Here is a 54,326-nt window from a genome sequence, read left to right as displayed (position 1 = left end):
AGATATTTTGCCAGGTTTGAACTTGTTTTACCTTCGATTTTGTCTACATCGGTCCGAACCTTTCACAAAATCAGGAGAGTCAAACATTTTTTACCCCATTAAAAGCTAGGATTTAGAAATAAGGAAATGATTATTAAAATGCACCCAAACCCTTTTGTTTCAAATTCTTGACAATAGGAAAAACTTGATTCAAGACTTAAAAAAACCTTAAACAGAAACAAAATGTTTGGTTTAATTTTAAGGAAGTTCAAACAATGTGAGACTGGCATTCATTGTAATATTTGGGACACAAAAATGTTGATTTCTGTTCTTAAGATAAATGCTAGGTTTAGATTTTATGAGAATTTATTAAGATGGCCCAACTTGTACTTAAATGACATTCTCCTATATATAGTTTTTGTCACTGTTATCAATATAAACTACAATTTTTCCATAAAAACTCAAATACAAAACTTTATTCAGTTGTACAAAATTAAACTAAGTAATTCTATCTTACAGATGAGTTTTTTAGCTTATTTTTCCCTTTTTGAATGCTTGTGTGGAAATCCTCGTTTCTAGATTTTAATATTTTTTTATGGTTTTGTCAAGAAAAAATGACAGATAATTTTAGAATTTTCAAGTGTAGTTTTTCTATTTTTGCAGTGCACGGGTGTGGAAAAATATGAAGACCATCCCCAGACCCAACTGAGGGCTGGTAATGTTCAAATATTAGTGAGCATCACCAGAAGTGAACTGAGATTTTTCAGTGACCTGCAAACTATCTACAATTTCACTTTTTCTATAATATTTTCAGCCTTAAACTGATAAATGTTGTATTCTTGTATGGCGCTTTTCTACCTTCTTCAAAGGCCAGAAGTGTTTTACAGTCACAAACCCATTCACACAATGATGGCGGCAAGGCGGGAATTAAACCTGCAATGTTCCGATCAGAGGTCGACCGCTCTTCCACTGCACCATGGCCGCCCAAAACAGCTATTTATTAATTGTATGTGGGGTATCGGGCGGTGGAATGGGTCAAAAAGTGGGGGTAGAAGGCTGAACTCTTTCACTCCAGCAGCTCCTCAGAAGTTCCCAGCTTTGACGGCGGTTCAACAAACGAACCGAACGTCTTCATGAAGCCGTTAAACAAAAAGAACAACCACCAAAAAAACAAACAGCTGGTTTTCCAAAAACTGGTTTTATTGAACAAAAGTATCTGAATTCTCATCAGGTTGTCGGTGATACAGTACCATGGTCGGATCTGAATGATTCATATATGCACCTCTTCTTACTTTGATATTTACATACAGTGGAGACAAGAATTAAATAACAATGCTCAATAACATTCAAATGGATCATATAAAAGCTGAGAACCCCCTTGATCAACACTTCCACTGGTAAACAAACGCACATGGAGAGTTAAAAGAAACCAGATTGCAGGGGGATGATGGTGAAAAAGAGCAGATTTCCCCCCTAAACCACGTCAGCTGCTGCTCCTGTCCCTGTTTAAGGTTTCAGCATCACCTCAAATCCAGGCAGCAGCACTTCCAGCTGCTCCTTTCTGGGTTTCCATGCGTTTGACAGGTAAGCCAGTTCTGAGAGGAGCAGAACCAATGTGTGGTATAACGGTTAATCTAGTTAATCTACCAAATAATCTGGGTTTATCCATTTATACCTTAAGGCTGTTGATTCCTATTAGTCTTTAAACGCGTCTCATTGACTCCATAATCTATATTTTCTATACAATTCTCTGGAAATCTGCCAAACACTACGAAGAGCAGCCTTCGATGGCGGGAACGGATGAGGTTTAGTAGCTCCTAAAATCTGGGTTATTGTTCTTCCTGGTGGAGCTCCAGGCACATCTGCAGAGGGAGTCTCAGCATAAAGCAGGAGCACAGCAGGAATGAAGGTGCAGTGACCCCCGGGGGCAGAGTGGCACGTTTGGTTACACCCATCGACTCTACAGGAACTTGGCGGTCTCCTCTATTGCAATGAGGCCCCGCCCCCCTCTGCCTTAAGGAAAGAGTTCAGACCGGCTGAGGCAGACAAATTCAGGAATTGCAGAAATCAAAGGAATGGTGGGAGAAAAACGATTAAAAAGGCAAAAGAGTGATTGTGGTCACTTTGTGAAAAACAACTGGTGAGGAAATATAAACAAAGAGGTCTGAAAGCAGTCCTTAAAAGAAAATGAGAGCTCAAGGTTTGGATCTCCTGTGTGTTTTAAGAGCGACGGTGCGACTGACAACGTCCCTGCTTGTAAATAGACATGATGAGTGACATCAGAGTGAGACCCCCCCCCCCCCCCCCCCCCCACACCCCAACAAGGCCTCACACGTTCTGTTAGCAGCAGATGTGCTCACTGGAAACACATCCAGGGCAGAGAGGCCGGTGGAAGACCGGAGGATCTGAAACCTGGTCAAGTGAGACAGGTAATGGAAGAAGGGGGGCGGGGCTATGAGAGCGTCGAGGCGTGTGAATCACAGCAGCGCTTTGACCAGATACAACTTCTCCCCCTGATCGCTGGTGAAGATGGGGGCTTTCTTGTAGTGCTCCACAAGTTCGTCCATGGAGTTGAACCTGCGCTGGCCGATGCAGTACACTCCGTCTGAGAGCTGCACCTTAAAGTGCTTATTCTTCCCCACCGCCTTCAGAGACACAGAGAAATCACTGGGCTGCAAAACAAAGAAGATGGATTAGAGCCGACTCTCCAGCAGATGGCAGCAGAGTCTCCCATTTGCAGCCTTTCTGCTTCAGGCTTTTGTTTCTTTTTGTGTTTTTTTGTCTTTTTTGTGAGATAGTTCCAGATAAAACCTCCTTTTACTCCCTTTATCCTGCTCCTAACTGCTCCGCATTATGGATCACATGTAATGAAAGAGGAGGTCTGAGGAGCTGCTTTGAGAGGCTTTTGGGCTCCACACTTAAGTGGACAATAAATGTGTTGCTTATGTAAGTATAAAATATTCTTTTGTTAAACCTTTTTTTTGTGGCAAAAACAGACCATTTTTTTCGGTCTGAATCTTTATCCCCACATTTTTTTAAAGGAAAAAAAAAAAACTTTTTTTGACCCAAACATCAGAAAAGAGTTAATTACTCCAAAATGATAAATCGTCTCATTTAGAGGGGCAAGGAAGAAAAACAAAACATCTACTAATCTACATTATGTTTGACTTGTTTATTTTAAAGAGTGTTTATTGTATGAAAGAGACAAAACGCTTAATAAGATGTTACAAAAAACACAATTTAAAAAAAACACAGGTAATTTATGCATTTCTGGTATAAAGTTATATTTAATACAATGTATGTATAAATGTCTTTAATTTAAAACACGTGTAGCAAACCTTTGAGTTCCTCTGTTGGAGCATAAAAGAGATGAAAGATGAAAAAGATGAAACCTTTTATTAAAGTTTGATTCATTCTGAGACATGAAGCTAATTCTGTCATAACTCTCAGCTCAGAAGCTTCTGAGCTCAACAATATTTTAGAACAGAATTAGTTTTTGGTGCCGAAATTCAGACGGAAACAGTCTGGAAGTGCAGAGTCAGGGCGCTAGGTTTCCTTATCTATGCTTTGGAAAAGTCTGAAAGAAGTTTATGAGAATGATAAAATAATAAAAATAAATAAATCCAGTTGTCTTCAGGAGGATTTTTGTTTGGTGCTACTTCCTTGTATGGTGAAATAGTTGCTACCATTTGGCTCCAAGTCTTTAAAGAAGCGAGAAGGAAATGCAGGTGAACTTCAGGACTTAAACTTTAAAGATCCACTCTGATGAAAACGGTGTTTTTAACATGTTCTTGTGACAATTTCCTCATGATGAAGGACATGTATATGTATATTTAAAGAAAATTATGCTTAAAGTTGGATTTCTTAGTATTTTTTTATTCAAATCGATGTGAATCAGGAGCAGACGAAAAGATGTCGTTTAAAAAAGCGTATTTGTGACGTAGAAAATGAAAGAAGTTGAATATTCAGTGAGGTGGGGGGCTTTAAAGGGTTAAAATGCCTCCAAATATAAATCAGAGATTGCAAATGTTTCTCATTTATTAAATAGTCTTTTCACCTTTCTGTTTTGTTTGTTCATGACTAAGCAGAATATATGGGGCTTCTAATGCTTAATAGAAAAAAGAACCATGACTCAGCAAAAACATAAACCGAGTCATCAAGAATCCCATTGATAAACTAACTGCTGCTCTGAGCAGGAAGTGTACTGTGATGAATAATTCAAGTAGACTCCAGGTGAAGCCTTAATTGGTGGATTTTTCTATTCAGTGATGAAAGTCAGGCAAGGAAAAAATCCCTGAACTTTTCTTTGAGCGATATGGCGGGCACAGAGCGAAATTTTGGAAAAATACGTGGTCTTAGATGCATTCTGGTGCATTCTGGCAACTAGTTATTCACTTCTTTATCAAGAAACTAAGACTAATTGGAGCATCATGATTTGTCATTCAAACCCCTAGTTTGACTCTCCATTAAGGACTTGCTGGTCCTAAAAAAGAATTTGGAAAATTGCTCAAAGTAACACAATCCTACAATCTACGCTTTTCCTTAAAGCTGCAAAACATACAATTGCTAAAATATAGTAACATCAAAGCCCCAAATGGCAAAAAGAACACCAGTAACTATGATATTCTATGAAAATACCTCAGTTATTTATACATTATTTCTGCTTTAGAAATGACTGATGTACAACATCCACTTGCACTGTTTTCTCAAACTATAATTACATCAAAATATGGGATCTGCTTTAAACTATAATTCTATAACATAATACATCAATTCTTTAACACCAATACTAAGTAATCTGGGAAATATCAAAACAAACATACAAACTAAACTAAACATTGTAAACATTATTTTTTAAGGGAGTGCGGGTCCAAACCATCAAATACTTATAATTAATGTCAACTATACTGAACTAAATCATGGTAATTAGGAAATACAAATAAATTAGATAAAGAAATGTATTCAAAATAAAAACTGAAACTCAAAACTAAAATTGAAATTATTTCAAAATGTGGTTTTGAGATTATTTTACACAAAAAAGTATTTGACCTACACTACCTTAAAAATCTTTTTTTTCCAGCCAAGACCACTTCAATTTGTTTTTTATCGTCTTCTCACAACTGAGGTCGTGACCACGCTCAATAATGACGATGCCTGCCATTATTTTAACACAAATTTGATCGCAAACTCTTCAGATGTGTTTGTGAAAATTTAGCGTGGGTCCGCCAGTTTTGGTCTCTAGGGAAGCGAGTCACGCTGACCACGTGGTGCAGACAGAGCCAATCAGACCCGTCGACGCATCCGAAAGCAACTAAAACGTCCCGTCATTGGTCAATTAGGCCGGGAAGACGAGGGATGGCCACGACCATAGAGGAAGCTATCTGCGGAGAAATATAGAAAATAAAGCTAAAATTAGCTGATTTCAGACCATTTTTTAATCCGGAAAGCGATTTGTCCGTAGAGATCAGGTCTTTATTTCCCGGAAAGTACGTTCGGTTTGCTCAAAAACCCGGATTTCCGGGAATTCCCGGAAGACTTTCATCACTGTCTATTAGAAATCTTCACTTCCTAAAGTTTACCTCAATTATGATTCCAGCAAAACTCAGAGGCTGTTGGAAGCGTCTAAAACAAAACTGCGACTCCTTTATCTCAGGAGGATTTTCTGAACTTACCGAGGATTCGCTGTCTCGTATGAGGAAGTCGCCCTCCTCTCCCCTCTCGTTGAGGAAGTGCTCGGCCTGGTGTCTGGTGATGTTTCCGTAGTACCAGTCCCTGTCAGCGAACCTCCCTGAGCGCGGCGGCGCCAGGCGGTTCTGCTTGGGGCTGGAGAGAGGAAACGGCGTGCCGGGCTGCTCGTCCAGCACAATCACATAGTTTTTAGGTACCAGTCCCACAATGCCGCGTTCGTTCCTGCAACTCCACCACTCGGGATCGTTCTCCGGCTTGTCCACCACGTCCATGATCTCCCCCTTCTCAAAGTTCAGCTCCTCCTCTGTCACTGAGGTAAAGGGATACAGAGTCTGGACCCTGTGAAGAACTCCGCCGCGGCCCCCCGCCCGCCCGTTAGCTAACAAAGTCCCTGCAGAACCCCCGTGGAAGCCCCGCGGGGAATCTCCACTGCCTCCGTCCTCCGGCCCTCCCACCTCCTCCTGGACGTAGTTTGATGGGAACCAGCCGACTCGGCCGGCCTGAGTTCCCCGCCACCACCCGTCACTGCACTTCTCCATCACGATGACCCTGGAGCCTTTAACCAGCGTCAGCTCGTCGTCGCGCTCGGCCGTGTAGCCGAACTTCACCACAGCGGGAATATTCAGATCGTAGATCCTCTCTGCTGCGCCGCCTCCGACCCCCCCACCGCCTCCGCTGCCATTGGAGGGGAACTCTGTGTCCGAGCTGGGCGTCGGGGAGGCATCCCGAGCGCTCGTCTTCCTCTTCGTCTTTCCCAAACCTGCAGATAAGCAAATCAAACGAGAGAGCTGACACTGAAAACTTTTGAGAGTTTAGAAACATCAAACATTCAATTTAACATCTATGTTTAGTTGTTTTTTTATTTAAACTTCAGGAGAAAGACTTCACAGAAGTCTAGGAGTGTTTTCTTTTAACTTTAGGGATGCAGTTTGTTTGTTGCTCTCGTGATTTTTGTCTAAATTTCATTTTAAACCAACTTCATTTCATGTTGAAAATCTGTTTTCTCAGCTGAAAATTTACAGATTCTTCCATTCAAAATAACCCAAACCATTTTAAAAGGAAAACTGGTTCGTGATTTGATGAATCGGAGTTCATTTTCTCCGTAGAAATTAATATCAATGAATGGATTTTTTAAAACTCAGTATGCATAGCATGAATCACAATACACGTGAAATCCCCTCAAAGACAGAAGCTGCAGAGCTACTTCTATCCGCCTGATTCTGTGCACAATTTCTTTCTTTCCTTTGTTCCTACACATTGCTCTCCAGATTTCTGAAGAATCGGTTGTTCAGGGAGGTTTTTTGCAGCAGGACCTTTAGGATGGTCTCTCACCAACCCACACATGCTTTACTTTGAATAAAAAAGGTGCAAAAGCAGTTCAAGATAAAAAGCAAGCAAATCTGGGACAGACTAAGTGGAAATGTTGAAGTCGGAGGAATCCTGGGCATGAGGAGAAGGCTGACCCAGACTACGGAAAAGCCGGGATGTCCCTCACTGTCCCACAAAGATCAACGTATTCCCCTTGTCATCACACCACACACTACATATAAACCTTTTAAAAACATTTGTACCTTATGCTACTTTGTACACTTTTACTGAATAGTCTGTCTGCACTGTATTTAATCGTATCGAGGTTCACTTGCAACTGAAGCCAGGCCCTTGTTTTTGGTCCACACCTGCCAAACAAACTTTATTTAAAGAAACAAACAAAAGAGTTTATTTGCTTAGAAAGGCGATTCTGTTGGCTGTTTGACAAACAGTATGAAGGTGGTTTCTTTCTTTAACATTGAATCTTTAGGCCCACTCTGATGAAAATGGTGTTTTGAATATGTTCTTGTGGCATTTTTCTGATGATGGAGGACAGACCAGTATATAAAATTAAGCTCAACATTGCATTTCTGAGTATTTCTTTATGTAATCGTTGTGAATCAGCAACAGGGAGCAGGAGGGTTGATTACGGTCCACAGTAGGCCTGCACAATATACCACAAATTTATCGTTATCGCGACATCAAGCTTTGCAATATGCATACCGCAAAAGATGGCAAAAATCGCAATAAATGGTTACCTTGACCCTTGTGCTATCCTAGGCACTTTAACATTGGGAGTTGGGTCATATAGACCCACTAGACAGTGCTCTGAACCTTTTTTCTTCAATGATTTGTGATCCTCACTGGTGTCCATGGATTACATGAAATCTTTCCACCTTTATCCACCTTTGTCATGGTAGGGAGAACACATCAATGTAAGAAGGGGGGGGGGGGGGGTCATCTAAGATAGCACAAGGGTTAAATGTGCTAAAACAAACTCATGGCAGCTTGAAATATTGAATAAATGAAATAAATCCCTTTATGCATTTAACCAATCGGAAGGACCCGTTTACGCTGTTGATCAATCAGATGAGCCCTTTTATGTTTGATGTTTGCCTCCTATGTCGACGAGGGTCATTTGGAGTATAATTTTTATACTGTTGCATTGAAATGGAAATGATGCTTTTGGTTTGTTTGATATTTGTTTATATACCGCAAATTATATCGTTATCGCAATATTAATCACCAATATCGCATATCGCGAGTTTTCCTCATATCGTGCAGCCCTAGTCCACAGCAACTGTTCCACCCATACCTCAACAGAGAATTTCTGTGGGGGAAAAAACCTGCCGCTCAGCAGAAACAATGATGTAGAAAAACCACAGTGTTTTTTATTTTGGCCAAAAACGACATAATCCTAATTAAAAGGGAACACTTTTCCAATAGTTCAAAAGATGATCAGAAAAAGAACATTTCACAATTTCATCGTGTAGAGTGGTGCAAATGGCTTCTAAAATAACATTTAACAGCTAAACCTGTGGACATGAGAGATGAATATCTATAGGTAATTGAATTAAAGCTTATGCGCCAAGAAGAAGCAGTGTGAAAATCAAACAAATGTGCCAAGTCTCATAACTACAGTTAACCTCATTTCTGACTAAGCTGCAAATATTTACAATTTTTTCCCTAAGCATTTTCTCTAACAGTCAGTTTTTCTAAATTTTCAATTTTTTATAAAAAAAAAGTATTAAAAACTAAAGAAAAAAAACTTTTTCCAGGATCAAGGAAGAATCCTTGTGTTATATACCTTGACACGTGCTCCTAAACGTCCAATGATGACAAACTGAATAAACTCAGTGCAGATGAAGCCTGCAGACTCAAATAGAAACATAGAAACTCAATCCTAAAGAGTTTCTATTGCTACTGCATAACCTTTCCAATGATTAGCCAAACACATGAAGCATTTCCTGCATTTCCTCATGTGAACTGCACAAGGTGTGGCATTGTTTAACTTGTTTGTCCTCATAAAACACGCCATCGTGCTTTTGGAACACTCAGCAAGCTTGGTGCCACCTACTGAAGTGATAGTTTGGAAGTGTTTTAATCAATCAGCTATTGCAGATCAGGCTTTCAACTGAAAGAAGAACCTGCTGAAAGAAGGACTTAGTTTTGACAGACGGCCATGATTAGATTTAGTTTTGAGTGGCAGGAAGCTCTGTGGGGAGACAAGGGATTGTGGTCAGCATGAAATCAGCTGAAGATGACCATTTCTCTGCCATGCTCCTAGAAGGCGCCATCAGTAGCTCTGCACAAACTGGTCCGGAAACACGATAACCTTAGAGAAACCTCAGTGGGGAAATGGTAAATATTTACGACTGGTGGTAACATTGACACTTAAAACACTTTCACGGAGCTTCATGAATGGAGCAGAGGCTGAAAGACAAGTGGAGCAGTCTGATCATGACGATCATCTTCAGGATGCTCCTGACTTTCCATTCATGTCCTCCCAAAGAGTCGCCAGTAAACAGCCTGGATCTTCAGTGAGCCCTGATGTTTATCCAATTCTCTTGCATGCATGCTAGTGCTTATTATACACTATGTGCAATTTCACTCCATTTACTCGTCAGCTGGGGTTGCTGGAAGTGCTCGTTCCTGCGTGCTGCTAATGACAGAGCATCTTGACAGCTCATCTCCCCCCTAGTTTGCTCCACGGTGTGCTGAATTGCCACAGAAATGTCACTGCTGATCGCAGCGTTTGGAAAATTTCTGGGTTCACAAAGAGTAGCATGAAACTTGCTGGCAGAGGGAGGCGGAGAAGTGCAGCTGAGAACAACGAGAGGTCTCCTGGCAGCTGTTTCTCCTGGACTCAGGAGACCCAGAACATCAGAGGCCACAGCTGACAAAAACGCTAAGGAGGAGGATGAGACGGGAATAACAAGCAGAGCGTGTTTGCGGATAGCAGCGTATATGCATGATCGAGGTGGTGTTGCACAGGCTGAAAAGACCTGCTTTAGGTGGTTAAAGAGGATAAAAAAAACAAAAAAAAAACTATTAAAACCAACACTCTAAAAGAGCAAAGGAGGGGAACGAACACACACTCCCTGCAAATGAGCGAGAACACCTGAATCCACACACCTTTCTTCTCATCTCATTTCCACTTCAAGGTGCCGGTCTGTTGGTTAGCGTTGCAGTGGGCTTCACTCCTCCCGCGGATTCCACTGCAACCTTCACCTTCCTCTTCATCTCGTTAAAGGAGGCTTGATCTCTAAGCCCAGAGGACTTCAATTCAGAGTGAAGGTAGCTGATGAAAGCCTGCAGGTTGCAGCATATTCCTTTACTCAGTGGAGAAACTTTCGATGGAAAGAGCTGGTGCAGTTCCTGTGCTAGGGGGACACGATGGGTCTAATTGCGTTTAGTGAGTCTTTTAGTGTGGAAGAATAAAGAAAATGCAGAGACAGGACCTTCAAAACAATGCTTTTTCAGTTGGGTGTAGTGTTTGGAGTGAATCCCAGGTGAGTTTCATGTTTTCTTAATATCAGTATTACTATAAAAGTTCCGAGTTGCTAATGCATGTTCTGTGTAAAGCCACTAAAAGCTGCCGAAAGCTCAGCGACTTGGGCCTCAGTCCCAACTGCCCCTGAAGGTGAAAATGGGCTGCCTGTGGGGGAAAAAGGGTCAAATCTGTACAGGGCACGCAGGTGATCCACAGGCAGTAGTGGTTTTAGGCTTGGGCTTACGGGCAATTGCCCGGGGTGCAACTTTAAAGGGGGCTCAGTGCTTGAAAACAGACATAAAAAAATCTGCGCCACTATTGGGTTTCTACTATCTGTTATATCACAGAGTTTGGAATGGCCTGAAACCTGCAAATCTGCGCCCCCTGCAGCTGCACGCGCTCCTGTCTTTGAGAAGGTGCCACAAATGCATGTGAAGAAAAAGGGGAGGGCTGGAGGCTAAAATGGCGCACAGAGTGCAACCTCGATTGCGCAACACCTGGATCATATCGTGCCTTTAGATTACTCAGCTCATGCTAATAATATCATTCTTTCTTAAGTATTGTGGACATTTTTATTAGAGGTCTTTATTTTGCTTTGGGGTTACTCGCCCGGGGAGTAAGTTAGTATTGACCCGCCACTGCCCACAGGAAATATAGAGGTTGCAGACTACTCAGTGAACCCGTAGAGAAAAATTGTTCAATCACATTGTTCAATAGGCATGCTGTAAGCAACAGACCGTAGTGAACACTTTAAGTAAGGGTGAAGTAGGTGAGACGCAGGACGGATTTTTCATTTTTTCAACCTCCTCAAAACCTGCACACTACGAAAGAAGCTTTAGTGCTTTTTAAGCACTTATAGTGCAACCTTACTGTTAGATTTGGGAAATTAGTAGAGGTGTTATGATACACATAGTTGAACCGAGGCATTTCGGTACGGCAGTTTCAGTTCGGTTCACTTCTGTACCGTTTCGGTATGTTTTTTCTTTTTTATCCCGCACAGCTGCTTTGTCACTCGTAGTGGGGAAACGAGAGCCGAGCAGCCAGTTAACTAGCTGCGTTGACTGTTCTTGCCTCATACTCCACTCGCCCTCAAACAGTCTCAGAGAGAGAGTAGACAGAGAAATAGATTGCTCCATCTCCTTCCTGGCATTGAAACCCATGAACACACATGAACAGCGTAACAACATGAACCTCACTTCTCTTCATAGCTCTCTCAGTGATAGTGAAGAATTCAACACAAAATTTCACACTTCCCATGAGTTTTAGTGGCTATAGGCGGGCCTAACTGTCAGGTTGCCACTGTATTAACTTTGCGCCGAGGCGGAAGTAATGTTAGCCGTGATTTTTCTCCGAGACGCAATTAGGTGACGGACAGTAAGCTTGTCAACATATGGCTAATGCAGACGCGAGGCCAAAGATGAGGACCACCCCCATCTCCTTACGCTCTCCTGTGTGGGAACACTGTGGCTTTGTTGTCAGCATCCATGAAGGGAAAAGACAATAGGACAAGTCGAATGCTGCGTGTTGACATTGTTACACAAAGATAGCATATGCCACAGTAACACATCCAATCTGTTAACAAACTTAAAACGGCATCACCCGACTGTAACAATCGGGTCTACAAGAAAAAAATATGTTCAAGTTAAAATGTTTTTTTTCAGGCCAGTGTTAAGTATCCGAAGTTTTTTGGTTCATGGCAGATAATTTTCTTAGTTTATTAATCAGATCACCTACATAGGTCAATTTTATTTATTGTTACGTAAAACCAATAATTGTAAGTAACTTTTTTCTGCCTTAGTTTTCTGTACCGAAACAATATCGAAAATAGATAGATAGATAAAAAAATTATTAATCTCTTAAGGGAGAAATTCAGGTGTCCGGCAGCAAAACACACACAATAAATAACAATAAAATAATAGTACATAAAATAGCAGTTCATATTAGGGAGATTTGTTAAATAGCAGTACCGAACCGAGCCCTATGGAATTATGAATCAAACTGAATTGAGATTTTAGCGCATCGTTACACCCCTAGAAATTAGACATTCGCAGCATAGTTTGTGAGGGCGTCCTACGGGCACCTGCGTATCACGTGCACACAGTGTATATGCAGCATTTGTGCGCGGTCAGTATGGGGCCAGCACACACACCTCACTAACGACAAGTGTGTGCGTAAGGGCACCGGTAAGACGGCATCGCCTGTATGTCATAAGTGGCGTGCAACTTGTTTTATCCTTCCGAATACTTCAGAATACACTTACCACACGCACTACAATCATATCATGTTCCATTTTCATGATGTCCCTTTGCCCCCTTAACTACTGTAAGTCTTCAAATGCTTACAGAATTAACGTTGTTCCAGCGGATTCTGAAAAAGAGAGGTCGTATGAGCCTCAAGGAAACTGCAAGACCCTGCACTCCCCTTAAGATTCAGCCGCTTCTGTCTACAACCCTCCATGGGCCTAGACAATCCAAAAACCACAGCATCAACCCTGTACAGGTGAATGTGACTAAGGCTTTAGAAAAGTACTTATTTTAACAAAATGTGTTAAAGTTAGAATAAAGATCAAAACACTCAATCTTTTTGACCAATATTTATAATAAATGTGTTGTTTTGGATTTAAGTAGGCGCGCCGTATTCTATAACTGTAAAGACTTTCAAAATAAAGTGTTATGAAAGTCGAAAAACAGAGAAAAAAACATCGACCTATTTAAAAGTAATAATTTTTTTTTTTTTTTATTCCTAAAAAATGCCATTTGCTTTGTTTTGGACAGGTGAGGTCATTCTTACCCATGCTGTTAGGGCTCTAAGGGGACAGGTGGGCACTGACCCAGTTGCAATAGTAAGTAGGTTATCTGCTGAATTGTTTAACCAAACACACATTTTGGTTTACTGAAAGATAAAACTAGGGTACAAAGCAGCATGAAGTTATTTATAGTTGGATATTGAAATAGATGGTGATGAAACGGCAGTAGTAAAAATCACCTTGAACAAAAGGAAAAGCTGGAGATAATGGTAATTACAGACCGTCCAAACTCTCCATAACCATTACGTGGACTGGCTCAGGGGGTGCAAACAAATGTCAGGCTGCAGGCAGAGCGACGTAATCTCGCTTTCAGCCAACCAGGCTCTTAATGCAAGTGTGTGACTAAGTTCCATTAGCCTCTGACCTCACCTACTGCTCATCATCATGATCGTGTTCTCGCCTACTGGATTTTTCCATGCTTTAAACACTAAAGCTGCTGCAGGCAGGAAGCTCAGACCAATATGGAACAGTGCCATAATGCTGTAGTCAATAAGTAACTAAGTTAGGGGGCAAAAGGGGGATCCATCATTCCACTACCGCTGTTATAAGCAGGGAACAGAAGGCAGTATAACCTCTGCACCCATAAACTATCATTAGTCTGAACTCTTCCACAGTTTCTGATAAAAATGACCAAATCAATTCCAAATTAATAGGTTTGATTATAAAACAACAACAAACAAACATTCATTCTTTGTTTTTTCTTACACTGAAAAAAAAAATATATATTTTTTTAATCAGACAATGTTGACTGTTCCCTTTCTATATTTTAACTTACCAAAATAAAAGCACTATGAATTTACTTTGGTAAACGCAACTTATATATGAGATACAATTGCAGTGCTTAACATTGTGATCATTAAACCGAATTTGACCATTTTATTACAGTGGAAGACATTAAAATTCAGGTTGAGTTTTTTCAATGTCATATTTAAAAACACAGAAAGAAATCATGTTTGGGTAAAATATCGGGATACGTATCGTATCGCAGGCTGCGTATCGGGATACGTATCGTATCGCCAGACTCTTGCCAATACACACCCCTAGAGGCTACCATGCAGGAATCCAGGGTTCGATTCCCGGAGGGTAATGAACAATGGTACTGGGGCAATTACCTTATCAATGGCGAGCAATTAACATCACCCAGTGAAGGCCCTTAGGCAAGACCCTTAAGGCTACTACCTCCCGAGCGCGGTTCGGCTGCAGCTCACCGCTCCCCCAGGGGATAGGTCAAATACGGAGAAGAATTTCCCCATTTTGGGATAAATAAAGTATTAATTATTACCTCCAACGAGTAAGGCAAGTCCTGAGAGGCCACCTCAATGGCAAAAATAAGACCCGGGCAATAAACATCTACGTACTGCCAGTTATCAGACACCCTGCTGGAATAATAAGATGGCCAAAGGGATACATAACCACGGATGTTAAGACATGAAAGCTCCTCACCATGCATGGAGGGTTCCATCCCAAATCCAGCACCATGAGACTGTATGCTAGTCGCAAGGAAGGAGGCAGAGGACTAGCGAGTGCAGAAGCCACTATCCAGGATGAAACATCCAAGATGCATGAATACATCAAGCTCAAGGTCCCAACTGACAGTCTGCTCAGTGAATCTCTCAGGCAATGGAGAGCAGAGGATACAGTGCTGGAGGACAGATCCTCATGGGAGGACAAACCCCTGCATGGGATGTACCCAGGGCTCCAGACTAACTTTTTTCACTAGGAGCACAGTGGCCCCTAACTGAAAATTTTAGGGGCGCAACCAGAAAATTTAGGGGCGCATACCGTAAATCAACATGCTAACCAAATCTACTAATTTCCACTGTATTACTAATAAATACTTTAATAATAGATGCAGAAATTACAATGTGCTGTTTCAAATTCAGTGTCACATTTTATTCTGCACTTTTGAAGATGCAACAACAAGGTAAACTGACAAAAGCATCGCTGTCATGACAGTACAAATAAGTAAAGGAAACGGATGGAAATTTATCTTTGTGACACTAAATAAGTGCAGCCAAGATGCACAATAAGCGTGTTTGAGATCACCCAGGTGAACTCAACGCTGCGCAGATCACCTGGTGTGTGACATATATTTTTGTTTTTGCTCCAACATCAACTGTCAATCATCACAAAAATATCGCGAGAAAGGGGTGGGAGCAAGGGGCAAACCTACCCGGACACAGCTGGAAACTGAACTGACTGAAAGCTGCCCTACAGACTACAAAACAATGCATTATGGGACATGTGTCCTGATGGTTTTTGTAGGGGAGTGATTAATTAAAATAATTTAAAATACCAATTCATTAAAAAAGGCTACATACATCACAAAATATTGAAATAATCATAAAATATATAATAACACAGATCATACTAAGGGGGAGACCAGCCCCCCCCCCCCCCCCCCCCCCCCCCCCCCGGCCTGGTCTCCCCAACGATCCAGGCGAGCCGCTGGTTCATCTCAAACATGTCTATCGTTGCATTTTCCCCACGTATTTTCAGTGTGTCTAAAACTGATCTTGTTGTTGTTCGCTCGAGTTTAAAGTTCAAGCCCCGTTAGCTGTCACGCATGTAGGTGTGGGACATTTATTCTCCTCAGCTGACCCGACTCCCGCGGGAGCAGTGTGCTGCCGTAACGGCCATGCATAACCGTCTGATGCGCCGCCGTAACCGTAACCAAAACCTAAACCTTCCTCCGGTTCTGTGCGGCCCAGAGAAAAGTTCAGCACGGACTGCATGTATGTAGAAAATTACGAGCAAATAAATACGTTCTAAAGGAAAGTAAGGAACTCCTTCATGTGGTCCGGGGAGGGAGGGGGCTGTCGGGTTTCCTGCTTTCAGGCCCTGTCATTGTCACGCCCCCAAGAGTCATATACCCCACTGTGATTGGTTGGTCAGCTTCGCGCACGACAATGAAAAAGTGCCATTCATACAAACTGGCGGGCTGAAGTAACATTAAACCCTCATATTAAGGCGGGGACCGCAAAATATCATCTTGGGGGCCGCAAATAGCCCGCGGGCCGCGAGTTTGAGACCCCTGCTGTACACTCTGGCCCTGGTACACCAACTGCAGGTCGGAAGAATGAATCAATAGTTCGCTTACCCATAGTTCAGACGCACATATCAGGTTGTGATATTTGTCTCCGTTTCCTTCCCACAGATGTTTACGCGCACTCGATTATCTCTAGGCCCCTCCCCGTCCACGCATTTTAGCCACTCACAGTGGCTTTCCCTTTTCTTCTCACACGCAGTGGCCGCCTCACAGACAGGTATCACGCGAGAGTGTGCTCGCGTCTCATGAGTATGTGCGCGAGTGTGTGTCTGCCTGCGTCCGTGTGCACTTGCGTCTCAATTATTTCATTGATCATTGACGTGCCCCTTCCACGTTTAATGTATAAAAAATACGTAGGGTGGGGGAGGCAAATTTACTGGTCGCACATGTGCGACTGGATGTAAAATTCAGTCGCACACTCTCAAATTTTGGTCGCAAAATGCGACCAATTGCTCGCAGTCTGGAGCCCTGGATGTACCACCGGACCATAACTGAAGTGGCTGATATCAAGAAGTCCTACCAATGGCTAGAAAGGGCTGGCCTACAGGACAGCACTGAAGCACTCATCCTGGCAGCTCAGGAACAAGCCCTGGGCACCAGAGCGATAGAGGCTCAGATCTACCACACCAGACAAGACCCAAGGTGTAGGCTGTGAAAAGAGGCGCCTGAAACAATCCAGCACATAACTGCAGGGTGCAAGGTGCTGGCAGGTAAAGCATACATGGAGCGCCACAATCAAGTGGCTGGAATAATATACAGGAACACGTGTGCAGAATATGGACTGGAAACCCCAAGGTCAAAATGAGAAACGTTTCAATTTTCTACTCTTGTTCTCTCCTCATCTATTCCTACATCTCTGAAAAAAAACAATTTCCTTTTAAACATATAAAGAAAAAAAGCTAAAGAAGGGAACAGCAGGATGCAGGCCACATCAGTGGCATTTGTGTAACAAAACTGCTTGCTTTGTGATTAGAGATTTAACACTCTCTAACCACCAGGGCTCGACATAGCCATTTGTCCGCTGGCCCGGTCCTGTTTTTCGAGCAGTACGGACCACAAGACTTTATTTTTTACTTGTCCGCTCGGGCCACTAAAATATCTAACAATTAATACATTTTTCACCTTTTACAATAAAGTATATTTTGCGAAAACGTGTAGATTTACCTCGTCTTTATAATTCACTTTTTCTGCTAGTCCTGTGTTCAGACTTCAAGGGTTTCTATGGGAAACCTTTTATCACTCTTCTCCTCCTCTCCCGCCTGCGCGCGCGGCTGTCACTGCCGAGCACCACGCGGCACGCGCTCACTCATTTTTTTTTTCAAACTTTATTGAATGTAACAATTCAATACTAAACAATGTTAAACAGCAACAACGAAGGAACAAGCCAGTGGGTTATTATTACATTTTAGGCAGATATATTTAAACTGACACACATATCAGCGCGCCCCCTGGTGGTTTTTCACCGCGATGATCATAAATCCAACACCGTCACTGAAGAGAGACGGAAGACATGGCAGGAATAGATAGGAATATGTTAGATGGAGTAACGGGTGGAATTAGTAGTATGGACAGCAAGATATTTAATGAATGCATTGAAGATGAAACTGTATGCACTAAGCTTTAAGCTGAATGTCAAAGAATCGAAGGCAACTCAAAATACCTGAATCTCAGACTCAAATGGAGTATAAGGTCAAACTACTTAATTTTGTTTTTCTTTACAACACTGTAAGCAGTAAGTATTTCTAGTTAGCTGAATGATCTCAGTAATTTAATTGTATTTAATTTTTCAATTATTTAATTTAATTAGGTAACTAAAGTAACTAAAAAGTAAATGTAACTTTGCAACAGTAACAAAAAGCAGAACCTTAAGGCAGTCAGGGCAAAAAAGTCAATAAAACTTCTTAACTATTGATTAGGAACAAATGTGAAATAGCAGTGATTAGAAGCAGCATGAAAACTTCTTAACTAGTGTTAACTACTACACTGCAGCGCTCTCTTCAAAACATCTGAAACAGACTAGAGCAGATTTAAGTTTATATGCTCTATTTTTAGTCATTGAAAAGTGTATAAATAAGTGCTAGATGTCACCAGAATGCACCAAATTGCACCATATTAAAATTTTCCGGGGGGGCATGCCCCCGGACCCCCCTAAAGTTGCAAGCACCTGCGGAGCGGCGGGTCTCGCTGTGCACGGTGTCGGGCCAGTAACTTTCAAAAACTACTGGCCCTATGGGCCAGTGCAAATTTCTGGGCTATGTCAACCCCTGACCACTCTGTGAAAATGTCTCATAAAAGTTTATGCAGATAGAAAACTAATAGAAATTCTATAGGAAGGTTAATAAAGGAGGAGTTTGTTTAAAAAGCAGCGGTTTGGCTAAATCTCATCACAAAACCCAATAATTGATGAGTTTATGTCACTTTAGTGGCAAAAGTTACTTCCAGAAACAAAATAACTCACTTTTAGTATGAACATGTTTTATTGTAACTGGAATAAAAAAACAATATGGTTTTCTGTGTTGCAGCTTTATGCATTACAAGCTTTAAAAAAAAATCCTGCTTTTAGTTACAACCGTATGAACAAGAAGTCCTAAATTTGTCTCAACATTGGTGACAATCGCTGAAGGTTGGGGGGAGTTGATCCAGACAGATTTCTAAATGATCCCCTAATTTTCCTGACCAACTAAAGCCAAAGTATGTACTTCAGATCCCAAAGTGTCTTGAAGCTACAATGCAGATTTTTCTCAAACAAGTGTGACATCAGAGCTGTAACCAAAACAGCAACCTTTGGTTTATTCTAACAAACACATGCTTATCTTGAAGATTAGATTAACAGCAGTTGCAATAAAGTAAGTGTTTCTTAAAAGGTCAAATTAACTGTTTGGTCTAAATAAATTAAAACTGATAGTAAAAACTTCAATCGCTTAAATCCTCTTTGGGTTTTCAACTTTTTTTGTTTTAATATCTAATTTCACAATATACCTTATATATATAGTATAGGTTTGCTTCTCCCCACTGCCATCTAAGCAACACATCAAACTCTACTTGACTTTATTTGATCATTTTTTACTCTAATGTGATGTGAGTGTATTGTGTGCAAAAACATCCAATTATGATAATGTGTTATTACTGTACACTGTCAAGAAGATGGCATGATCTTCTGACATAATTTTTTTATTTTTTATTTATATTCTAACCAATGTATTGCTTCATATCCAAAATGGGTTTATTGTATCTGTGTTTGGGGATTTTTTTATTGCAGTGTTCAATTATTTTTTTTGGCTTGAAATACATCAACCAATAAATAGATTAAATAAAAAAAAAGACAAGTGTTAAACCAAACTAAATTATTGTGTTATTGTTTCACTTAATTATATGTGTACCATTTCATTTTAAATCTAGCTATACTCTTAACAACTTATATCTAGCTCTGTGTTAAAGCCTGAAATATATGATTAATTTAGTTGTGATTCCATTTAATTTGTTTAAATTATAAGAAAAATAACTATTTTCAAATACTTCAAGAAATATTGTAATGCATTTCTTTTTTTTAATCTACAGATGTTTAAATACAATTTAAATTCAAACTGGACCAAAAAGAAAAGGAACCAAACAAAACTAAAGACTTCAGTCAACAGCAATGAATGGTGAGTTTAGCATGTTAGAAAAAGAACTTCACAAAGTTAACATTAAATCTAAATAAAAAAGTAGGTTAAATATAAAATCTACATTTTTTTTTTGCTTTTCAATGTCACTGGAAATAAAACAGTTTTTAATTCAGAAACCCTTAGGATGTTTCTATATCCCTAAATTCTCATTCTATATAAACGGATGTAAAGATTTTGCAGTCTTATCCAATTTCAGAGAAGCGCATGACACCCTTTAATCATGCAAAGCAATCCTTCTCAGTGTTGAAAGCCATGCCCAGATTCAGCCTAATATATTCCAGTCATGATTGGTAACTGAGCGACAGTGTGCTGACAGCTGGGAGCAACAGGCAACTCAACGGATCCCTGCAGAGTACAGTGACAGCCCCCCACCATCACAGAAGCACATTTTACTTTTGACAGAATCCAGGCTTGAAACAAGCTCCTAAAAAGAAACAAACACGCACTGACCCCTGCACAAAAACCTATATGTATGTATGTTCAGTCTTGGATAAAATGATTCCACCCAGCACAACCTGCTTTTCTTACCTAGAGTGTCTTTGATGTTCTTCACCAGTGAACCTTTTTTCAGGCTGTTCTTGCGTTCAACGTAGTTTGACGGCACATATCCTGTCTGGTTGGAGGCATTGCGGACACGCCACCATGTTTTTGAGTCATCCAGGAGATAGAGACGCTCGTTTTTTCTGATGTCAAGTTCCTGGTCCTGCTGGGCCATGTAATCCCACTTGGCTACAACAATCACCTCCTCCGTCATCTTTCATGGATTCCCCCTGCAGAGAAGAAGGGTTCTGGAGTCAGTCAAAATGTCAGGTTTTAAGACCAATAAGTGGTTAAAGCTATTCATCTGTAAGGCTATGTCCGAATTCCCTCGCTACTCCGTAACTATTGAAAACTATATAGTGCTAGACTACCTGGTGGCCTGGTTTTTAAAAGCAATTCAGACACCGTGCTCACTACTTTTTTGTTTTTATATGGCAAATATATTTCGCAAAGTAAAAACCCAAACAATATGTTCATTTCATGAAGACTATTTATAAACCACTGTGTTTTAAGGAGGAAAACACATTTTATTTCCCCCCAAAAATTGTTCAAATGGAGTGCATTGTGTTCTACATTTGTTAATCTAGTGAGCATTGATGCAGAATATTTTTTTCGCAAAGACTTCTTGGGATTTTCTAGAGCACCGAATTTTGGAATAGTAGATTAAGAAAAATGGCAAACACACTATATAGTGCACTATGTAGTGAGTGGTGAAGGAATTCTGACACAACCTAAATAAACTTTAAAACTAACATTTGAGAAACTAGAAAGACTCCATACTGATTATAATCCCATTTTGCCAATACATACAATTAAAAAAAAGTAAACAGATATAAAACAGAGTAATACTAATGATTGATGGTATTTAACTAATATATATTCGACTACTGGTACTTGTTTTAGAGTTCCTCTCATTTACAGGCAAAATACAATCTAGGTTGATATAAACAGCAACATCAAACTAATAACTTTTAGTAACAGTGTTCATGGCAAATACAAGTAAACCTACAAAACCTGTGATTGTGTGCCTGTGCCCCAATGAAGCATATCTATTCTTACAGTCTACACTATTTTTGAATCTAGGGAGTTCCACTTATTATTGTTGGCAAGATACTTTTTAAACTAAAAGCATATACACTAGTACATGAGTAATTTCACTGTATGGCAATGTATTTTATTTAATATCTATATATTGTCTTATGTAGAAATGTCTGATTGTATAAATGAATGGCTGGATGAAGTGTTGGATGATGGATAAATAAATTGATGGATGAAGGGTTGGATGGACGAATAGATGGATGGACAGAGGGATTAATGAATAGATGGTTGGGTAAAATATGTTCTAGCTCTAAATAAAAAGCCTTTTTACAAAAATTATAGTGTACAGCTGTAACTCATAAATGAAAGGATGTGACGTTTCACCCATTTAGAATATCTAAGAATATGTATGAATGCAAAACCAAAAGGATATATGGAAATGTGTAGGAGCCTAAATCCCTGTTCCACTGAGTATTTATCACAGTTCTAAGTTGGGTCTGGGTATAAAAAGCATGTCCAGCTCTTCCTTCAGCTTCAGAGTTGCCTATTGCACTGTCACCCCAACATTTTCATTAATAGACATTGAATAGTGGGGTTTTAAAGTGTGTAATGTAACAAGATGGCCCTAGAAGCATTTCAACGAGGTGGCAAAATCCACCTCCCATAAAGAATAAATCAGAGTGCAGATTTTTCCTAATGTAACATCATATTTAATGATGTGCATTAGGCTTAGCAAAATAATGTGTGAGATATCATCCCTGCACCAAATTTTGAAACAGCTTATCACAGCTCACACGAGCATTAGTCCAGTTAACCCTTAAAGAGGTTGGCTCTTCATAAGATAACAGGTCATACATAAAGTAGCATTTTGTGCCAGAACTGTCTTTTTAAAAATGACATAACATAAATTAGCCTTAGATTCTTACCCCGATAAGGGTTCATAGCTGACAGCAGGAAGTTTGACCAAACCAACTGTGGGTCTAAAGGTACGATCTTTAAAAGAATCCCGTCTAAAATGGCTTCTTTGGGAGAAAGCACCGAAACACAAAAAAATCAATTTAAAGTGTTCAATCTGTCTGTGCTCCATTGTGCACGAGTAAACCTTGTCTATTAGGCTTTTTTAGATGGACAGTGAGCGATTACATGCTCTACTTCACTAGGCTTTGCGTAAATGTTATTTGACATGGGCCAGCAAGATCACCTTACTGCAGAACAACTGTAGTCTAGAGATGGTGTAGAGATGAGCAGCGTTTGATATAACCTTTACGCTTTTTTCAAAAGGCCTGCTGTGACTAAAAGACTTTGCTTTTTGAAAATAAAAAATATAGAGAATCTAATCTGATTAATATTTACAGTTGAAACTAGAAGTTAATATACATCACATAAAAACACACATATACTTTTTTTTGAGACTAGTGTTGTTTTTAGACAAGTTTTTATCACTTTTATCACAGTCAAACGTCTACATAAATTTCATTAGTATTTGGTACTATTGTCTTTAAACTGCAGTACTTCGATCAAATGTCTTGGATATCTTTCCAAAAACCTATCACAAGATTTGGTAGGAATTTTGGTCCATTCCCAGACAGAACTGGTGTAACTGAGCCTAGTTTGTAGGTCGCCTTGCGTGTACATACATGCCTTTTTAGCTCTGACCATAAATGTTCAATAGGATTTAGATCCACGCTCTGTGATGACCACTCCAAAACATTGACTTTGTTATCCTTAAGACACATTGTAACCGGTATGGCAGTATAATTCAGGCCATAGTTCATTTGGAAGATCCATTTGCGTCCAAACTTTACTACTTAATACTTTTTGGCTGATGTCTTTAGATGTTGCTTCAATATTTTCACAGTCTTTTCTTTCCTCATGATGCCATCTATTTTGTGAAGTGCACCAGTCCCTCCAGCACCAAACAACCCCACAACATGAAGCTACCACCCCCATGTTTTACAGTTGGGATGGTAATTAGAGGCCTGCAGGCATCCCCCTTTTTTCTTCAAACATAACAATGGTCATTGTGGCCAAACAGTTCAATTTGAGTTTTGTCAGACCACAGGACGTCTCCAAAATTAGTCTTTATCCTTGTGTGCATTAGAAAACTTTAATCTGTTTTTCCTATGCTTCTTTTGGAGCACTGGCTTCTTCCTGGCAGAGTTGCCTTTCAGCCCATGTCTGTTCTGTACTTCATTTCTCATAGATGAAATGAACAACATAAAATAAATGAGCATTTGACTGCTAAAACACAAATGCAAAAATATTCTTATTGTTGTTTGCTTTGACACTATAACATCAAATGTTAAACATATGAAACATTACAGTACCTAACTGGAAAAAACAAATTTAAGTTATAAAAATGAAATTATGAAACTAATGGAATTCCTTTTTTCAACTATTCAGTCACCAATGATCCATATTTGACAACTTTAACACGGCGGACCGCGAGGCTTCTTTAAGCATTGCAAAAATAACAAAAGCATTATTTTTACAAGAAATATAAACAATGATAATGATCAAATATGTTTCTCTGATTCTTTTATTTTTAATGGCCTTCCATTTTGGTGTTGTGCCACCCTTTCAAAGTCTTCTGTACCCCCCCCCCATACAAAATGTTCTAGCTCCGCCACTTCTCAAGACCAACTTAAAAACACCAAAGTAACATTTGCATCAGAGCGGATCTTTAAAATCAAATGCTTTTTCCTTTTACAACCACATCATTTTTGTTATGCATTATTTGTTTTGGTCGTTCAAAAACACACAAGTCGTTTTATCCGATTACTCGATTAATCGATCGATAAAGTGCTAGATTAATCGATTACAAAAAGAATCGATAGCTGCAGCCCTAAATCGGAATTAAAAGACCACTGAGAACACTTTAAAAAAATAGATCAAAAGATGATTGGAGTGGGAAAATGAAAATGAAACTGTAAAAGTGGGCAAATCTATGAAAGAAGCAGTGTGAGCAGAAGAAAATAGAACTTTAGATTTTCAAACCTTTAGTAATAATTAGATTAATAGTAGTAATCTAAATTCATTACTCTAATTTCTAATCTAGATCTGCGATAGATTTATTGGAATCCATTAAAATTATTCTGATACTTCAGTATTTTTTTATATGTTTGCATGAAATCCTTTAGGCAGTAATCTGTTAAGATGATCATTGGATCTTTTGACAGTAAATAGAAAGAAAAGTTCATGATTCATTCATATTTCATCCGACCTAATAAGGACACATGAATTGACGAGGCACAATGTGTTACAGTATTTTCAAAAATTGTCATTGGAATCCTTTCCCACTTTATGCAGTTCTATGCACAAAGATTGTTCCCATAACTGAGTTTTATAGAAGCATTGGTAAAACACTTCACTTAACACTTAATATGCAGCAATAACATTGCATTCGATTTATATTTCTTCAAAATGGTTATGCAGGGTGTAGAAGAAAAGTCATCTACCAAAGAAAATTAGAATTCATGAGAAGGATAGCAGCACAAATTAAAATATAAAAAGATTACACCATTGGTAAAATGATTGATATCTTGCATACATTGCTACTAATTATGACAATCAAATCATAAAAGCAAAAACTGTTGGATGATTTTTCAACCAGATAGAATTAAAGTCTAGGCCACAACCCCCAAACACATCCCACCAAATTGATGTGATGTCACAACCAGGGCAAAAAGTCTGTTTAAAACCAAAGAAACTGATTACAGCTGACTTTAAAATCTGCAACGAGTAGCAACAACACACGCTGCAGAGCAGAGGATTTGTAAATGAAGTCCTGTTGAAGTGACTAAGCTTGTCAAACTGGATTTCTTCACAGGCGAACAGGGAGAACAAAGAAAAGGAAAACAGGAGAGTTGTGCAACGCTGCAAAAGTTAACGCCACGAGTTCAACTCTTCAGCTATTCACAACACCACAGCTTTGACTGGAGCAACAAAGACAACAGAAGGATGAAGATTGAGGCGTTACTTTGACAGACAGGAAGTGACAAAGACAGCAGCTGTGATTCCTTGGAGAGTGCAGAAAACAATGAGGAACGGGCAGATTTATGGAAAACTTCCTTCAGAAGTTTGGAGTTTTCTGCGTGTCATCTCGTCTGTGGACATTCAAAGCTGGATCAGGACACACCATCTATGGATTTTTTTTAAGTGAGTTATGTACCAAGTAAAATTGAAAATTAGCCAAGCTATGAAGCTTCAATTAAAATTGACAATAAACATTACAAAGTTTATTCTTGGTCAGGATAACACATTTAACATAGGAAAACCACGAGTCTATCATGACTGTCCCAATACTTTTGCCATGGAAACTGATTACCAAACAAAGGAGCCTTTCAACATTGTGTACAAGATGGGCCTGCATGGTGGTTAGTTCTGTCGTCTTTCAGTGAGAAGGCTCTAGTTTAAATCCTGGTTGGATTCTTCCTGTGTTGTGTTTGCATGTTTCGGGTTTTCTTGTTTTTCTGTTTAAGAAAAAAGCTGTCATTTTATACATGTGGTCATGCGAGAGACTAGCAAGGTTCTATACTGCTTTCACCTTATTATAGCTGATATAGCCTCCAGCAGTTCCCATGACCCTAATAAGTGGTGAGCAGTTGTACGTAATGGATGGGTGGTCATTCTTAGTCATAACTATGAAACTGTGTTTACGGTAAAGATCAGTTTAAGGTGTGGTTGAGTGCCACAACTAAGGCATAAACAGAATGAAGCATAAAAATTGAGTTTTTTTTTCAAAAATAAAAGTTGGTAAAATTTTCAAGCACAACAGCAGACCACAAGCTCCCTGCTGCGAGTTCCTTGCAGCGGGAAGGGAAAGAGGGGGTGGGATCGCTCTATGCCAACCCCAACTCAAAGGTGAACTTCTAATGAACTCAACTTAAGACTAATCTGATCCAGGATTTAATTTAAATTTAATTTTGTTTAAAAAAATTGTCTATGTTTTTTTTAAAACAAAGATTCATTTTGGTTTTTCAAAAGCACAAGACAATTAATTTGGGAAAGACTTGTTTTAAAAATAGAAAAGCTTTCCAACTCCTAGTTTTCGTGACCCTCATATGAAAACTGGACTGAGTGACCAATAGGGGTGTGACGATAACCGCATTACCGCGGTGATGACTCATCACCGCACGTTCCTCTTTGTTTTCTTTTTAAAGTTCTGCATATGGTGCATGATTTGAACCATAATAATCACAATCGTCTTCGCTAATAATTTACTTTTTCTGCGATTCCTGGGGCTTCTGGGGGAATTTCCATTGTATTCAATTCCAATACAAGCTGCGTGCGTTCTTGAGTGTGCGGAGAATTATTTTTTTTGGGGGGGGGGGGGGGGGGGGGGGGGTCGCAAGAGTCCTGACACCATGACTCTTGCTGATTCTTCACCATCACAGCTCTACAGAGAGCAGTTTAACAAAGAATCAATCACTGTTATTCTGGGGGAAAAATTTTAACACTGTTCTCCTTCACTCCGTAACAACAAACATGAACGCGCGCCCCCAACACACTTGTGCGCGCTCTTACTCACTCTCGCGTGGTACGCGCTCCTTCCTCTTACACATGCAGCGCGCTGACACACACCGGGGTGCGGTTAACCGCGACTCCTGCTGCTTCATCACCGCGGTGATCAAAAATCCCACACCGTCACAGCTCTAGTGACCCCTGCCCCTTGCGATCCAAATAGAAAGTACTCGCTGGGTCCAAGAAGCCAAAATCCCATAGTCTTCTCATATACAGTAAATGAGTTGACCTCCCCTTCACTTAAAGTGAGTTGCTGTTCTCCATGTGCAAAATAAAAGATGAGCGCTTTAATCCTAACTGGCAAATCAGTGTCTGATGTATTTCAAGTGAACTTAAAGAAACATTGACCATCTATGAAAACTGGACCAAGTGAGTGTGACGTCACCCATAGAAATCAAACTATTTTTTTTAAAATGACTTCCTTCCAGCTCCAACAAATTAAAGTCAATTCAGTCGCCATTTTTTCACTATTCGGACATCGCCATATTGGATGGAGCCAGAAATCATCAGTAAGCAGTGATCGGTCCAAGTTGATCTCTGTCAACATTTCTATGGCAACCGCTCTAGCAAATCAGGAGTGAGCTTGTTGAAAGGCCACACATCTACCACTGAAAGCAGGCTCAGGAGAATTTGTCAATCAAATGTCAAAGGACCACATGCTTTTATTAAGGTATCTGATTGGCCAGTTTATACTTGAATAAATTATAGAGATAATGATGAAAAAATTAAGGATTATCAAGAACACGTTAAAAAATGTATCAGAGCAAGCGTGGTTGTTCTGACAAATATATTGACTTAGTAATATGTGTTTATGTCTCTATGGGATTTTGGCTTCTTGGAGCCAGCAGGCACTTCCTGTTTGGAATAGGAGGGGTCACTCAATCCAGGTCTTATGTAGAGTCAATGTAAAGAAATTAGTTGGTGGAGTTGAACTTGACATGGCTGCATGGCTAAAAGGCCAAAGTAGTCTTGACAAAAATATTTGCCCTGACAACCACCTTAACAACTGTCACATGTGTTGGAAACAGAGAAAAGTCCACAAAAAGTTCCACATCCTTCCCTACTGCTGCAACATTCTTTTACAAGCAACTACATAAATGTATGTGTGTGAAAACTAACCCCAAAAAAGCATTAAGCCTGTATTCCACACACAATCATCACATATTGTGCCTGCCCATAGGGGGTAGATGGGGTTCATGACCATAGCACATCTGCTTCCCTGTGATGCTCCTCTTTGGTTTTAGAGTGCTAAATTGGCTCTGCACACATGGATGCCATCAAAATAAGAATAAAAATATTTGACTTAACCACTGAAGCACATCTTTAAAAGTGTTTCTTCTTTGTAGCTAAATAAAACTGAGGTTAGGGAAATTCAGACCACAAAAATATGGCTGTCATCATGATATTTGAAGATGTTAACTCAAAGTAGTCAAAGCTCAAAAGCAAACCCTAACCACACATGAGGAGTCTTTCCTTCATAAATGACATTGCATGTAAATAGCCTCAGGGTGGAAATGTTGGAAGTCAGTTGAACACTTAAGAGTTCACTGTCTTACAAACAGCAGTTGGTAAAAATGATGTCTAGCTTTATGGTTACCCTTTTCTAAGTCAGTAAAACCACCGGAAAACTATTTTACCAACTCCTTTTCAAATGTGAAAATAAAAAGAAAAGAATCAAATAAATAAGTTGATTATTCTTTGGATTTATTATTATTGCACATTCACAAGAGCATGCTTGAATATCAATTAAGCCGCAGCAAACTTCAAAGACCTGCTTTGTTTAAAAAGTGTAACGTTGACCTGAACTCCAGTAAGATAAATTAAGAAAACTATGCTGGTCTTCCTGTAAAGAAGAATCTTTGATCCCCCAAATAAATTGCTATTAAAATTAAAGGGAATTGTAGAATTTAAGATAGTAGATTAAAAGTTCTGTGGCCAAGTGGTGTCGTGTGATTGAAAATCAGCATCAATGTTGGGAAAGATTTACGTCTGAATAGGTCCTGAGTGTAACTGTGACTGTAGTTTACTGCTTCCTCAGGGGGTTGGGGGTTAGTTCATGCTTTGAGATTTTAGAAATCTGATATGATCTGACTAAAAACAATGATAATGAAAAAAATTAAACTGCAACCAAAATAAAAAGAGCAAATCAAAACAAAGTTGTTAAATGCTCATAATAGGGTCTGATGCCTTAATGTGCAAATGTTTTAATTATCATAAGTGTGTCTAAAAGTGTATCTAAAAGTGTGTGTGTATATATATATATATATATATATATATATATATATATATATATATATATATATATATATATATATATATATATGAAGTCAATTCCAAGCATCAACTTGCATGTTGGCAAAATGCTTTGTGGAAATTTGGACTTAAAAGGAGAAACTGTTCATAAATGCTTTAAGCCTGAATTACCGGTAACACAATGGCCTTTATTTCAAAGCTAAGGTAAACATAAAAATAAACTGAAGAACAACTTATTTTCAACTAAAAATTATGCAAATGAATGCAAATTTGAAGTCATTAGGTCTCATTAGCTATTTATGAATTGATTTATTACATCAGATGGAAAAGTCCTGCACATTGATACCTGTTTGACATCACAGATTGGCTGCTTCTTCACAGATTAATCGTTCAGTGTAAACTCCTCACCCCTATTAGAGAGATGAGTTCATGTCACTTTGTGCATGTAAGAGGTTTAAAATCAAAAGCATGTCCCATATAAAGCATTTCCAAGTCAAGCACACAATAGTGATAAAAACTGCACTGAAAATTATGCATCAAAAATCCCAATGAGGCACAGACATTTCTTGTTTATTTCCCAACCTCCAACCCCCTCATCTGTTTAATTGTAGAGATATTGCACAATGTGAGTTACTGTTTCCTATTTTAATTCAGGTACTTTGCCGTGGGGCATGCAAATTTTCTATTATTATTCTGTCATAATGATGGTATAAAAACTGATCAACAACACTGAGTTCCCTGCGGTCCTGAAATGCTAAACTCCTTTTTTTTTCTACAGGCACAGCTCTCCAAGTTTAAACTTGGGTTGTGTTCTCTACTCCTTGATGCCAACTTCAGCTGCTTCAATAACAGCGTGGTGCTTGTTCACTTTGCACACGTTCCTGCACTCCAAACACAGGATGGAGAGCCTCTATTGAATGGTTTGCTCACAATATTTTTTAACTCTGCCCACAGACATTTTATGCTTTAGAGATTTACTCACCAGCAGTTTTACTTCATTTTTCAGTATTTTGAACTACTAGTTTTAGGGGGGGGGGGGGGACTTAGCAGTTAAAACGCAGTTAAATAGTCTTGAATTCTTACCTCTAAGAAAAACAACCAGTTTAGTAGAATTCAGTGGAGAAAATATTGTGAAAGGAGTTTAGACAAACAGGATTTCTGTCCTGCTTCTATGAGATGGAAACACAGGAGGTGATTGTGTGTTTGAGTTTGGGATACAGCCAAAAAGACTGTTATGCAAAAAATAAACAAAATGAGAGTTTCTTTGACAAACAAACAGGAATCCGCGTGATGTATTTACAATCTGAATAAAATATCACTAAACCACGCCAGAATTTATAAAGTAATCACTTAAAAAATAATGACACAACAGGATTTTAAACATTTTGGTCAAACGTGGTGATTTGGTTACAGAAAAACAAAATGCAAAAACGAATTTATTAACATAAAACAATAATATAAGTTTTAGGGATGCAACGGTAAACTTTCTTCCTAGTTCGGCTCAAACCACAATTTTTGGGTCACGCTTCTGTTTCGGTTCTCGGAGAAGACGCCACGCAGGCATAGAGCAGCTGCAGTTCTCAACTCTATTTACCGCATAAAAGCGTAAATATTGAGAAAAGCAATTCCTAAACATGCCACCGAGAAGAAACCCAGCGTCTGAGGAATATGAGGACTTGAGGAAGATGCTTGATTTCGTGCTGGAAAAGATCAAAGCTATGAAGATTGTTCACGGACAAATTCTGGATGCTATCGGAGAGGTGAAGCAGGTTCGGGCTCTGCAGGAGCAGTGTTTCAACAGGATGGATATAATTGAAAAACGAATGGATGACCAAGAGCAGATCTCCAGATCTAACGACGTGATAATCACCGGATTGAAAATCAAACCCCGGTCATACGCGCATGCAGTGACTGCTGGGAACGGTGAGGAATCCGACGAGCAGGAGACGAGCTCTGTGGAAAAACAGGTGGAGGACTTCCTAAAGTCCAATGGAATTTCTCTGGACACCAACAATGTGGAGATCTGCAGACCGCTTCCCAGGAAAAGAGACACCGACAAACCAGCAATCCTCTTAAAGTTTGTCAATCGGAAACACAAAGCAGCTTTATTGAAGCAAGGAAGAAATCTGATCTTAAAAAAAAGTGTACTTCAATAATCTACTGAATAAAAATAAATACAACGTAAAGCGAGTTTGGGAAATATTAAATGACATCATTAAATATGGGACAAAAAAGCGAACTTATCCAGATTACTTTACAGATGAGAAGGGTCAAAGCTATGACATCAATGTAGCAGCAAACGGTCTCAATAACTACTTTGTAAACGTGGGTCCAGAGTTGGCAACAGAAATTCCAAAATGCAAAACTAGCAAAGACAATAATCCACCCATCGAAAGGATCCCACACTCAATCTTTCTCTCTGATGTGAACGAAAATGAACTGATATAGAATAAATCAATAAATCAAAAATAAATAAATAAATAAAGGATTTGTATTTTACGCAGCAACAAAAATTCAGAAAACTCCTTTTTTTCATTATTTTCAATTTTCTATTGCAAAGTAACAATTAGGGGAAACCAAGAAATTTGGCTCTCTAATAAGTATAATCTAACCTCAGTCTGTTAAGAAGTGACAAGTTGTCATTTTTTCCTCAACAAGTTGCTACACTTAGTATTTTATACTTTTATATTAAACTTCTTAATCTATGCACCCAAACGTCTCCTTTTTAACTTTAAAAATACAAAGTGGATCACTGTTTAAAAATACTGTACACCTTTCAATAGTAGCCGGACTAACAAATGTTCATTACTTTAGATGCCAGTCTCTAATAGCGGGGCTCCTTTGGGATGAAACATTCAGATGCTAAAAAGATTATTAAACAACTTTCTTTTAAACTGATACTTCTGCTAACTTTTGACATTATCGCCTCTCTATTTTTCCCAAACCTCTAAGGTTCAGTCCAAGAGTTTTCGAAAACTGGATAAACAGGAGAGCGGCGAATGGCCCTTGAAAAACTTGCTTTGGGGGATGAGGAAAACCTAATACTTCATACCACATTAAGTTCACAGGAAAACAAAACATCTCTATACTGTAGTGCTTAATTTGCATTCAATCCTATCTGTGTTTTTTTGTTACAGCACATTATATTATCTGTCTTAAATGGTTGTAGACTATGGTCAATTAATGCCCTTCATGCTCTGCACACTGTGTACTATCAGGGACAGGGCTCCAGACTGCGAGCATTTGGTCGCATTTTGCGACCAAAATTTGTGAGTGTGCGACTGAATTTTACATCCAGTCGCACATGCGCGACCAGTAAATTTGCCTCCCCCACCCTACGGATTTTTTTATACATTAAACTTGGAAGGGACACGTCAATGATCAATGAAATAATCAGTGATACGCGAGCGCACACGCACGCAGGCAGACACACACACTCGCGCACATACTCATGAAACGCGAGCACACACTCGCGTGATGCCCGTCTGTGAGGCGGCCACTGCGTGTGAGAATAAAGGGAAAGCCACTTTAAGTGGCTAAAATGCGTGGAGGGGGAGGGGCCTATAGACAATAGAGCGCGCGTAAACATCTGTGTGAAGGAAACGGAGACGAATATCATCACAACCTGATATGTGCGTCTGAGCTATGAGTAAGTGAACTATTGATTCGACTCGCGGCCCGCGGACTATTTGCGGTCTCCAAGATGATATTTTGCGGCCCCCGCCTTAATATGAAAGTTTAATGTTACTGCAGGCCGCCAGTTTTAATGAATGACACTTTTTCATTGTCGTGCACGGAGATGACCAACCAATCACAGTGGAGTAAATTACTCTTGGGGGCGGGACAATGACAGGGCTTGAAAGCAGGAAACCTGACAGCCCCCTCCCCGGACCACATTAAGGAGTTCCTTACTTTCCTTTAGAACGTATCTATTCGCTCGTAATTTTCTACATACATGCAGTCCGTGCTGAACTTTTCTCTGGGTCACACAGACCCGGAGGAAGGTTAAGTTTTGGTTACGGTTACTGCGGCGCATCAAACGGTTATGCACGGCTGTGTTACGACAGCACACCGCTCCCGCGGGAGTCGGGTCAGCTGAGGAGAATAAATGTCCCACACCTACATGCGTGACAGCTAACGGGGCTTGAACTTTAAACACGCTCGAGCGTGTTTAAAGCTAACGGGGGGGGGGGGGGGGGGGGGGGGGGGGGGGCTGTGAGATGAAGGCGAATCTGCAGCAAGACTGAAGGAGGATAGGAAGTTGGAGTTGTCCTTAACATTCAATTTAGTTTTAATTTTCCTCTCCCCCTTTTAATGTTTTGTGATCTATGTAGCCTTTTTTTAATGAATTGGTATTTTAAATTATTTCAATTAATCACTCAACTACACAAACCATCAGGACACATGTCCCATAATGCATTGTTTTGTAGTCTGTAGGGCAGCTTTCAGTCAGTTCAGTTTTCAGCTGTGTCCGGGTAGGTTTGCCCCTTGCTCCCACCCCTTTCTCGCGATATTTTTGTGATGATTGACAGGTGATGTTGGAGCAAAAACAAAAATATATGTCACACACCAGGTGATCTGCGCAGCGTTGAGTTCACCTGGGTGATCTCAAACACGCTTATTGTGCATCCTGGCTGCACCTATTTGGTGTCACAAAGATAAATTTCCATCCGTTTTCTTTACTTATTTGTACTGTCATGACAGCGATGCTTTTGTCAGTTTACCTTCTTGTTGCATCTTCAAAAGAGCAGAATAAAATGTGACACTGAATTTGAAACAGCACATTGTAATTTCTGCATCTATTATTAAAGTATTTATAAGAAATACAGTGGAAATTTGTAGATTTGGTTAGCATGTTGATTTACGGTATGCGCCCCTAAATTTTCTGGTTGTGCCCCTAAAATTTTCAGTTAGGGGCCACTGTGCTCCTAGTGAAAAAAGTTAGTCTGGAGCCCTGAGGGAGCCTCTATTTGGTAGGATGTGCCTGTGACACCACACCAGGTTGGCCAGATGCTCCTATCCTTTCATGTGCAGTGGAAGAAGCTCACATCGAGCCACTGTTGGATGACTGAACTAATCTTTAAGAGTTAGAGATACACCGATAAATCTTCCAGGAATTGGAACCGGCCAATTTTCCTGTAACCGGCTCTGGATGGTGACCTGCAGATCTAAATTCCTCCCAGTTGCATGTGAGTTTTAAACCACCACCTGCTGAAGTTTGGTCTTCTTAAAATTGACAGTATAAATAAAATTGTATGCTATAGAAAGCTACAGCACCTAGCGACCAATCTAGAGACTTTTTTCAAGAATTTCTTGAGACTTTGTAACTTTGACAGGACACAAGGATTTTTCTACCTATTCTCACAAAGCAACAGTGGCAGCCACTGTGCTGGCCTTCCACATCCCCTACCTCATGTAGGCTAAACCGATCTCCAAGCAGTTGAACCTCACAGCAACAGAAGGACATTTTAACAGCTCAGCATCTAGATGACATCTGTAATCTTTGATGGACAATTCGGAAGCTGGTCAATTAAAAATGGAACGGATAAGTTATTTGAAAAATTATACAACAAACAAATAACCCAATGGATTAAAGCACTTTTATACAGATAATTCAAATGCAGTAAATCAGGAATCAAATGAATAAACAATAACAAAGTACCGGTATGTACTTAGTAAAAGAAGAGACAATGGGAGAAGTATGTGACTAAAAATGCCTGTAATTTGTCATTTTAATATTTGTTCTTTCCCTTTTTCTTTCCCAGAAATGCTTTACAGTCCTAGAATAAACTGCTAAAGTTTTAAAACAGTGTTTTTCTTTATTTTTAAGGTTAAAAAGAGACGTTGGATACGTGAGGGGGCACTATTAAAAAAAAAAGTAAAAAATCTGAATTTAATGGTCACACCATTCTAAAATTGTTAAAACCGGTTAATTTCTACAAAGAAAAAGTTTAAAGTATTGAGTGATTTCACAGATGATTATTTTTACAGCACCAAAAGACCAGAATCATACTGAAGGGGATTCCTATGACTGACTTTTTATTCACAGCTCTTGTGTTGCTAAGCGTTAGCACCTCGTGTTTGGCACCATCTTGACACGTCATTTGCAACTCAGGAAAACATAACTTACGTGTCAACATCACAACAACCAAGAGAAAACAGTAAGCAACAGGAAGCAAGTGGAGAGGTTGCTAATAAGGTGACATGGAAACGATGGATCATTTCCCTCAATTACTGACTTGCAATGCATGTAATGAACAGGCAGGATCACAAATGAGAAAAGGAAATGAACTCTAGATCCCACCAACAGATATCTGGCTTATTTATCTAAACATTATCTTTAAATCATAACATGGTGTGAAACTTAAGTTGTGAAATGAGGCCATCTCTTTCAGAAACTAACATATTCCAGATAAAGCCCTCTAAATTCTTCGCACCCTGTGTCCCTCAACCTGCATCAGAAAAAACAAAAAAACAGAAGACTACGCCCAAACCTGGAGATTTATATTCTTTTTGCCCTTTTTTGCTAAACAGGCTTTCTCCTTGGTGGTTTCCTCAGCGATGGACCTGCATTATTCTCTTTGATCAGATGATTCCCTGAGGCTCCCATGAGAAAACAGACTTTTGTAGTAATTGCAATGCAGATAAACCGGTATAACGCCCCACGGACCTGTTGAACATGCGGACAAACGTTTCTTTTCTAAGGCATTTAAATTCTAGTCGTCCGTTGAGTTCACACAACGACCATTTCCATAATCTGTACCAAAAGTGTCCAAAACAGCTAGATACAAATAATTTATGTGTTCCACATTTCACATTTAATTACCTGTGATTGGATGTTAATGTTTTTTCATTCAAGGATTTAATTATTTTTCAAACCTCTGCAGCGATCAATAAAGATAACTTGTAATGACCTAAAATTATACAAGCTTGAAGAGCTTTAACTAATAAATTGCAAAAAATAAAAAAGTCATTGAACCAAAACAATGCATAGAGGTAAAGAGTTTTTAAATCTCTTATTAAGATAAATAAATATTTGAGACTAGAGAAAACAAGTTTTTTTTAAGTGCTGCCTTACTTTTGCATTTCAGTTCATTTCCCAGTCATAATAATGTACACCGAAGAGCGAGACTGCTACAGTCACTGTCCATGATTATTTATGACACTTGATCCTTAATGCTCACTTTCAGTTATTCACATAGAAACACTCGAAGAGAAAATGTCAATGAGTGAATCATTTGAAAGTCCCACGGGAAAAACTTACAGGCATTTCTGAGGTGTGAACTATTTTGGGTAGACAGTAGAAACTAATGAGAAGAAAGTGTTCAAATTATGAGATCATTAATTAGGAATTTCCTTAAGCATGAATCACATGCACATGTCTTAAATTAGATCAGTACTGTCATGTTGGAATTAGAATATTTCATTTTAATGAGACATCCTGCGCCATTAGTTTCTTGTATAAAGTTTTTTTTTGCCCACTTAGTTTTTATGAGAGCTACTGGCTTGTAAAAGCATGACGATGTTATTAACAATGACTGTCCGAATATTTCTGCCCAATTGAGTAACAGCCTGTCCGTGCTGTCCACGTTAAATGAATGAAATCCGTAGTCACATCTACCTCTGCAATGGACTGACCTGTGTGGGTGCTATGGGTTTTTGGGTTGTTCTGGCTCATGAAAGGTCGTAGATACTTTGAAGGGAAGCGCAGGTGGGCTTTGCAGTTCCCTTGAGGCTCGCCGACAGTGAAATGTACGTTTGTCATCCATGTGATAAGTGTACTTCACCCTTACGTACCCCTGAGTGTTGTATAAGTGTTTGGTATGACCTGTTGCTTGCAGCATGCCTGTAGGAAAAATGTAAATGAACATTTTCTCCCTACGGGCTCACTGAGCGCTCAACACCCTTCATGTTTCATGCAGGTCTTATGCATGCTGCGTATAGGTTTGCTCATTTTTGGCCCCCAGACAGTCTATATCCATTCATAAGGGCAATTATGAATGGATATAGACTGGGACGTAGAAGAAGACGGCATGAGAATGGGGGAGGGAAGTGTGGGCGTGAGCAACATTGTTTACAACATGGCTGAAGCAGTTTAAACTGCAAGCTATCAGCTACACGGAGGAACATGGGAATCCAGCAGCTGCGAGACAATTCAAGATGAATGAATCTACGGTTCACATGTGGAGGAAGCTGGAAAACAAACTCCGACAGTCGAGATGACTCAGCTGAGTTTCCGCGGAAAATAAGGCGACTCAGGTGATAGATTAATGATCAGCTTGGAGAAGCTTCTCTGCCGTCACCGTTCGACTGAGGGTAGTAACACTTACAGAGGAAGCTTTTTACTTTCGTTTTATGAAACGCCGTCATCTTTCCATCTGGGCGAGGATTACGGTGCTCCAGCGACTTCGAGTGGATTACAATGAAAAGCTATTCATTTTCCGCTCATACTGCAGTAAAAAGATCGCCGATAAACACCACCAGCCCAGCCCCATCACCAACATGGATGAGGCGCCGCTGTCTTTCGGCATCCCGGTGAGATACGCTGTCAAGAAGAACGGTAGCAGCACGGTAGCGATACGCACAACGGGGCAGGAAAAGTCGTCTTTTATTGTTGTGGGAGGCAACGCCGGGCAAGTTATGCTACAATGGATTGTAGAAGCTTGGGCTAACGTTTCTGCTTGCACTGCTTTCGAAGTGCTGAAAAGCCGGCATCATTCATGAGGAGCCGCACGGCAACAAACGGACTCACGCTCCGCCGCAACACGCTTTTTGTGAAAAAAGCGATCCAAACCGAAAAACTAACAAGAATAAAGTACTAAAAACTGGTTCAGATACAGACGATGAGGACTTTGATGGATTTTTGGATGCTGATTGATGACTGAAAAAATTAAAAATAAATCACAACCAACTCAGTTTTTCTCCCACTGCCTTTTTTAAATACACACTAGCATGCATGTTTTCCCTGTATGTGTTATTGTGCCCGCGTCCTAACACCCGGTGTGCCTTTTGTATGTGTCAAATACTGAAAAATCACCCATGAGTGAGACTGCGCCCTGTAACCCAGTGCGCCACATGGTCGTGAAAATACGGTACATAGATATACTGTATATATATATGGCTGACATCCCCACTCCTTTTTTTTCCCCCAAGAGAAAACATTTCCAACAACCTTATCTTTACAGTTTTGATTGAAAGCCTGTTGTGTGCTGGGACTGATTACTGAGAAATAAAGAAAAATCTATAATTAGTCTGTTTTTCCAAGACACGTGGGAATTCTAAGAGTTTTTAGACATGGCTCTGTCCTTTATTTTCTGCTCTCTTTATTTTATTTTTGCTGATGTTTATTTGTCTCTGTTACATAATTTGCTGACATCTGATCCAATGGGAACACCACAGCAGAACAACTGAAAAAAGATGTGAAACTTAATACTACATTTATTTAGTGCGTTAATTTACATGAATGTTGCCTAAGAAGATTGAGGAGAGTTCTTAATTTTGTTTGATAAACACAAGGCAGAAATGAGCTCTTAAGGCTTTTGATAAAACAAAAGCTCCAAGTAATCAAGATCAACAATGCACACACTGTACCATGATTCTTACTATTTAATATAAATATGTCTGAATGGTTGCTATAGCTATTTATGTTCTTTACTGGATGTATTAAAATCATTATTACATTTACAGGAGATCAGAATTAGCTAAACACAACAGATGAAAATACAAAGATTTGAAAGAGAGACATATTGGTCACAAACAAAGTCACAATCTAAATGTTTACTGTCAACGTCCCCATTAACTTCAGCAGTTTTTCCATCCTCAAAGTTTTGTTGACTACCATTCCGTTTGTGGTTGTCAAGAGATTGGTAAATTAAAGACAAAGCAACACCTAAACAAAAATGTAACTAGAAAAAAAAACAAAAACCTTTGAATTGAACTGACAACTGTGTTTCTAATATACATCATGTTTTATAAACTGACTTCTTTCATTAGTGGAAATGCCAAAATATGGCGTCACATAATTGATCACGAGATTTTCGTAATATTCTGAATTGTACAATCATTGTATATTTTTATTCAAATTATTGACTATATTTAAAGTAGATTAGCTATTTTCATAAATTATTTCAGTAAATTTATCTGCAGTCTCTTTATATACAAAAAACGCTCGATAATCTTCACTGACACTTTTTATTTATTTACTTCTGGTGACAGTAAACAGCACACAGTTTGTTTAGTTTATAAACATAAAATCCAACAGTTTTAAAGTGATAATAACATTGCTTGAAATGTAGTTATACTACTTTCAACTAAGTTTATAAAGATTGCAAACCCAGATGTCACAGTGATTTGTCCTCAAATAGACAAATCTGCTGGCCAATCAAGAACAGAAGCATCATGATCATTGAACCGGTGCCTTTGGCACTCTGGGCATGCGCCAAGTCCTGCTGGAAAATAAAATCACCATCTCCTTATGACTTATCAGTAGATGGGAGCATGAAGGGCTCCAGAACTTCCTGATAGATGTGTGCATTGATGTGGACTTTGGCAAACACAGCTGGCAAACATCAGCAGATGAGAAGGCACCCCATACAGACACTGGGCTTTAAGAAACCTGGATTCTGAGCCTCTTCAAATCTTTCCCTCAACTCTGAGGCCTTAATTTTTAAACCAAATATAAAATGTACTCTTATATGAAAAGAGGACTTCAGAGTAAGAGTAAGTAAAAGTCTTTTTTTTCTTCCTTAGCCCAGGTAAGACATTCCTGACCTCGTCTCTGAGTGGCTTGACAGAGAAACAAAATTTGTAGTCCATGTCTAATATTTGTCCAAGTATGGTGGCTCTCTGACTCCGGTCTCAGTTCACTCTTTGTGATGCCCTACAATATTCTTGGATACATTTTGCTTGATATGCTATCTATAGGGTTATTTCTGTTGCTGATGCTGTTTTTCTATAACACTGCCCTTCTACTCAATTTTCTATGAATATTCTTGGATACAGCACTATGAACAACCGGCTTGCTCTCCTTGTGAAGGGTGTCAATGACTGTCTTTTAAACATCCATCAAGCCGGGATCAATTTAAAAAGTACTGACAAAAAAATTCAACTTTCTACACAATATTGTCATTATTTTAGACGTATTTGTATTCAAGCAGAGGTTGATCACCTTGCATAGCCTGTACTGGGTTTGCGGAAAAACCCTGCATGCCATTACTGCCAATTCCTCTGTGTGTTGAAAGAAAGTTGAAAGAAATTGTCTAGCCATTTGAGCTGCACTGCTCCAAAAATGGTTTTCAGCACAGCAGGAGTCCATGGCCTGATAATTTCCATCACACTCCTCTGCTACTGCAGTGATGTGGCCTGAACATGCTAGAGCACTTCTGCTTCTCTGACATACAGATGATATCACACATTCCATAAAAATGCAGAAAGGCTGCAGTCAGTAAGCATCTGCTGGCATCTCACAAGGGACTGCCAAGGCTACACCGGGTTGTAATTCTGCCAAGTTAAACTGGCAAAAAAAGGGAAAACAGATGCTTAACAAGTGTGATATGATACCATGTGCATGACAGCAAGATACAGACATTGAGCAGGGCAAATACAATGCTCTCAATACTGAACCCCCAAGGGAACCCTGTGGCATTCTCCACCATACATCCTATAAATATAGCATGATTTGCCTCACCCTCCTCAAGTGGAAGCATCTGTGCATAAGGGAGTTGGAGAGGGTATTGGCAGATTCTAAAAGCCTATCACACTGTTATTCAGTTAAAGTATACACTCCCAAGCATATAGAAACATTAAAAATAAAGCTCAATTTTAACACTTCAGATGTTTTGCCTCTTTGTGTTTACATCAGCTTTGGCCATAAATTAGTTGTATTTGTTCTTTTAAAAAATGCTCTCAATCATTTAAGTAGACTAGAAAGGTTTGTTTTAAGTATTTCACAGGTCAAAATACATTTTTACAAAAGTACAAAAGAAAAATACTAATTAGATTGGTTAGGGAGATAAATCTTAATGGAGTCTAAATCAGAATTTAAAAGCACTGTAAAAAAAAAAAAAAAAGGCAGCTTGGGAATTTAAAGCCTATGGCACCTTATCACTAAGGTGGCAACAATTAGTCAGGTGATCTGCGTTGTGTCTTGTCTTGTGTAGTTCTGATGAGGCCCGCTTTTAGAGTTAAATTCCTTCCATACAGTATAATACCACCCCTAATGCATGCCCAAACATATGCACACATTGTTCACACACTTTCTCATTTTCTCTGTTGGCTATGAGAAAACCTTTATCAAATAAAGCTATTCCATTATTGATTCAATGAAACCTGGAACCTATGTGAAAAGCTATCAATAATAACCTGCAACAAGAAATGTTTGTGCCACCGTATGACAGAGTTAGCAGGATTGAATCATTTAACACCAGAGCTTTAGCTCCAGTGCTAACATTCTTCTGACTACCACAACTCTTATATCGCGGTTCACATTTCGCTAATTTTTTTTAGTGCAGTTGTGCATGCTTTCTTTTTTTGACACAGTGAACTTGTTCTGCATCCTGATTGGTTGTTGACCTTGTCAATCAATCTCCTTTGTTTCGTGTCTCCTGTATAGAATGCGTTCAGCTAACCAGAATTACATAGATCATAGATCACTAGCAGATCTTGGTTTCTGATCCTATAACGCTACACATTTTTTCTACAAAAGGTTTAAACTTTGAGAGATTAAACAAGAGATAAGTGTGAAAATGTTCATGTCCGTCTGAAAAAAGTGTAAAAAAGTGTGTATTGAGGGCGATTTACAGCCTTAAAACATCTAGAATCGACTTTGAGCAGAATCTGGACATGATAAGAGTAGTGGGAAATGGTGAAAGACACAGGAAAAAAAAAAGGTGTGGCCTACAGCAGAAGACACAAGAGGTACACAAGGCTTTCAAAGCCACAACGGCAAACAGTGAAAAGGAAGAGGGGAATCAAAGCAAGCATAGATGAAGTTGTTGCAGGAGGATAAGAGCTTAAAGAACTGGCTGGACATCAAATCAGCAACGTTGAAGGAGTTTGACAAGTTTAGTTCGTTGAGCAAACACATGCAGTTGTTTGAATGTGTGACCTCAGCCGTTCAGTCACCACATAAAATAAATCTACTGACACCTCTCTGTTAATGTGCGTTCTTAAATTCTTTTGAAATCAGTTCGATAAAATGTTCTCCACTGGGTTCTCCCCAGATGAAGAATTTAATGTCCTGCAAAGATTTTGAATGTGTAATGAATGTTTAAGGTCTTAAAAGAATATACATTAATAATGGGTTAAAAGCGGATAAGGTGGGTAGAAATTAAACTAAAAGCTCCCCTATTTTAAGGCGGAAACAATGAATCCTGAAGCAAAAGTTATTTCAATATGCCACAGCAAATCAGCTTTCACTGATTCGCACAGGTGGTTTGGCAGAGATTTTTATGCCGACACGACGACACTCAAGGGTCGCATAGACCCTCAGGTTATTTTGTCTTAGAGCAGAGCATCACAAGTTCATTTGCCACAATTTGATAAATATTAGTGGGGTTTTTCTAATGCAACCTTACAAAGTTTACCTAGAAACATTTCCAATTGGTAATCTTTGTGGCCCTACAACCTTAAATAGTCTAGAAAGCTAAAGAAACAAAAAGCAAGTATACATTTTTTTAAAGAAAATAAAATTGCCAATCAGAACGGATGCATCTGATAAATGATATTTTCCAAACACATGAATTGAAAATATTGAAAACTTTTTTTTTGAGTGGCAGCTGCTGGTATTGTGTTGTTACAAAGCAGCAATTATATTGGATAATCCCAAGGCTAATGCACATCTGTCTGTTACAAATCACAAAGCAGATGTTTTTGGAGTGCTCTTTTTGGATCCTCCACAGCAACACAATCATTTGGTAATAGGAGTGAACCGCTGATGGATGGATGTTACGTGGGCTGTGATGCTCTAAGCTGCGCTCGGATGGTTCTGTGAAACGCAGATAAGCAACGTCCTTGTTGCAGAGTGTAAGATAATTCGATGCATGTCTGCATGCTGATGCTTTGGGCATCAGTACAGCCAAAGGGGGAAATGTCCACTTCATTAAATCAATTAAAGCGTGAAGGGCTTGTCAAAGCCTCTGCAGACAAAGGAACGTGGAATAAAAATATTGTAGAAAACAATTTTTAATCACTCAAGGAAAAAAGTGACAATCTACCATATTTCCCTCTGATTTAATTAACTTGTGCTTTTTGCAGATAAGAAATAAAAAATTTTGTTTTTGTTTAATCTTATAATTGTTTGCTGTTCAAAGAGAATCCTTCAGCTAAACTGAGTCCTTAATGGCCTTTACCTTCAATAAAGGAAATCCACTTTCTCAGAAAGTGGCAAATATTTTAGAACTTTCTGAGTATGTAATTGTTGTTGTTTTATCCAAACTATGGATCCATTTGTCAAATTCATAGACAGGGTTCACATATTCACATACTGCTTAGCACCTGTAAGGGCATTATATTTCCCTTTTGCTCCAAATGTAATATGAACCCAAAAACAGTCGCATGCATAAAATTATAAACTCTTAAAGAAAAACTAAGCTGTTTTATCAAAAATCAAGGATAGCTTTGCATGTAGATAAATGCACGTTTAATTAATTAATATTTATTTACTAAGTAAGATTGAGTCAATATTATGCATTTAAATTTAATTAGTTATACAAAACTCTGAATTGGTTCAATTAAATTCACTTAACTTGTCTCATGAATTTACACTTTTTTAAAATTAAAATCCAAATAATTTTGGTTCAGTTTTCTTTATGAGGTTTCGCTCAACTACAAATAGAGAATTAACAAAAGAGGAACTTTTTCTTGAAAAAGTCAAAATGTCTTAAAGTGCCAATCCAATCATCTTTAAACGTTTTTTTTAAATGTTTCAAGTGGTCTTTTAATTGTGAATATGCTGTTTATAGACAAAATCAGAAAACCTTTGTTATTTTTTTAGGACATAGTGTCTGTAGAGCAGCACTCTTCACCTCTGAACTGTGGGCGGGACCAGTGGCGTTAAGTGAGTTTACCCTCATTTGCCATCATTCCTTTGTTTACACTCTCTCCCACTAGCTTAAAGCCCTTAACAACTCCAACCTAACCTTACCGTTGCAACAAAAATAAGAAGCGATGTCGGAGTTTGAACCAGATTCCAGCTCTGATAAGGAACATCATGACGTACAGTACATGGATCTTATCATCTACAAGTGGATGCATCAGAATGGAGCAGAGCAGGAGGCTTGCAGCTTTATATATGTCCTCCATTATCAGAAAAGTGCGATTTTTATTGGAGTGGGTCTTTAAAAATCAATTTCTTTTCTGTAAATTTGAATCAAAACCAATTTTTGCAGTTCTAAAAAGAGTATTAAACTATTGATATAAATCAAACAAAGGTGGACCTTTATTTTAAAAAAATAACTTTAACTAGGGCTGGGCGATCTGGCCTAAAAATTTCCGATTTTATTTTTTTTAATTCGATTTCCGATTTTTCCAGATTTTTCCCCCCGTACTTAAGGAAAGCAATAAGTACAAACGGCAGACAACTTAAAGCAAATTTTGCTTTTATTTAATCAAACGTAAGACAAATGTAACTCCCATTCCTGGGATGAATAGTAAATAAATGAACACAAGTTTGGAATCAAAGTCTCAGCTGTGTTTAAAGTGACACTTTGTAGTCTAGACTAAAAGGAGACAAACATTCACCTCGAGAGTAGCACCACTTTCTAAAGGATTAACAACACAGCTCATATCTGGGGTCTAAGGTTTTAATTAAATTAAGAAACCCCGTCTTTTCCACGGTATATATGGGTAACATGTCTTTATGTAAAGTGACCGCTTCGGTGATTGTTCTCCACTGTGCTCCTTTCCTAGGGATGGGTACCGAGCCCTGGTAGTTAACGAACCCCGGGGCAACATTCTTTAAGACCGCAGTATTGTTAAGATCTGACCTCAGATCTGCTATCGGGACTGGAGAAGTCGCTTTTTTTTTGGCCCACAAGATATAAACTAGAGCTGTGATGGTGTGGGATCTTTGATCACCGTGCTGACAAAGCAACAGGAGTCGCGGTCTACCGCCTCCCCCCACCACCACCACCACCACCACCTCGCCCCCCAGCCGCTGAACACAAAATCCCCCGGCGGCCGCGTCACAAATGAATACAATTCATAAGTACAACGCAGTAGTATTTATTAACAAATAACAGTAACAACTAACTATCTAACTAATGAACTAACTATATAGGTGTTGTAGAATGAGTATGTGTGTCAGCGTGCTGCATGTGTAAGAGGAAGGAGCGCGTGCCGTGCGAGAGTGAGTGAGAGCGTGCACATGTGTTGGGCGTCCGCGTCCATGTTTGGTGTTATGGAGTGAAGGAGAACAGTAATAAAAGGTTCCCCCAGGTGTTGGAATAGGTTTGTGGTTCCTGCTGCCTTTGACTGTGATGGGCAAATGTTGCAGTGTGGGAGGGGGTCTCTTGCTCCACGTCTGTGGCAGTAAACCCAGACCAGTTCCAAACAACAGATGATTTTATTCCTTTCTTGGGAACAAAGTTCCCACTCTCACTGGTAGCCGTGCTGTCGCTTGCTGTTTCGTGTGTGCTATGATGTTGTTGTTTGTCGCTTACCATACCGCCGTGTGAAACTAACACTACGGAAGCTCTGGGGAGCCAAAAATGGAGAGGAGGAATGGGTTGACAAATATGAAGGACACAAGCTAAAGCACTAAAGAAGAAACTCACAAAAGATAATCTAAAAGTAGAAACAATCAATAAGACATAGAAAACAGACGTGAAACCTAAAGGGAATGAGGAAACACACTGATGATTTGATCAAAATGTGAACTGCTTTTGACCACTTTGACTTTTTCCACCAAACCAAATTTTCTTTGCGTTAAACACATTGGTAAAAGGACAAATAGAAATCTCCTTAGATGTTTTGACACTGGCTAACTAAATCTCTGTAAGGATATTGTATACAATATGAACACTATTGATGAATACTAATGAGGCCAGAATTGACACAGAATTGTCAACATATTGCCTTCTAACTCAAAAGTTGAAAAACTGCTGTCATTTAAATTTTTAGAGAAGGACATACAATTATTTGGTGATAAAACCCTAAAATTGAATAAGCGTATTAATAAAAATCTGCTTTCACTCTGCAGCTGCACAAAAACCAAAACTGAACCTACAGTCCATTACCTCTGATTAGTTTACTTCTGTTAAACCAGACAGAAATGTCAGGTATGTACGGTATAATAAGAATGAGGTTATTCAATCACAACAGCAACTACAGCGTCTTATTTACAAGCAGGTTATTAAACCAAACAGGTTCTTCAAACTGAGCTTCTAGTTTGCATGTATAAATACAGAAGGGCGACCAGTGGACCTCAAAGAATAAACTGTTGGATCAAAATGGGGAGACGTGTACTATTTCAAGTTTAATATTCTCCAGAAGTATAACCAAGGGTGGAGATTTCAGCAATTTTACCAACAGTTACATGAACTAACACCAGGTGATATGCGACTAACAACACTACACCTCAAAAGTCCAATTTTTGGGGTAATCGTCCGGTTCTGTGAGCTGCTTGATCAAATGTGTCATGGCCGATGTTAGAGGTCGACCTAAGCACAGTTCAGAGCTGTATTGATCCGGTGTGACGGTTAGAGTCGAATGTGCTGAAATCCAATTGTGATCTACAAGACAGATCATAGTGGAGAAACAATTTTAGCTTTATGAATCCTCCTTTCTACATACCTGCTCGCCTTTCCCTAGATAGTAAAAATTGAAAGGATGCGTAGCACCACCTACTATGGGATGTATGAAACATCTGCGCTAAAGCCAGGATCATTAGGGACTTGTCAGTGTTAGCCTGAGAGAAGTGAAACTAGGCAATTCCCTGTGATGAGAACTGTGCTCCCTCATTTATGACATACTAAAAATAACTTACATTTTAAAAATAACCTGCGATAGATGGCAATTGCTAAATTCAATTAAATGGGTTTTTCAAACACCCACTCCAATGAAGATTATGTTTTAGGCGTTTTTTTTTTGTTTTTTTTTACCTGATGGAGGACACATAATAAAGAATTTATGATTAAAACTGCATTGTTAAGTATTTCTTTTGGATTAGGTGCTACTTGCATTTGACAAAGCTCTCAGTTGTGATGCCACAACTGAAATGGGGGGGGCAAAAGCTTCCTTGCTTCACTTTACTATGATCCATCTATTTGTAGACAAATACATCAATTTACGTCTTCATTTTCCTCATCTGAGCTGAATTTGTGTCAAAACTTGACGGATGGATAGCTCCAATATTGCTCGCCACTTTTGTTGCACTGGTAATGTTGGCTTGGGGGGTGTGAGGGGCTGTAAGCTGGCGGGAGAGAGTGCAAACAAAGGGATGATGGGATATCCACAGCAACAATCCAGCCCCAACTCAAGCGAATTTCAGATGAACTCCGGCCGCTCTGCAGAAACTGTCTTAAAAAACGACACAGGCTTTTTAGCTTTTTGGCTAAAAAGTGCATAATCATAATTAAATGACCACTGGGAACGATTTTAAAATAGATAAAAATATAGTCTAAGTGGGACATTTAGGTAAAACCCCTCACCTTTTCATCCATTTAGCTCTTGCTTAACCTCTTGATAATAGTCTACAGCCAAACAGGGAACAGACATTTATTTTAAAAAGCATATTAAAATGGGACTACTGTTAGGGTTGGGCGATGTCCCTTAAATTGGCAGTTGACGATGTTTGCAGTAAACCATCGGGATGGACGATGATATCGTGGGGGGGTATTTTTAATTTTTCATTATTATATAATTATTATTTGTTATTTCACTTTATTTATTCATTTATTTTATTTCCCAACTAATAACTCATCCGCCATGATCCAGTATAAACTGAGGGAGGTGACTTTAACAAAAAAAAAAAAATAGAAAAGACATAGTCCGCTCCTGCACTTGATTAGTCAAGTCGACCGGTGGACCGAGCGACCGTGTCTCTGAGCAGAGCAGTCAGACTTTGTGTTTGATGGGAAGGGAGGATGCTTTGTTACATGTGCGCTATGTGTGGGAGACTTCGGACTGCGATCCTTCCCACAGCTCTAGGTGAACGAGCTACCGAACTCAGGAGAACCGGGTCTTCCGGTAAAAGTGTAGGTCCAGGCAGAGCGCGGACCGTCAGCTCACACAGCGGCTTTGGGGCGGTGTTTGAACTTTTCAAAGCAGAAATGTCGCTCAGTCCTTAGAAATCGTTCAAACAATCACATGAATTTGTGTTTCTAGTCATGTCCCGACAAAATAAAGCCTGATGTTATTCCCACATATTTACGTTCAGCCAAGCTGCAGATTGCAGCATTTCTGCATTGATTTATGTTCATCAAAGGCTAAATGATATTAGCCCGTGTTAGCATCTCTTAGCCCTGGCTTCTTCTGGCTCCGTTCTTCAACAGAAAAAGCACTGACCACACGAATTAAAATTAAAATGATGAGCGAACATGCGCTTCATAATAACCATAACGATAATAAAAGAATGTTTAGAAGATCATCTCATATATTACAGAGCAGCCAGATATCTAGGTATTAGGGCTGCACGATATGAGGAAAACTCGCGATATGCGATATTGGTGATTAATATTGCGATAACGATATAAATTGCGGTATATAAACAAATAGCAAAAAAAACAAAAACATAATTTCCATTTCACTGCAACAGTTTAAAAATTATACTCCAAATGACCCTTGTCGACATAGGAGGCAAACATCAAACATAAAAGGGCTCATCTGATTGATCAACAACGTAAATGGGTCCTTCTGATTGGTTAAATGCATAAAGGGATTTATTTCTTTTGTTCAATATTTCAAGCTGCCATGAGTTTGTTTTAGCACATTTAAGGTAATAATTTATTGCGATTTTTGCCGTCTTTTGCGGTATGCATATTGCACAGCTTGATTTCGCGATAACGATAAATGTGCGGTATATTGTGCAGGCCTACTAGGTATGTAGCCTCTCAGCAGAACTCATTTCTTCTTCCGGTATTTCAAACACTTCTGCGCATGTGCGAAGGATTTATTCCGACCGAAAGTGTGACCCATGTGAACGTTTGTTATAATATGAAAAAGTTTTTCTGGGCCCATGTACACGGTTGAATTCTATTCCGACCATTGATCCGATTAAGATATTTTGCACATGTAACTGCGGCTTATGGTGTCGACTCGCAGCGTGGCGGGGGCGTGGCATCACGATGGTGTCTCTCCATAGTGATGTCAGTCAGCCTTCACGATGGACGATGGTATCGGCACAATCCTAACTACTGTACAACCTAAGCATCTCAGGTGTCAGTGAGGATGGTGAAAGTTATTGTTTGCCACATTTGTGTTGAGCACGGCAGAGGCAGAGTGATGATATGGGTCACAGGACCTAGAGACTGCAGTTATTCAGTTTATGTATTTATTTATTTTTTTGCTGCCTGTTTTGCAGCCTGGCACTGAGTCACAGGAACCACCACCAGACCTCTTCTCTATAGGAACATGGGTTGAACATAAGTTTTACAGACGAGTAATGTAATTACATTTACTATTAATGATTTACTTCAACCCAAATATCAACCCTGCAACTGTTTGACAGCAAAGACAAAAGGATTGTCTTTTGTGCATTTCTATCTGGTGATACGTGCTGCAGTAAGCTAACCCAAGAAGATTTAAGCAAACTAAAGGAAGAAGAGAAGTAAAACAAACAATTTCAATTTGAAGACCACACACCACGCTCCGTCTGCTTCTGCTTGGTAGCAGCATGAACCCTCTTTTCCTGATAGATTCCAGGGTCACATAAAAGGAAATGCTTTCACAAAACTGCATGTACCACCAGTCTACATGCAGTCAGACTGCTGTGGTACATACAGTTAGACTGGATGTGTGATAACCCATTCCGCTTATTATAAATGATCACGTTGACAATGAAAAAGACATCATCTCAAAACCAATACTAACATGTAATCTAGTCTTTATATTTCCTTCATCTCTCCGACAGACCTAAGAATTTTAGCAGGTAGAAAACAATTACACTTTCAATTGAGCTAGATCAGAAAATGGGAGGAAGAAAATATTGGACTACTGTATTTTCTACACTATATGGTGACCTTAAAAACCTTAATTTTTTTCCAAAAAATTATCTGAAACACCTTAGATATACTGATACTGATTTTAAAGCGATTTTGTGAGGTACCCTTATAAAATGGTTAGTTGGGTGTTATTATGATCATGCCAACTCAGTTAATATGTAGCGGTGTAATATTTTTTTTTTTCGTTACTAACAAGGTTGGGAGTTAGCGTAGAGTAAATAGTCTGTTTTTTTTACGTTTTGCAAATAAGATCGGAAGTTGGAGGTATTGCGAATACAATAACATGTCTAAAGTTTCTACCAGAGCGGATTACGAACGAGTTCTAGAATAACTGTGAACAAAGTTAAAAAAGTCTGACTAACCAACGGACTGTGACTCTATTGTCTTCCTTAATGCACCTTATATAACACAAAAAGTTCAAAAATAGAGCGCTTTATAATCTGGTACGCTCATAGTTCTGAAAATACTGTAATATTCTACTCCAATGTACTTTTGATTTTTGGTTTATAGGAAAGATGGGGGACCTTTCTGTGTGGAGTTTGCATGTTCTCACCGTGCATGCGTGGGTTTTCTCCGAGATCTCCGGCTTCCTCCCGCTGTCCAAAAACATGCTACATAGGTTGATTGGCAACTCTAAATTGTCGATAGGTGTGAGTGTGAGAGTGAATGGATGTGTGATTGAGGATATTCTACCCTGTGACAGACTGGCGACCAGTCCAGGGTATCCCCTGCCTACGCCCAAGTGGCCGGGATAGGCTCCGGCAACCCCGTGACCCCGAAAGGGAATAAACGGTTAAGAAGATGACAGGAAAGATCGGGTTTGTTTTAAAAGAAACGACTAAAAACTAAAAAACGGATCCATTTAATATATGAATAAAAATAGGCAATTCTGAAAACAATATTTAAAACCTAAATGTAGAATTCACACTCCTAGAAGCTTCACAATACATCCATAGTAGAATACAGTAATTATTGTTTACATTTTTCTAAATCACATATTCAAAATCGTGATTGTTGACAATATGATGTATTTGTAAAAAACTCATTTTTGTTATTTTAACTCAAATTAATTGAATTTGACGCACAAATTGTCTTTGGTTTGAACGGACAATCGATTTAAATGGGGGGGGGGGGGGTCATCAAGGGTCATCCGTGATCCGTTGGACCTCTAATACACACCATGCATTTAATGCATGTTAAAGTACCCTTTTTTTTTCTTTTTCTACCATGTACTAGAAAAGGTTTGGTGCAAAAAGTCAAATCTGGTAAATCTTGCTCCAGGTTTTATTTTTTTGTCTTTTCTTTGACAGCTATATTCCAATATATTAAAGACTTGATGCCAGAATTCCAGCCGGGCACAAACCACAATCATTAATTCCTCCTTCATGATCAACTTTCAAACCGTTGGCACTTTCGTGAATTACAAAGGAAACCATATATATGTCACTCCAAAATCCAAGTCCTTGATTGGTCAAAGTTCGACCTGGTTTAACTTCCAACGCGTGTTCATTGTCATAAAAACTTGCGTAGCCAGGCATGAACACAAGAGTTTTGAGCAAAAAAGCCCATAAAACAGTGTTTACATAGACTTCTCATCGAAGGTGTCTGCTTGAAAAACATGTTGCCGAGGGCGATGAGAACATAGCTTAAAGTCAAACTCTGATCATCTTTTGATCTACTGTAAAAGCGTGATGATGCTCTTTTTAGCCAAAATCAAAAAATCTGTGTCGTTTTCTAGGACATAGTTATGCAGAGTGGCAGGAGTTCATCAGAAATTTGCCTCTGAGGTGTGGGCACACAGAGAAAGCCCACCCCCACATCTCGTCATCTATCTGTTTACACTAACTCCCGCTAGCTTAGAGCCCCTCACACATCCCAACCTAACGTTAGGGGTTTCACAAAAAGGGCGGGCAATATTGCAGCTATCCAGCCGTACAGTTCTGAGCCAGATTCCACCTCAGACGAGGTCAACGAAGATGCACAGTCGTGTACTAGTGGAGGCATCAGAATGGAGCAGAGCAGGGAGTTTGTGGCTTGCCGTTGTAAACGCCTACGTCAAAGCAACAAGCTTTTTCCGACAGTAATTTTTCATCGGCTCCTGATTCACAACGATCTGAATAAAGAAATACTCATAAATGCAGTTTTATATCTAAATTTTCTTCATGTATGTCCTCCCTCATGAAAAAAAAAAACAAGAACATATTAAAAAAACTCCACAGTTTTCATCAGAGTGAGTTATTAATAGCTGACAGGGAGAATGGTGTCAGAAACATAGAGGGGGGTGGAAATTCATCTCTAAAACAACATTTCTGCTCCAAGTATCGAATTCCAAGGAAATGATGCAACGGGAGTTTCTGCAGTACAGGACCTGCAGCCTCCTTCCTCATACCTGTCAGTGCGGACTGTAGACCGGGAGAGCGCTTTGCACAGGGTGTGTCTGCAGTAGGTGTGACAAGTCTACCTGAACCACGCAAGAACTTTCAGCACCTTTAAACACCTGGATTTAAATCTGAAAACCCAAATTCTAAATCTAAAATAAAATGTACAAAAATATCCAGCATCAAGTCAGTGAGAGAACAGACAAGGCGTCCTTTGATCCACAGGGGCTGATGAGGCGACAGCATGGTGCAGTTCCCACCAACGGCCGCTAGGAGCACTGACAAGCTCGGCATGTGGCACCAGGCGCCCGGCCGATTTCTGCTGCTTCTTTGGCAAGTGTGCTTCATTGTGTGAGCCGTAGCGCTGTCAGCAGGATCTCGAACCACACCAACCAAACACCTATGATGGCAGAAATTGTTTTCCACGCAAAAAAGTACGAAATTGTAGAACTGAAGTTAAAAGAAACTATTTTAAACAAAGCCGGACCACAGCCTGGAATCCACCACCACCGACCATGGTCTGTGAGTCAGGCCCCTCTAATATTTACTAACCGAAAAAGTACAAATGTTGTTAGTGAACATTTTAATTGATGATTTTAAGTGTGGGAATTTAAACAAATTTATACAATTGTGGGGGTTTAAAAAGTGGTTCGCGAACACTGGAGCGAGATTCGAGCCAAGTCTGTGGTCAGAGTGGACAAAGACCAAGCGTCTCAACGCGAGAAAGTGACACTCCGAGCCTCCCACTCCCACTACGGAGGAAAACCTCCACACATAATTCTGTAGACCAATAAAACCCCTTTCAATCTACGGCACGCGCAGCTGGAAAGAGTAATGTAAGCAGAAGCAACTCACACAGTTGTGTATTTCAGGCTTACCTTACCTTAGTGTTCACTCCAGTCAGAATGGGCAGACAAGCGTCACAGCACAGGGATAGCGCGCGCGGGTCCAACAATAATAAGTGACCAAACCCTCGTCAAAGTGACAAAAAAATTCGTTTAAGTCCTCATCTCCTCTGGTTTATCTCATTTTCTTTCTTCAAACACTGACTAAACCTGTACTGTTCGACGTGTTGTCGCTTGTTTTTCCGTCGCAGGCTGACTGCCTCCGCCTCGATCAGCCTCCTTTCAAGCTAGGAGATACACACTTCTTCACTTCCGTTCCGATTTTTCAAAATAAAGCTAGGTTTGAACAGGGCAAATTCAATTAAAAAGTACAATTTTTGCAAAAACAAGTAAATTAAAATTACATATTAGAAATTTGAAAAATATTAAATGCAGTCAGAAAACACAGTTTAATTAAATATGGTTAAATATTGTTCATGATAACAAACGTGTGCATTTTTCCACATTTTTATGCCTGTGATAAACAAAAATGTACACTGTACTATTATTGCTTTATTGTCTATTCACCACTACTATCTTTATTTAATATATAATTAACTTTTT

The 54,326-nt window shown here is 39.4% G+C and overlaps 1 protein-coding gene across 2 annotated transcripts; it reads right to left on the bottom strand.

The window, feature by feature from the left end:
• Positions 1-1,158: 1,158 nt before the first annotated feature.
• Positions 1,159-54,037, bottom strand: nck2a (NCK adaptor protein 2a). Of its 2 annotated transcripts, none has more exons than XM_004081587.5 (4): positions 53,762-54,037; positions 20,517-20,758; positions 5,652-6,427; positions 1,159-2,651 (listed from the first exon to the last, which is right to left on the bottom strand). In XM_004081587.5, exons 2-4 carry the CDS (start codon positions 20,740-20,742, stop codon positions 2,457-2,459), a joined length of 1,197 nt encoding a protein of 398 aa, XP_004081635.1. In that variant the 5' UTR covers positions 20,743-20,758; positions 53,762-54,037; the 3' UTR covers positions 1,159-2,456. The 2 variants fall into 2 exon arrangements, with proteins under 2 accessions (XP_004081635.1, XP_011487678.1); XM_011489376.4 differs by having other exon boundaries at positions 53,757-54,002.
• Between the last annotated feature and the right edge of the window lie 289 nt (positions 54,038-54,326).

The sequence above is a fragment of the Oryzias latipes genome, chromosome 21, assembly GCF_053564925.1.
Source record: "Oryzias latipes strain Hd-rR chromosome 21, Olatipes_Hd-rR_3.1".
NCBI lineage: Eukaryota > Metazoa > Chordata > Actinopteri > Beloniformes > Adrianichthyidae > Oryzias > Oryzias latipes.
The sequence above is the reverse complement of the archived record's forward strand: the minus strand, read 5'-3'. Positions and strand labels throughout refer to the sequence as shown.

Excerpts from the sequence above, each read along its gene's own strand:
- nck2a (XM_004081587.5), bottom strand. The coding sequence starts at position 20,742 with ATGACGGAGGAGGTGATTGTTGTAGCCAAGTGGGATTACATGGCCCAG. Across the intron at positions 6,428-20,516 it reads GAACATCAAAGACACTCTAG|GTTTGGGAAAGACGAAGAGG; the intron begins GTAAGAAAAGCA and ends GCTTATCTGCAG. Across the intron at positions 2,652-5,651 it reads TACGAGACAGCGAATCCTCG|CCCAGTGATTTCTCTGTGTC; the intron begins GTAAGTTCAGAA and ends TTTGTTTTGCAG.